General features: G+C 29.3%; 4 protein-coding genes and 2 pseudogenes across 6 annotated transcripts in view; 2 read left to right on the forward strand and 4 right to left on the reverse strand.

Moving 5' to 3' along the window:
• Positions 1-21,349: 21,349 nt before the first annotated feature.
• LOC114391745 lies at positions 21,350-25,785 on the reverse strand (annotated as a pseudogene).
• A 4,719-nt stretch (positions 25,786-30,504) lies between these two features.
• LOC114392773 (transcription factor RAX3-like) lies at positions 30,505-32,663 on the forward strand. The gene is made up of 3 exons (XM_028353997.1): positions 30,505-30,786; positions 31,132-31,261; positions 31,506-32,663. Exons 1-3 carry the CDS (start codon positions 30,651-30,653, stop codon positions 32,347-32,349), a joined length of 1,110 nt encoding a protein of 369 aa, XP_028209798.1. The 5' UTR covers positions 30,505-30,650; the 3' UTR covers positions 32,350-32,663.
• Positions 32,664-41,360: 8,697 nt separating this feature from the next.
• LOC114391746 lies at positions 41,361-42,299 on the reverse strand (annotated as a pseudogene).
• A 3,502-nt stretch (positions 42,300-45,801) lies between these two features.
• Positions 45,802-48,179, forward strand: LOC114394170. Of its 2 annotated transcripts, none has more exons than XM_028355792.1 (3): positions 45,802-45,924; positions 47,098-47,520; positions 47,628-48,179. In XM_028355792.1, exons 1-3 carry the CDS (start codon positions 45,877-45,879, stop codon positions 47,838-47,840), a joined length of 684 nt encoding a protein of 227 aa, XP_028211593.1. In that variant the 5' UTR covers positions 45,802-45,876; the 3' UTR covers positions 47,841-48,179. The 2 variants fall into 2 exon arrangements, with proteins under 2 accessions (XP_028211593.1, XP_028211594.1); XM_028355793.1 differs by having other exon boundaries at positions 45,819-45,924; positions 47,104-47,520.
• Positions 48,180-49,869: 1,690 nt separating this feature from the next.
• Positions 49,870-58,735, reverse strand: LOC114393379 (CSC1-like protein RXW8). 2 transcript variants are annotated; one of them, XM_028354689.1, is made up of 12 exons: positions 58,302-58,735; positions 56,583-56,941; positions 55,478-55,624; positions 55,186-55,249; positions 54,878-55,087; positions 53,994-54,179; positions 52,715-53,013; positions 51,767-52,043; positions 51,343-51,621; positions 50,632-50,865; positions 50,370-50,550; positions 49,870-50,287 (listed from the first exon to the last, which is right to left on the reverse strand). In XM_028354689.1, the coding sequence occupies exons 2-12, from the start codon at positions 56,858-56,860 to the stop codon at positions 50,190-50,192; spliced, it is 2,253 nt and encodes a 750-aa protein (XP_028210490.1). In that variant the 5' UTR covers positions 56,861-56,941; positions 58,302-58,735; the 3' UTR covers positions 49,870-50,189. The 2 variants fall into 2 exon arrangements, with proteins under 2 accessions (XP_028210490.1, XP_028210491.1); XM_028354690.1 differs by lacking the exon at positions 56,583-56,941 and having other exon boundaries at positions 58,302-58,731.
• Positions 58,736-65,930: 7,195 nt separating this feature from the next.
• The window catches only part of LOC114391398 (probable pectin methylesterase CGR3), a 4,087-nt gene continuing 2,082 nt past the window's right edge, over positions 65,931-67,935 (reverse strand). Inside the window, exons 5-7 of the mRNA XM_028352401.1 lie at positions 67,139-67,513; positions 66,609-66,664; positions 65,931-66,390 (exon numbers count right to left, since the gene is read on the reverse strand). Coding sequence (XP_028208202.1) covers positions 66,238-66,390; positions 66,609-66,664; positions 67,139-67,513 — 584 coding nt within the window. The 3' untranslated portion in view covers positions 65,931-66,237. The remainder of the gene's footprint in view (positions 66,391-66,608; positions 66,665-67,138; positions 67,514-67,935) is intronic.

Here is a 67,935-nt window from a genome sequence, read left to right on the forward strand (position 1 = left end):
CTCATCTATTGGCCAAAACAGGGATAGGACTGTTCACAAAACTGATAGCAACAAACGTGTCACGCCTCAAATTTCTTTAGTTGCATGATTCATTCAGAGAAAGCAACTTTTTCTCTCTCTCTATATATATATAATAGACCTGCAAAATAAAGTAGATCGGACTAAAAAGTGGATTAGTTCAAGTAATGAATATTTAATTTTCTTTAAAGAGTTTTATGTGTGAAAACATTTCAGAAAGTTAATCTTATCATATTATATATTTATGTTTTTTATTCGAATAAAATTATCTCTAATAAAATATATTTAGATTCTTTTTTATAGCAGAAGATTGTATTTTCTATTGACACGTGACATGCGGCACTATTATATTGTAGCTATGAGCTTTTAGGTTTTGTGTATAAATAAATAGATAAAGATGTGAGAAAATATTAACATTAATTTGAGATTGATTTTAATAATTTAATAATTATAAGTTTTTATTAAAAATTTGTTAATCATACTTTTACGTTTGTATTTTAATAAATGTTTTTATTGTCATTAAACTTATCACACTTTTAGACAATTAAAATCAGTCCTAAGAATTTATGTTAATAAAACTTACAAATACAGTCCATAACTACATTAGATATTCAATTTAAAAATTAATTTATGATCACATGAATTCTGTATAATTAACTCATTTAGAGAATTACAATTCTTATTGTGTTTATCTTTCTAATATGATATTAAATTTTGACACAACATATACAGAGATTATGCTTTTAAAAGACTAATTTGTGTGAAGGAAAGCGTCATATATAAGATAATTGTTGATGAATGTTTACCTAATAATTAAAATTTTCAGTAAGGTTTATAACAGGTTGAAGGTAAATTCAGTAGGGTTAGCCTAACGATGAAAAGTTTAAATAATTTGCATAAAATTTTATATTGAAATTCATTGTAAAAAAACCAAACGAATAAAAAAAATTACAGGTTGAAGGTTTAGGATACTGGTTTCACACAAGTTTTATGTAGTAGTTTATGATATAATACCCCATTTGGGGGGGGTTGAATTTGATTGAACTCTCTTGAATAATGTTGTTCCTGTATTGTTTTTGGATATGACTTTTAAGTGATGATGAGATGAACAGAAAAGTGAGGCAAGAAGGTCTAATAAGCAAAACACAATCGTCTTCGATATCAGTGAGACAAATGCACCAGCTGGACATTGTCTTTATCAAAAGCAAACCCCCGACTATTAATGGGCGTCTTTGTTATATATACTTCATAATATGTGTGACTAGCTAATTGACTAGGCTGATCTCTCACATAGTCACATAACATAATCACATTTCACATGTTTCTTTCAAATTAAGATGTTGTTATGAAGTTGCACATCATGGTCTAAGTAGTATTTCTTTTTTGTTTTAGAAATCAAAGACAATATCCAAAGATTTATTTTGATTACTAGTTATAATAAGTTTGCTTCAATTTTTTAAAATTGCATGCGTAGTACCTTAAAAAATAAAAATTATTCTTGAAGCCCTTTAAGTAAATAGGTGAGATCTTCCACCCAATGACATGTGCAAAAAAAAAAATAGTGCAAGTGCACATAAAACATATTTCATTTCGTTTAGGCCAAGAAACATGAAAAGACAGTTGGATTTGTATTACTTGAAATTATATATCATCTTCCAATCTTTCGTTTTGATGTGTTTTTGGCCATAGTTTGTGCTATTATGTTAATTTAACGGTGTGTGATGAAGGATTGAAAGGACAAATGATGGATGGCATTATTGAAGAATGAAGACACAAATTCAATGGCCCGGAAGCTATGCAAGTATGTATGTGTGAGAAGCCTGCGTACGTATATGACTTTTTAAAATGATACTTTGTTGTAGTTGAAATCTTATAGAACGTGCGTAAAAACTGAGATAAGGAAAAATTCCTGCCGATTTTAAATAGGCTTCAACTTATTATAAACGAACAAAACGTTCTGGCCCTTACATTAATGTTATTAGCCCAAAATCATTAATGATTAGAAGGGCTAATAAAATTAATGATTTTAAGTTCAATGCTATATTAGCCCAAAACGCTCTGGCCCTTACATTCTCAATATTAATGCTGAATGGTTTATGAGAATAATCCAGACACTTAGACACGTGTTGCTTTTAAATTATCCAGTTCTTTGTTTGTTCATCACTGCTAATCAAATTATCGTAGCAAGCATATATATATATATATATATATATATATATATATATATTCTACTCAAATCAAACAAAAGTGATTGAAACTCTCCGAAATGTTCAAATCATATTTGATGGTGCTGTAGATAAATATTATTACATGGTTGTTATCTGTACCCCTACTGCTACTGCTTTCAGTACTTCCGGGGGACAATTGATTATTCAAAAAATAAATATTATCCGTTTTTTTATTAAGTTATGTTTAGTAAGGCATTTCACTTAGTTTTTTTTATTAAAAAAATCATTTGATTGTTTGATAAATAAGTTTTTTTAATAATTTTTATGTTTTTTAAACAAACTGTTGAAAATAATTTTAGATTTGGTCTAAAACGAACTATTAATACTTGAAGTAATATTTTCTTTCTTTTTTATTCTTGATATATTTATTTATTTTTTTTGTTATTTTTAAAATAAATAAATAAATAATAATTTTATTATTTTTTGTCATTAATTTTATACTTTTCATTTCAATGACTAATCTGATCAAATATTTCTAATTTAATAAATTAATTTTTCAACTTTCAATTATCAGATCTCAAACTAATAGTTAATTTTCCAACCTCTAACTAATTTTCAGATAATTTTATCAAACATAAACTTAAATAAAAAAATTCTACTTATAAGTTATAACTATAAATATAACTTCTGTAACAAAATGAACATCTTGGTCCGTAACAGAAACATAGCTGTTGCGATCTAAGTAGCAAATAGCATAAACTTGTTAAGACAGCCGGTTCAACAGGTTAATTTTAATCTATTCTGGCCGTTAATTTTTTTTAAATGTAAGGAGATTACCATAAACCGAATTCAACAAGTCCTGTTAGCTGGCCAGTGCCTTAAAATAAAGGGTATCTCGCTAACAAGTATCTCTATGCATTGGTAAAATTTAAAAGAATTAAAATAAGAAAATATTTATTATAGAAATTATAGAAATTTTTTAAAAAGATTATAAATAATATATATTTTTTTATCGTATTTTAATAAAAAAAATTACGTTAAGTCCTTTAACCAATATGTTAAGCACACTTGTTACAATTTGTACAAAATTTTCTCAAAAAAAATCATTTCCCAAAATAAATATCACGGCCTAATTTCTTTTCTTGTCTTCAGAAACAGAGAGTGAAAGAAATAAACTATTTCCAACTGATTTGACTCTGAATCAATGTCACAGCCCACAACTTGCTCTTCCTTTGAAGAGGCCCACGTGAAATACACGTGGGATATGATTGCGTTGTATGACTACATATATGTTGGCGTTGCTTTCAAAATTCACTTTAGTCTCTTTATTTTTAAAATTTTTAATTAGATATTTATTTTTTTTAAGTGAATTTAATTTCATCTCATTTTTTAAAATATTTAGAAATAATTCTAATTTGTAGAATAATTTGGTCCAGCATATTCGAACTTCTACAAATAATTAAATCTGAGGTTTCTATTTTTTTAAGAAAGTTTTGTTTGACACCTTTTGTAACATTTTTACCATACTCAATAATTAATTTTTCATCCAAAAATATCTATTAAGTTTTGAAAATTATTTTCAAAACAAAACAAGTGTTTTAAAAACTAAAAAGTTAGAAAGTAGGAGATGTTTTTCAATATTCTTCTATTTTTATCTTGTTTATATTTTCCTTTAATTCCACATTGTGTTTTGTATCTTGCACTATACTCTCAATTAATTAGCTATTTCAGATTTTTTAGTTATATTTTATAAATTAAAAATGATTTTTAAAAATAGAAACACATCCTTTTTGAAGTTTTATTCAGGTACATGTTATTTATTATATCTGCCCTAAAATGTGGAAATTGATATTACAGTTGTCTATTTATTTATGCAGACTCTACTTGTGCAAGAAAGGGAAATAACATGGTTGGAAAACGACTAGGGTTTAAAAGAATAATGGAAATAAAGATTAGTTTATCTTAGCTTTCTTCTTCTTCTTTTTTGACGAAGTTTTCTTAGCTTTCAAATTAATTTGTATGATTTCTTTCATATTTCTTTCCTTTAATGATAAAAATAAATAAATTAACTTGTATATTGTATGGCTCATTATTACAAGCTAGGACGGAGTCAGCATCAGGGAAACCGACAGTGTAAACAAAAAATCGTCCAAATATATATATATATATATATATATATATATATATAATAATCCTGATAATATGATGTTTCAAAATTTTAATTACATGAATCATCTATCAAAACATGAAAACGCGATTCAATGATTGATTTCTTGAATTATGATGTGCGTTTTAGCATTTCTAGAGTATCAATACGTGATGTATGATGACAAAATAAGAGTGAAATAGGTGGTTTTGATTGGAAACAAATTAAGTATATTGTGATACAATTAACTCATAAAAAAAAAGTCACAAAGGTTTAGTACTCCTATCCAATTTTTAAAGTATAAAAGAGAATAAAACTATATATTTTTTCAATATAGGACAAAATTTTATCTATTAAGTAAATTTGATAAAAATATATATATATCCAGTATTGAAAATATAAAAATGAATTAAACATTTTTTAATAAAATAAAGATTATTCTGCTAAAAAAAGATAAATATTATTTATTTTTCACTGCAAGATAAAGATTTAATTGATATAATTAATCTTATTTTTTTCTCCTTAAATCTCATCCATATAACTTCATAATTTATTGAAGTAGAAGGAAATCATGAAAAATGTGCACGCTGCACTCTTCCGAAAAAATTCTGCATGTTGCACAACAAGACAGAATTGAATAAATAAAATTCGATTAATTAAGTTTTTAGTTTCTAAATTTTTTGAAAGGCGACTTTTAGTTCATAAATTTTTAATTGTCTGCTTAAAATTTCTTAACTTTTTTCAACTAAGGTTTCTTTTTTACTAATTAATGTCTCTTAACTTTTTTCCATTAAAGCCCTTAGTTCTAAATCTTTTGAAAAGTTTATTTTTTAGTCATTCAAATCTGATTAAATAAATAAAAATAATGATTCAAACTTTTATTCAACTGCTAAAAATTGAAATTTCTAAGAGAACTTGACCCATTAAATAAAAATTTAAAAAATAAAAATTGAATTTTTAAAAAGTTTAGGACTAAAACTTAGTTAATCTGACAAATTTAATTTATATAATATGAATATAATTACATAAGTTTTTTTTTAAAAAAAAAACCCACCCATGAACATGCCTCTGTCCCTGATTACAAGGGTACTTTTTGTTGGATCTGGGCATAGGCCCAATATATCAAAGCCCAAAAATCTTTCGGTGTTGCTAGGTGCACCCAGCACTATTGCTGGTGCACCCAGCATTTCACTTGAATGGGCAAAAATGCCCTTTGTTTAATTTAAAAATTAAAATTCACACCCAGCATCAATTCAGCTTCCTCTTCTGCGTTTTTCAATTCTTTTCCTCCGCTGTCGTCTTCTCTCCTCCGTGCATCTTCGTCCTCCCTTGTTCGTGGTCGTTCTTTAATGGCTTGTAGCATTAGGGTAGAGGACTTACCTTAGAGAACTTAGGTTAGGAGAAGTTCTTCCGTTAATGACCTCTAAAGTTGTAACGTTAATACGGAAGAAGTTCTTTCATAAACTTCTTACAGAAGAACTTCTTCCGTATTTAGTAATTTACAGTTACAGAATAAGTTCTTTCGTAAGAGTTTTACGGAAGAATCTTCCGTAAGACTAAGAAAATAAAAAGAAATGGATACAAATAATATTAAATAATCGTACAAGCATTTTCTGTGTATTGATGCATACGACTTTTCCATCCTTGCAATTCATTTTTTCCTCTACTATGGATAAAGTATTTTCTTTGATGAATTTTTTTCTACATTTACAAATTTATTTTTTTTCATCAAAGAAAAACAAATTACAAAATCTACCTGGTCTTTTGGATCTAAATCCTTAATTAATAAACAATCCAATAACCAACTTTCTTTTTTATTTTTTGAATTGATTTATCTCGTACTTGTGACTGTAATAAACAATCCAATAACCAACTGAGTTAATGAGTCAATTACGTTATAAATAAATAATATTGTTATGCATAACACTAAAATTTCTAATGTATATTTAATGTGTATGTAAATTTAAATAATAAATTTTGTGATAATTAATTTTGATATAAATCATACGAATTATTTAGTGTTATGTATAGCAACATTATTTATTTTATAACGTAATTGGCTCATTAATTCAGCTGGTTAGAGCGTTGTGCTAATAATATGAAAGTCACATATTTGAGTCTTGCTTGACGAAGATGCACGGAGGAGAAGAAAATGCAGAAGAGGAAGCTGAACTGGTGCTAGGTGCATGTTTTAATTTTTAAATTAAACAAAGGACATTTTTGCCCATTCAAGTGAAATGCTGGGTGCACCAACAATACTGTTGGGTGCACCTAGCAACACCCAAAATCTTTTGCTTCAATTATGATGGCTTTCTCTTTTCTGTCTGTGATTTTTTTTTATGCGTCAGAATTTATTATTTATTTCTTCTATCTGGATTGCACTATAGATTTGGTGAAAGCCATCATAAGGGACCCCCACAAAGGGATAAGAAGCATTAAGAGAACATAAACACAAAGAAAAAAGATCAAACTTTCATTAAAAATCTCATTCTAGAAATTCATAGGTTATATGAAAATTAACTCAATCCCAATAAAGAAGATTTTTTAAGCTTACAATGAGTGATTACAATCTTATAAAAATACTTACATATTATCCATTAATAAGATTATCACATTGACATTAAATATTATACACATGTCTTTAAGAGATATAAATTTATTCATTACTAACAAGATCAACTTTGTTAGCAAAAAAAAAAATCAATGATATTATCAATTCTACAAAAATAATTAATCCATTTTTAGAAATATTGATTAAAACATTATGTTAAAAATTATTCCTTCCAATTCTTTATATAAAAAATATTTGCATTTTTTCAGTCCTGATTATAAAAAAATGAGCTACTTTTAAATATATTAATTGTCAATTATCTATTATATGCATAATTTATTATGAAATCTAATGAACTATGTCATACAAGCTAAAATTTTAGCCCTTGAAATTATTGTGAACTGTATTGTACCTTATTTCAGCCCTAGAATATTTTAATAAACTACATAGAGAAGCTAAAATTTTAACAAACAACGAAAACTACTAACTGCATACAGCTAAAATATTATTAGATTTTAAGGCGATTTATTTTTTAATACAGTACCTACTTTTTTTATTTTAGGAACAGCTTGTGCTTTCTCCGATTTAAAAATTTAAATGCATTAAAAAATGACATATTAATATATTTTTTTGTGGGACATAAAAATATTATTTAGAAAATTTTGAAATAAAATAATTAATATAATGTGTTTCCTAATAATATATGTTAATAGCGTATATTAATTTTTCATTATAATGAAATTATATAGTAATATGATAAGTTACAATATCTATAATATTTGTTTTTTAATTACCAATGAAGTGTAACTTGGTTGAAGAACATAATTAAAGTGCGGTAAACTCCTTGATTCGACTCCTATCAATAAAATAATATTTTAAAATGAGACTATTTCAATAATGACAACTCAATATTTAGCAATTGGTAAATGGCATTTTTATTTGGTAGTGATGTTGCTCTATTTACAAAAACTTAATTAACATGTACCACCATAGCAGCACTCTACTCTCTACTCAATTATTGGATTCTTTGACCCAACATGCAATAATTTTTCTAAAGGTGAATAGAATTAATTTTAATAAAATAAAATTAATTTTTGAAAAATGATTAAGATATATATTTAAATTAATGTTAGTGGAAATTTTACATTAGAATAGGTATTATATATTACGGGGAAAATTGATTTTAATCTTCTCTCAAACATTTTCCTGTCATCGTTCATCTAAAAAGGAAATAAAATGGTAATATACTTATGTGTAGCATAATTAGAGTAGTTTTCAAAAAAATTAACAATAAAAAATAAGTTAAAAACAAACTATTTAATAAGAATTACTAACATTATTTTAGATTAAAAGAATATGAATTCATAACATATAAAAGTCGCATATAATGTAGTCATAATAATAGATCTAGTTGGATATGTATATAATGTATCAATAATGAGTTTTTTTTTTCTCAAACTACACCTTCTTTTTCTTATCTTTTCTTAAAAAATACTACTTTTTCAAAATATTTCCAAATTGCACCACTTTGATGTAAATCTAAGAACCGTACATTGATTTTTTTAAATTATTAAAATAATATAAATATTATATTATATAAATATATTTTTAATTGATTTTAAAAATATCTTTTTATTAAAATAATTATTATAAATTTTTTATAAATTTTTTAAGAGATATATACAGATAAAGAAAAATGTAAAAATTGAAGAAAATTATAATATAATTTTTTAGTTACGATGTATGTATTTTTTTTGTTAAATTTATGTGTGATTGATGTTTTTGTTTTGTTATGTTCGTTAATTATAAAAGTGAGAAAATTAGTTAGTAATATTAAAATAAATTAAAAAATACAGTGAAAAAATAATTGATATATTTTTCTTATACAATAAACATAAAATTTAAAAGTATGGTAACTGAGATGATAGTTGATATAAATATTATATTATATAAATATATTGGTTTTAAAAATACCTTTTATTAAAATATTTTTTATAAATTTTTATAAATTTTTTAAGAGATATATACAAATAAAGAAAAATGTAAAAATTGGAGAAAATTATAGTATAATTTTTTAGTTACTATGTATGTATTTTTTTTGTTAAATTTATGTGTGGTTGATGTTTTTGTTTTGTTGTGTTCGTTAATTAAAAAATAACAAAATTAGTTAGTGTCTTAGTGGTATTAAAACAAATTAAAAAACACAGTGAAAAAATAATTGATACATCTTTCTTATACGATAGACGTATTAAAAGTGTGATAACTGATATGATAGCCAAGAATAACGAACCATATTAAAAAATACAATTGCAGCGCAAATATGACAAAACTAATGATAATCTGAAATATGTCTTGTAGGAGACATGCCTTCTTCTATTTTGTTACTGGTTTGTGAAAAATAGCCAAAATTTCTATTGGGCATGATCGTTTCTAATAATTGGATTGTACTAACACCTTTAGCACGTCTTCGTCATTTGTCAATTATGACCTGACTGTCAAAAGAATAATCGTCTGATCAATTGTGATTCATGAATTCCATAAGGGAGAACCCCATAGGTGCAACTTGCTTGATTAAATAACATCTGACCTAGTTGTCGAAAGAATAATCGTCTGATCAATTGTGATTCATGAATTCCATAAGGGGGAACCCCATAAGTGTAACTTGCTTGATTAAATAACAGAATTGAAAAATGACAAAGACATGCTAAAGCTGTTAGTACAATCTAACCATTGGAAACAATTCTGTCCAATAGAAATTTGGGTTATTTTTAACAAAAACCAGTAACCGAAATAGAAGAAGACATGTCTCCTACCGAATATATTTCAGATTATCATTAGTTTTGTCATATTTGCATTGTAGTTGTATTTTTTTAATATGTTTCGTTATTCTCGACTATCATCTCAGTTACTACACTTTTAAATTTCATATCTATCGTATAAAAAAGATATATCAATTATTTTTTCAGTGTGCTTTTAGATTTATTTTAATACCACTAACTAATTTTTTCATTTTTTAATTAACGAACATAACAAAATAAAAATATCAACCACACATAAATTTAACAAAAAAAAAATACATACATCGTAACTACAAAATTATACTATAATTTTCTCTAATTTTTACATTTTTCTTTATCTGTATATATCTCTTAAAAAATTTATGAAAAAAATTATAAAAATTATTTTAATAAAAAAGTATTTTTAAAACCAATTAAAAATATATTTATATAATATAATATTTATATTATTTTAATAATTTCAAAAAAAATCAATGTAAGGTTCCTTAGATTTGCATCAAAGTGGTGTAATTTAGAATTTTTTTAAAAAAAGTAGTGTATTTTAAGAAAAGATACGAGAGAGAAAGTATAATTTGGGAAAAAAACCACAATGTCATACAATTGTTTTGGCAAGAGACGTTCTAGTGCATAGACATTAAAGAAAAATTTAATGGAGTTTGATTTTAAAAAAAAATATTTTAATTTTTTAAAAATCCCGTTACTTTATTTTTAATTTTAAATATGGATAAAGAATAATTAAAATAATTAAAAGCTATTTTATATATTTTTAAAATAAAAATAACATTAAAGATCGTACTATGGATGGAATAATGTTTTTTATAATTAAAAGTGAAAATATGGCAAATTATGGTTTAAAAATTGGATAATTGACTTTACAGTGCTTGATTAATTGCTTACCACTTGATATTCATGTTCTCTATCATAAGAAATCTGAAAATTTATGTGTTTTGGAACAAAATTTGCATGAAAAGTCAAGCTGTCTGATTCTTGAACCTTTCATTTTCACCACCTACGAGTTTAATCAGCAGTTACTTAATGACCATTAATTAACCTTTCAGAAGAATACAATAGTTCTGTCCTTAGATTAGATGCGTGGAATATGACTCAGTGTCCATTCTACTAAATTCAAGTTGAATTATGTGTTCGAGTAGCTTTAATTAACTGACGTTGATTATGCTTGACTCGTCTATTTATATTTATTTTTGAAATTATTAGGTGCTTCTCAATTACTTTAGTTTTTATTAATCTCTATATGGTGCATTATTTTTCATAATAGAAAAAATATAATTAAAAGAAAAGATTTTACTAAAAATAGTTAGTTAGATTTTCTTCATAGATTAATCATGAGAAAGTTAATAAATATTTTATATCAATAACATGTTAATTATAAAAAAAAAATTTTCTTAAATATGTTTAACATAGATATCAATTAATCGGAAGATTCGGAACTATAGATAAATAATAGTCACAAACTACTTGATTATTTCTTGTCTATTTTTCAAATGGAACGCAACACATAAAGTAATATCACAGTGTCCATAAATTCACCCAAAAAAAAAAAAACAGTGTCCATATGCAAGCAAGGTTGCTGTAGAAAATTGCTATTAGGGATATATATTTTTTCTTGAACCCGATTAAACATTTATTTATTCTTTTTAACTTTTTTTTATCAACTTCGTATTAATCCTTTTACTTATTTCAACAACAACAAAAAATCCTTTTTACTTAAAAAGTCCTTTCCCAGGCAAACTACAAAAAAAAAAAAAACAGTAAAAATAAATTATAGATAAAAAAGAAAAGATTAAAAAAACTACAAAAAGTTAGTCACATTAGTCTTTAAACTATCGAAAAGTTAATTACGTTAGTCCTTCGAGAGAGTTAATTATTATTGACCCATTTTTAGGTTATGTTTGGACCATCTTTTTAATTTAAAAGTTACTCATTTTTATCAGCCAGAAAAATACAAACAGGAATTAAGAACTTTGAAAATGAAGTAGACATTGTCTTTTAGTTTTAAAGTTCCTTTTAATTTAAAAATTTTTTGGTTAAAAATTTAATTTTATTTAAAATTAATTCCCTCATCTAATAGAAGAATATATTATAAAAAAATTATGATTTAGAATGCTTTAATTAACATAAATTTATTTCAATGATAATAAAAATACGTAAAAGTATTAACATATAAACATTCAAATTTTTAATTTGAAAAATGCCAAAAAAATAATTTTAAAATAATTTATTATATATGATGTTAAGTAAATAAATTGAAGTATCATTTATAAAAGATAAAATATTTAAAAACTTATACATTGTTTTTCAATAATATTTTTAGAAGATAAAAAATAAATGATTTAAACAGAATTCACTAATGTCAAATTATATGAAAAACGTATTTAATAAATAATCCCAAAAGTATTTAACAAATATATATAAAAAAATTAATCATAAATCAAAAACTTAAAAATTCATTGCTTTAGAATTTTAAGAGGGACTTTCAAATATAGAGATTAATATGAAGTCAATATGAAAAAAAAGGAGAATTAAAATAACTATTTACTCCTTTATTAATTATTTATCTATATTTTTAATCCTCATTTTAATCATCACGTGGTTTTATTTCTCTCAATAATATATATTTTTATTTCAAAAAATTAATATATTTTAAAATATAAACTTGTGTATATAATAAAATTAATTTTATCATTTAATGAAAATTTACATAAACCTCACATCAATTAATCGACGTAGTTGTTGGTATTTAACTTTACAAAACTTGTGGAAAAATAAATTCTATTTATATTGCTCCTATAAAAGATTATCAATAAATGATTGATATTTCAAACAGGGTTATATTATTTTTACAATAAAAATTAATAATTTATGTTTATTTTTCTTCGTCATATATCGCGTACCTTAATTGTCTCACACTTCTCTTCCTTCACTTAGTCATTTTTTTTTCTCCAATTGAAAAAATAAAATATTTTACAGTCTTATGTATAAATATACTTTCTTTTTAATTTCAAACACTTTGGTCAAAATCAAATTATAATATGTTGACTGTCCTACTATAAGAAGTAAGAAACGACTTTGGTCCTTACACTTTAATTATGTTATTACTATTGCACAACTTGCTTACTACTAGCTTCTATGCTCCACCAACCACTTTTAATTTTGGAAACTTGTGGATCTTCCCCTCACTCCCCTGTAATCATTTTGTTTTCTTAACATATTTTTTTTAACGAATTATTGTTTTATGTTTCAAATGATTATTAATGTTTAATAATCATAAGCACAACTCTAATAGAGCTTCCTTCAAAAAGAAACTCTAATAGAACTAGTATAAGCTCCCTCTTTCACCAAAAAAATCTTCAAATTTTCATTATATGAAATATTAAACTGTTTAATTATCTTAATTAATTGACTAATGCATTTTATTGTGTACTATCGAATATTAAGAGATTTAACTTAGTTAATCAAGTAATATACATATTGTTGTAGATTCTTCCGTACTTTAATCTTATTACGAATAAATAAAAAACTGTATTATACTACTGAAGTGTTGAAGATAATATGTTAAAGTATTATGCATTCAATTAATAGATTTTTAAAACGGGTGATGAAAAACTGAAGACTGTTTTAAATATTGATTTTTTTAACACAAAAGTCTACATTTCATTATAGAGAGGATATGATACACAATGATTTTTTTTTTTTTACGGTGTAAAGATACAATGATTATGTTGAACTTGTATACCAAATCAAATGATTTTTTTTTAAATGATTTAGTGTCAATTTGTTAAGGATTTAAAATACAAGGGATTTTCTCGTATTAATGACAAATAAATTATGTAAAAGCATACAAATCAAACAACCATAAAACACACGTTGTCTTAAAATTTTATAAATACACTTTTATGGAGTAATTTATAAGATAAAAATAAATATAAATAATCACAGCAGAAGAAAAATAGCATACATAACTTGAGACATTATATATTCAAACTTGAAAGGATTAATAATCTCTTCCTTTTTATGTATATATGTATAAAAATCAGCCAAGCCTTCTGCAAGATGAGACAAGAAGCTAACATAATTTAGGTTTAATTGTATTTTTTTATTTTTAGAATTTTGTTCTTTTATTTTTCCAGAGTAGTTTTGTTATTATTTTTATTATTTTAGTTTATCTATTACCTTAATATTCAATATTCAACCAAAATACTAATGTGTCAGTGTAATAGTGTTGTGCACTTGTGCTCTTAAAAAATGTGTAATAGTGTTGTGACGTCAATATGAATGTATGCATTGTGGCAAAACATTGTTATTAAGTCAATATTTTCATTAAATATTAAATGTTAAATTAAAATTGCATAACTAAAACAGTAGAGGAATCAATTTCTTTTTTTACAAAATGGGATTCAAAATTTATTTATTTTTATTTAAAAAAGAGAAAAGTGTAATTAAACTTATAATTTATGAGAGATATGTGAATTACCATTAAAAGAAAGTCTAATAGACTAGTCACAATTTTTTATATTTAATACTACAATTTATATTGACTAAATATTTTTTTATATGTTTAACTAATAGCCGAAAACATTATTAACATTCTCCTAAAAAAATATAATTGAACTAATTAAGATGTTATTAATTGCTTGAGTGAAATTATAATACGTATAATTCCCCGTATGGATTTTTTTAAAGGGATTAAAAGATGGTAAGAATAGAATTTCAATTTCTCATCTTTTAGAAGGAAATTGAAATTCTAGATTTTTAGTTGTTTAAAATTCTGTTTTAAAATTTCAAAATTTTAAAGTGGAATTTTTAAATTCTTCATAAAAACATCCCAACAATGAATTTTAAATTACAAAAATTTAAATTCTCTAATAAATTACTTTCTTCAGTTAAAATTCTCTATCTAAACGCACTCTTAGAGTGGGTTTGGATAGAGGACTTTAAAATTCTGAGAAATTTTAAATTCTAAAAATTTTAAATACTTCAATTGAAATTCTTTTATTTTCAAAATTTTGTGTTTGGATAAAAAAGTTAAAATTATGAGGGTGAAAAAAAATAAATGAAAAAAAAGAAAAAATATGATTGGTGTGCTAGTTATACGTGTTCCTCTATGTTCAGACCCGATCGATATTTCACAATCTCATACGGTGTTTTCTTGAAGAAGACTTTAAGAAGAGAATTTCAATTTCTCATCTTTTAGAAGGAAATTGAAATTCTAAATTTTTAGTTGTTTAAAATTATGTTTTAAAATTTCAAAATTTTAAATTTTTCAAAAAAAATATCCAAACAATGAATTCTAAATTACAGAAATTCAAATTCTCTGATAAATTATTTTCCTTAATTAAAATTCTTTATGGAAAACAACTAGATAATCAGTATCTCATCCTATAAACTATGAAGGGTTTTTAAATGTCATTTAGTTGGAAAAAAGACACGCATGACTTCAACCCTTTTCACCTCTCATACTCTTAGTTTTACTGATTTAAGTATAAGAGTCTTTATAGATAATGGTTTCAACGTTGTGAAGCTCATAAATTCACCTTAAAAACTATCGTGAGACTCGTGAGAGACACATAATCATTCTTTTTGGACTAGTTAGAAGTATATAGTTGTCTAATTTATTTCAAATAAAAAGAGGATTAACAATTATGTTATAGATGATTAATGTGATTGAAGAGTTGTATCAACGACTTTTAAAGAGAATTACACCAATAATTTATCATGGTGATGTCTTTTTTTTATAATTATATTTTTTATATAAAATCAAACTCGATATTTTTGTTTAAAAAAACTGGATGCAATTCAACTCATATCAACAACATGTTTATATGTTTATAAATAATATACTCATAGTCACGTAGAAAAAAAGAATCAATATCCAGGTCAGCCATTTTTTTCGGTGCTATAAATACGATTACAACGTTGCCTGTCCGTGGCCTACTTTTAAGAATAAAAAACAGGGCTTAACTTGGTAGCAGGAATCTCTACTTTTCTACAGAATGAAAAAAAAAAAAGTCATTCAAGTAAAATGCAGTTGTGGTAACGGGGATTGTTGCGTTTCAAGCCTGCAGCTGCTAATTTTGCATGGCCCAGCTAGCTTAGAAAGCAGAACCTACTAAATCAGGGTGACCATATATAGATAGATACCTAAAGTTTACATCACATTTTAATTCATCATAAAAAGTTAATTTGAAATAAATTAAGAGCGATTGAGCACTGATATTTTGTGATTCTATTATTTTAAACATCCCCTCTAATATGTCTAATATTTTTTTTCTTTTTTTATATTTTTTTTCACTAAGGATGAGTTTGATTGTGAAAAAATAAGTGAGAAATGAAGAAAATTTTAAAAAAAATATGTATGGGTCTCACTCCTTGCCACATTACTTTATTGAAATATTTTTTTCATTTTATTTTATTTCATATTCTCTTTTACTTTACCTAATTAATCATAAAATGTTAAATAACATTTATTAGAACGTGAATTTGAGTCTAAATCAATTAAAAAAGTTAGTCCATGAGATGAAATTGTTTCTTCATCTTGGTATTATTTTTATCCGATGTTGGATTTGAGTTTTTTTTTTCCCTTTCAATACACATCCTCACACTTAGTCCTTTTGGACTTAGTGCATGGATGATACTGTGTGTGATCTTTTAATGCATTTAGGACAAACTCTAATATTACATTAAAGTGTGAGTTTGAGTCTAATTCAACTTCAAAATCTAACTCGTAGGTGAGATTGATCAATTACTTTAATTTCACTTATATATATAATTTATTTTGACACTATCTTTAATTGAAAAGATATAAGGTTGATTTAATGGTAAACAGTAAAGAAATGAAGAGATATGTCATGGGTTTAAATCCCCTACAACCTAACAACTAATATTTATTAATAAAATATTATCTCTAATCAATGTTACACTTGAGTTTTTTCTCATAGCATTTAAGATATTCAAGTATAATTTTCCATAAATTAATTGATTTGAGTAAATAATAGTCTTTGTATTGACAAATTTTATATTATATATAATAAGTTTATTAATTTTTATAATAATTTTTTTAAAGAATTATATATACGATAAAATGTACATTAGTTAACAAAGTCTTGGAACCTAAGACAATTTTTTCAAAAAAGACTTACCTTCTCTTTGAATAAACTTTTTTCTAGGCATGATATGAAAAAATAAAATGAATTAAAGTTTTCTTATATGATAAAATAAATTTTATGATTTAACATTTTTATAAAATGTTTTTATCTAACTTCTCCATTATGTTTTACCTTTATTAAATTTATTTAAATATAATCTTAATATTTTAATCTTATGAAGAAATTTTAATATTTTACTTTCAATAGATAAAATGACTAATCTATTAATTCTATTTTGTATTTGACCCTCTTCCTCTTTAATTTTTCTAAACCAAATTCATACTTTTTATTTGACCTTTTATTATACTAGTAAACTTTATAAAATATGAGAACAAAATAAAATAAAAATACAACAAAGAATTATAAATAAAAAATGTTGCAAAATAAATAAGAAAAAAATATAAAATGATAGAGCCTGAAAATAGAAAGAACTATACATTGATATTATCTATTATGACACCTTAATATTAGTTATCTACTATAAAAATCATTTTATTCATTTTAAGAAAACTCCAAATGAAAACATTAAATTTTATAATATATATATATAACCATTATTTTCCTCTATTAACAAGAATTTATTAACATTGAAACTTTCAAATTTAACTGTTAATATTACACCTGCACACTTTAAAGCCTTGACATTCATTTCATTAAACAAAATAATGACTTTGTTACTTGACGTGAATTAATTACTATCGTATTGAATTAGTATATGATAAAATTACTGTAGTTTTGGTGGGCCTAAAGCAACTGTTTATTTTGTCTCGCCGTAGTTAATAGTATAAAATAAAATTTAAACTGTCAAATTAAACTCAGTTTCTATTCCAGCAATATATGTTTGCACTTTTATTTCATTCAATTTTTACTGAACCAAGTCTCCATTCACACCACATGCTTGGCAACATAATCAAAGTCTGCATTGTAAAATACTAATATGTAAATAAAGCACTAACTTGTGGTCAAATCAGTAAGGATGATGAGGACCACCAAAGGATCCTAGCTTCTCTTCCCATTAAATACGTCAAATTTTAATTTCTTGCTTTTCTGGCACACCGTTATCTGAGACTTGACTGAAGGTTTTCATTTTGTGGGCCACAGTACCAATATATAACTATTAGATAGCCAAAACTTTGGTTTGACTGTTTTTTTTTTTTAATAAAACAGAAGATAAGTTAAAAAAAAATATGTTTCTTTTTGTGTATAATATTGTAATACTGAAGTTTTCAGTTCCGAAAAAAAAATACTGAAGTTTGAACTTATAACTCCGTGTATTAATTTAAAAAGTATGTTTCTTTTTGAAAATAAAAGAATTTTTTCAATATTTTTCTCTCACCTTTTGTGCTTTTTTCATATCTGACATTACTAAATTAGCCAGGTCATCATCATTGAGTATGGGGCTGCCAATGCGATTCTAATGAAGAAACATTCGAAAGGGGACTTCAATCTTCTACAGCAAAATCCCTAGAGTTTTTGTATAGTCTTTCTATCGCTCTTCAATTTCTCTTTTTCTTTCTATTATTTAACTTTCTTGCCTCTCTAAAAAAACAAACATGTTTTTTGAATCTTGGAAATTTGAAAATCTAAACTATTTTTAGAAAATTGAAATGAGAAAGAAAAGCAAACATTTTCTTTCATCAAATGAACCCTTTTTTTTTCTTGTTAAGAATTGTGAAATTGCTTCATTTCATATGTTGACTTTGTTTATCTGTCATTTTCTTGTGAAATATAATTGAATTTAAGAAAATAGAACCACAAATTCATAAACTATATTTGATGCACTTATTTTATAAAGAAACAACAAAGTCTTTATACTGTAAAAAAAAACAAAGTCTTTCTCTTTATTATATTGTTTTACAATAAGTGTTACTTAAACTTTCTCTTAAATAGTCATATTTAAAATTTTTGGATTCTTAGACAAAATTTACAGAATTTAATGACTATATAATATTAGTTAATTTTAAAAACTTTTAGGTACATTGTCAACTAACTAGAAATCATTATTGATATTTCTTTTAAATATTATTTGATTGAAGGGAAATGTAAGAAAGGGAAAGAGAGTGATTTTAAAAAAAATTTGTTGTTTGATTTATTTTTTAGGAGGAGAGGTAAGGGAAATGGAGGGGTCCTAAATCCCTCCTCGTCTAATTTTTACTTCCCTCCCATATTCTAGGAAGATCAAGAAAGTTAGTTAATTTATTTTGTAACATTAATTTTATCCTAAATTTATGTTTGGGCAAATTAAATTAATATCTTATGAGCTTTTTTTTAATTACACATAACATTTTTCCTTATTTAATATTTACAACAACCTCCTTTATAAAGGGTCCTTTATAAAGGGTATTAGTGTAATTTGTAAGAGGAGTTAATGTAATATAAATGTTTTCAAACATTAAATGTGTAATGTAGGAAAAAAGAGTGTTGTTGTGTGTAAAAGGCTAAAAGGTTCAAATCTAATTTTCTCTTTATATTTTTCCAAAATTATCTCTATATATCTAACATTAATGAAACATATTTTTTTTAAGAAAATACTTTATTGGCTTTAATTCTTTTAATCTCAACTTCATTAATTTATTCAGGATTAATTAAATTTTTTGTGCTTGAACTTTTTGAAATTCCAACTTTTAGTCCTTGAACTAATTTTTGACTGGTCAAGCTTCAAGTTTTACTTCATTACAAGTTTTCATCCTCATTGTCTGTGGTTGTTGTTAACCGTCGTCTATGTGTAGGGACATGTTTCAAGTTTGAGATTTCTAGTTGGATAAAATGTCGACATTGCATGTTTTTTAGGAGACATGCTGGTATCTTATTTTTTAAAGTTGTAATTTTTATAAAGGGTTATCCGTATGTTAAATGTGTGTTCTCCTAAACCACTTCCTCATCCCTCAAAATCCTAAGTTTGAAATTTGTTGTTGTTGTAGTAGTCTTTGTGGAGGGAAGGTTGTGAATTGATTATGCCACCATAAAGAGCAAATTATGCAGCATCGAGAAGGTTACCATCGAGGAAAGAATATGGGTGTCTTCAATATCACACTGCTACAAAAATCACTTTCAAAGACAGTTGTTTATGGCTTTCCACAATGGTTTTCAACAGTCTTTGAATCCGCCGTCGTTGAAAGTGTTTATTTTCCACAATGGTTTTTAAGCCATTTTAGAATCTCAATTTCTACATCGGTTCTCTTTGAAACTGTCTTAAAATGTGTTTTTTATTTTTAAAATGTTTAAAAAATTGACATTTCTAAGACGGTTCTTTCAAAAAAACGTCTTAGAAAGTCAATAAACAAACCACAAATTTAATAAATAATTAGTAGTATTTCATGATATATCAAAGCTATCAATTGCAATTATATATATATATATATATATATATATATATATATATATATATATATATATATATATATATCTTAAAAATGTTAGACTTGCAAAATAATTTACATTACTACAACAAATGATTACATCACATTGCATTTGCATTCTGCAACTGCTACTTTCAAATCGAATTACAATATGGAACGATGATAGTTAATGCAAATTAATAACTACTCTACCAGGAAGCATAAAGGATATACCTTCTGAATGCTCATTGCTATTTCAACCCTAAAATAAGCACAGCTTGGTCTCAAATTGCATCCTGGACTTGCATTGTGATGTAGGTAGCCAATAACAAAATATGGTTAAAATTCTATTTTCGCGGGGAACAAAAATTAATAAAATAATAGCTTTAAGCATGTCAATAGCAAAATAAAATTTTGTTAATGATGATCACAACACCTAATAGGGAAGTCTTACCTTTTGTCAAGTTCAAGAAATCTGACAATCTTAAAAAGTTCCCCTACTTGTTGTATTCTTGGTTCCTAAACAAATGGTACTTGGAATACGGGCTGAACATTGAGGTTGTAGGGAAAAGGAAGAATAGAAAAATACAGACTTCAAATATTTGCTTATAATTTTTCAAATATTCATAGGTAAAATATTTTTCATGAGATTAGTCTATCAAGCAACTCTATATAACTTAGGGTTTGTTAGAGTAGTGTTCAATGCACCTCTTTCAGGTCCAAATCCAGCCTTAAAGCATATATTTTACCCAAATCAAAGCACCAAAACAATTATGATATGCAAAATTGATTATCCTGTGAAGAGAATCGATAAGATCCTTTTTTTGTTCCTATTGTTCAGAATATTATTGCCTAGTTAATCACTCATTTTATAAGAAAAAATCCAATCATGATTTGAGCACAAACAACTTTATAGTTTATACATGAACAAAAATCTCACTCTAGAGTCCAGATTTTTTACTTTCTTGTGCTAAAAAATTGTCATCCTTGATAGAAATGTTCATTTTTGGATGATGCTACAGTTCCCCTTGCAGTGTACCTTATTCCATATACTAGGATAAACCTTAGTAGTTATGTTTTTTCATTTTCCCTTAGTATAAATCAATTTCATGTATTAATACTTTTGAAAAAGAATATCAGGATACTGAATTAAAAAAAAGTAGCAACCTAATAAGCAAGGGTGTATGCGTTAGTTATCTTTGTCTTTTCAAGCTCTTCCACGATCAAATCAACACATTCCTCCATCTTTGCCTTGTATGGATCATCGGCCTCTTCTACATAAGCAAGAGGCATTCCATGTGCACTAAAGAATATCATGACCTTGCAATATACATCAATCACTAACAGTAACAACAAATGTTTACAATGAAGTGACTCCCTAGCTCAAGCTAAAGGGAACTCAAGTTCAGGAAAAACTTCATCAACAATGCCAAAACAAGATATGAGGAATAACAAATGTTCACAGAAAGATCTTGATAAAAAATTAAAGAAGCACAATGTCATTTCACATAGTAAGTTACTTTCTTACCATCACCATTCCACTATCCTAACAAAAAATAACTGGTAATTTGACTATATAAATTATGCTATCAACATTCAAAGGAGAATAACAATGATATGATAAAATGTCTAGAACCACACTCTTGTCTAAGTCAAGTAAACACAACATGATGTGGTACCTCCTCAGGGCAGTCAAAACCTTTTAGCTCATTTTCAATTAAATTTGCCATGGCCTTAATGTATCCTTCACGCTGGTACCATGAAGGAATTACTACCTACTGCATGTTGACTAGATACTCATCATCTCTGAAGAACCAATACATAATTCATAACAAACTGAATGATAGATAATGTATTGGAGCATAATGATGTGATAAAAATACATTTTTACAATTTTCAGTTACTACCTGAATATACTCTCCAAAAGACGAAGACTTGAACAATTGGTTGAAATTGAAAATTATGGATAAAGTAGAAGCACAACAAGCTTTGTATTTCCATCCCTTGTAATCTACACGATATATTTCAAAGGAAAAATTAACTAAAACCAAATTGAAAATATAATATATCAGCCGAACAAATGAAGTTCTATTAATTAGACAAATATTAGTTCACCCTATTCCCTATATCATGTCCCCAAAATGAATAAATCTAGTTTTCAGTGGTTTATTTCTCAAATGACTTCTATACATAGTAGATTAAGGTACGAATCAATTTGAAGGTAAAAGTTTATTCAAGAGGATAACCTGTTAGACTGCATATCAATTTGAAGGTAAAAGTTTTTATTTAATAAATTAATTTCTTAACAATTCAACTATTAATTTAGTTCCCTAATATTTCAACCTAATTTTATGGCACCAACAATAATTTTACTCAAACCGAATAAAATCATAATAAATAACAAAACTCTAACAATATAGTTGGTAAATAGTGAATTTTGTACACCACAAACAACATAACAATATATTTAATTTAATTAGGTTACTAACCTTCAGTCATAGCTCCTTCCATAATTCAACAGATAAATTTGACAGTATTCGTAGTTTCAATTGCAAAGAATACTTCTAGCCTTCAACATATTCACTTTAGATGGAATGAATATTGTTTTCTGATGTGTTTAGACTAGCACTACTAAAATAAAGGCTTTTGACGACGCAATTTTGAGGTCAGTCGCAATATGACCGTCGTAGTAATTGGGGCGGTGGCATTTATGTAAATATCTTAAATTTTCAACGACGTTTCCATGTAGGCCCGTTTTCGTATGCTAGGCAGGGGGCATTTGTGCAATTATGAGAAAATTCACTAAGACGGTGTATATGAAATGTCGTCGTTAAAATCACTAAATACAAAGATGGGTTTCAATATGCACCGTCGTTAACCATGTTTTATAAAAGCTTTTTTCTGTCTCGCGCTAGGTCTTCCTCGTGAGTGAGTTTCTGAGAACCTTCGAAAAATTCCTGCGCTACGTCTCACAGCACCTTCACCTCTGCACCCGAATCTCCCCCCTGAGCTCCGCGTGGTGTGTGGGTGCCTTTCTGAGAACCTTGAGGTTGTTGTGGCACTGACATTGTCCTCAAAGGTAACATCGGCCTCGTAACGAAGAGTTGGGTGTGGTGGCTTTTGATATATTGTATTTAACTAATATTGTACAATTTTAACTTTTTAGGAACTTCTTCATCACTTCTTCCCTCGGTTCATAGGCTGAGTTCGGACCCTAGTTGTGTTTTGCGGAAAGTAGATTTATCGCTTTCCAGGTCCGTCTCTTTCATCTCTAATGTTTTTTGTTTGATTAGATATAGGGTTTGTTGCTTGAATTTGTGTTTCTATTTTGATTTCGTTGATTTGTCCTTCCATTTTCATTTCATTGATTTGGGTTCACGTTTTGATTTCATTGATTTGCTTATTGAAGTGTTCGATATCTATGTGCTTCTTTTTACGTATCTAAGACTATGGAGTTAAATGAAATAAAGTTAGAAGGTATTATCCATTTGTTTTTCTGACTATGAGTGAGGGAAAACCAGAATTGCAGACACCGTTCCTCAATGAGGGTTGGATAAAGTTTATACTAGCAAGGACAAGTCAAACTATTGAGTATTTGGATTTTTTTTTCCAGACAGAGAGGTAGATGTTCAATATAGAAGAAAATGTATATGCACTGACGGTATGGTAAAGTTCTTTTACACTATCATGCAAACACAAGCCATCTTGTGTAATAAGTTTGTTGATTTTGAAAATAACCACCCTAATCGTAAATTCTAAACAAGACTCCTAATTGGTTGGCAAAATCTTTTATACTCGCAATGTATAACCATTAAACTTTTCAATATAAACATCTTGGAAAGTTTCAAAGTACAATATTTTTGTTGTTAACTACATACCATAGCAGCAAAATATACGCTTTTATGAGGGATTAGGAGTTTATCTCTAAGCCAACAGTTCTTGGAATGCCTTTGGAGGAAGCCCCAATCTAAGACAAGGTCCCAATATGTAGAAAAAATGGTTGTAGATATTGAGAATATCCAAGCCAACACTGTCCAACACATTCCTTGATTAAGAGTATAAGCTGTCCTTAGGCACTAACAAGAGAAAAGAAGAAGATTATTTGGCAGTCTCAGTCATTTCTCAAGAGCATGCATATTTACTTAATCAAGGACATCGACATGTTCGGATAACAGTTAAGTAAGCTCTTACTTAATAAGTACTTTATACATATAATAGGGTCATAAGTCACTTTCATAAGCACAGTAACTCAACATTTTTAATTAATTTCCAACATAGTTGCTTATGTGATAGAAAATCTTCCAAATGCTCCTTTTGTGGTTGTGTTCGTGTTAGAAAAACTAATTACAAAATAGGGTATAATAGTAAACAAACAAAATAGTAAGATCAAACAAAAATAGTTTGTATGACTAGTGGAAGAAGAGATAAAACAAAGTAGGACAATTGAAAAAACATGTGAAAAGAGCTCAAGAATACTAAAAATTTTAGTATATAAGGTTTGGTTTTACTATTTGAAAGTGTGTCTGCAATTTTACAATAACTTATGTATGAAATAAGCAATAGGCATTAAACACAAAAATCTACAATTTTTAACATTTAGAACTAGCAAGTTACCAATAAATCAAACTATTTCAAACCCAAGGATTCTCTTCTTTGCCTCATAAATGAAAACAAAAATGCCATTGGACTCAAAACTCAAAAGCCACTTACAAGTTGCAACAACCTAAAATGGTTTTGGTGTTCTAACACAACTACATGATCATTATTACTCCCCTCTGATCCTTATTATAAGCCCAAAATGGTTTCGCGATGCTGCCATGCTGCAACTCATCTTGTATTGCTCCTTTAAAAGAAAAAAAATATTAGACACAATGCATGTTTAATTTATATATCTATAACTATATAATTTTCATGTTCTTTTGCATGTAACATCTATTTTAACTATATTGGATTTTTCTGCAACTCATCTCCTACATTGCTCAAATTTTATTAGTACAAATTTTTCCTATTTTAGTTTTCCTTCCCTTACAAAATTTGTTATTCTTGTCATGATTCATTGCAACTAATGGTTCTGGATGGATATTTAGTAGTTATGAAAATAGTAAAAAAAAAAAAGCCAGCAATGGCTTGTTTAAATATAGTGAAGCCATCTTTAGCTTGTTTTATTCCCTTTGTTTGCTAAATGAAATTTCTTGTTGTATCAAACGGAGAAAAGAAGAAAATGTTAAGGCTCAAATGGTTACTTTTATGATCCAAATATCTCAGTTACTCTTCAATTTAGTAAACTCTTTAAATTACCATGTATTGCATTTTCTGCATGCTCAATATATGGACCTTTGATATCCATATGTATTCTTTTTTTCTTCAGATAATTCTAGTTAAAATATTGGATTCTTGGCAATTTTTGGCTTGCTTAGTTACATTAAATAGTTTGGCATTTTTTATCCACTAACCATATTAAACAATTGCTTCTGTTACTGCAATGATGGCATCTCATCTACCTGGTATTTTTCAATCAAATTTAATTTCCTTGAAAAATGCATACCTGAAGCTTCATTACTAGATTTCTTCTCTAATGAAGCCAAATCAGAATGTACAGCCATAGTTATCTGCCTAGTGTAATGTGTTTCTGTAAATATAAATAGAATTGAATGATTTTGGGTAGAAATAATATAAACGAAATCATGCAATTGAATTCTTAATTCAATATCCAGAACCATTGTGCTAAAGTTAGCAACAGCTGATTTCAAAGGGAAAGTTGGAGATGAACATGACTGACCACAAACTCTGTGACTAGTAAGTGTTGACTAGTAGTAGAACCATTGTGCTGTTGTAACATGTATGCACGATCGTCTTGTTATGCTTAAACAAGCCCAGAGTATCAACCCAGTTCTGATACCTGCTGATTTTTGTTGTCCTCTTTCTCTAGAGTTGATGACTGATCTCGTGATTGTGGCATCAAGGCAAACGTATGAACGAGCTTTCATGAAGAATTGGATTGAAGAGGATCTTACTGTTTGTGCAAAGATAGAGGTACTCGATCCACTCTTCCTCTTCCAAATGTAAGAATAAACGATGTTCCAAATGTACTATATAGTATTACTATAATCCACTTGTTTAAACCACTTGTGTTGCATATTATGAATCCTATCATGTTGTGGCTTTCATGTATAGAGCATTGGATGATAGAAACTCATCATCACTAAACTTGAAGGAGACAGAGCTGAGGCTTGGCCTCCCTGGTTGCGAGTCTCCAGAGAGAAAATCAGGTTCTACACTCTGTCTTTTTGCCAATTAGTTTTTTTCAAAGGCTAATAGTATTTTTCATTAGTTTCTTTACCTTGACTGCCACTCGCTAATAGTTAGTTTTTTTAACCAATCGATCAAAATAGTTAGTTTCTTTTAGCCATTATCCTTGTTTTCTATATATGTTACATCTACAGTTCTAAACTAGTTTCCGCCTCCAAATTGACTTGTCAATACTCTTGTACTTTGAAAAGTGCGTCTGAGTAGCCATTTCTTCAATGGTAAAAAGGTTAATTTGTTAGACCAAGCACTACTACTGAGGTCTATGTTAATTGTGATTTTTGAAGTTCCGTATAGAAGAAGTATGGAATCTTGGGCATAGATGTAGCTAAATTCACTGGTACTGCATAATTTGCTGATATAGGGTTTGCCAAGTTGTGTTTTAAGAGGCAAGTGTGAACCTAAAAGTGAAGTTTGGAAGATATATGCATTATCCTGCCTATTGCTCAAAAGTTGAACCCTTGTGCTAGCTGTCCAAATTAGTTTTTCTGTGTAAAATGGCCTTAGGAGCTGCATTAACATATTAGTACCCATGTCATGTAAGAGTTCATATTTTCAGCCATGGAGTGGGAATGTAATTTGCATGGATGGTGATTTCTCAAGACATGAGAACAACATGCAAAGATACAGTGACAAGACTTTAGCTACTGCCTATGAAGCTTTGCTTCAGAAATTCTCAAAGTTGGATGAAGATCCTATCCTAGGAATGCTTAATTGTAAACTTCATGTGAACTTAAGAAAAAGTGTTAGAGAAGCAATCTCATCTCTGCAGTAAATTCCTTTGAATCCTTAAATGTTTTTTTCCCATACTACATATCTTTGCAGCTGAAATAATCTGACAAGTTAATTACCATTATACTCCCTAATGAAAAATTTGTCTCGAGGGATTGCCATCATAATCTTCATAAAATGTCTTTTGAATGGTTGTCCTAGTGTGAATGTGCAGCAATCAAATATCTCATGAAGTACTAGTTTCATCAATGCACTTTTTCCATATTTGTTCATTTGTCAAATTCATTTAGAATTTATTTAGAATACACTAACAGTGTGAAGATTTTTTACACTATCATCCTATCATAGATTGCCATGTATGATAAGTTTATTGACTTTGATAATAATTATCTTAAAAGTCATACCTATTATTTTTTATTGGTTAATCTTTACACTAATAATGTACGAAAACCCATTGATTTATATAGAAAAAAATAAAAGAATATTTATAAGGGATCATTTAAATTTTTAGGACAAAAGCATAATGTACTTGAATGGTCTGCAAGGCAAAAGATCGCAGTTGGAGCAGCTCATGGCTTGAGATACCAAAATTCTCAGGTTGGAAAATTAATTCACATGCATTTTGCCTTTCTAATTAAATTTTTCTTAATCTGTTGTAATTTTTATTAAAATTTGTTTTAGAATTCAATTTTCTTAATCTGTTGTAATTAATAGTAAAATTTATTTTCTTAATCTGTTGTAATTAATATTAAAATTTAATTTAATAATTAATATTTAAATGATAGATTAAATATAAATAATACATAAACCTATTTTTTTTATTTAATCTATCATGTAAATATTTATTTATTAAATAAATTTTACCATTAATATTAATTACAATCATGCTAGTATCTATTATTTTTAATTATTTATATTTTTTCTGATGGGATATCAACTAAAAAAAATATCAATAATTAAAAATAATATTTAATTCAAGAACGGTGCTTACATCAACAAGAAAGTAAGCATTTTAAGACGGTGCTTATCTTAGTACCGTCTTTGAATGTTTACTTTCAAATACGGTGCTTACATCAACAACGTCTTAGCATGTTTACTTTCGAAGATGGTGCTTACCTTAGCACCGTCTTTGAAAGTTGTTCACTTTCTAAGACGGTGTTTTGGGACCCGTCGTTGAAATTTTTAAGTTACGACGACATCACATTCTACGACGGTCAAAAAACATCGTTGTATCCTCTATTTGATCCTCGTAGAAGCACTTTTTTTTATTGTAGTGTAGGGACTTTATGCCTATTTATATAGATGAGATTCTATCCATCATAAAACTAATTCCATAATATCAGGATGCAAATATATTCTCAATAACTTTATAAATAAAATTGAAATGTTATTACTAAATTTGACCAAGTCAAGATTAAGAAAACAGAAAAAGTGGGTGAAAAAAATTAAAACCACTTTAATTTTTTAATTTCAAAACTAACAGTAACCTCTCATTTTTATTACTATTCATAACATATCTATATTTTCATTCTCTTTCTTAAGAACAAAACACTGACCATTCCCTCCTCTCCCTTTCCCTTTTCTTAAACCAAACTAAATAAAAGGAATTCTCCTTTCATTTTTTTTTTCATTCCCTCCTTTCATTTAAATGCATTTTAAGAATATCTCATTTGTAAAAAGAAAAAAAAATGCATTGGCAGGGTTATTTTATGGCTTGAGCTGGGAGACAGGTATTAGAAAAAGGGGTAGTGCTCGCTCCCACTAGTCAGCCTACTGCCTCGGTTCTCACGGCACTCTTATTATCTTGTTAGTAATTTGTTCACCAACCAAAAATGGTAGAGAGAGAGAGAGAAAGAAAGAAAGAAAAAAAAACCCGCTAGTTTTCCACATAGATTCAATGATCGGTATTGCCCTGCTTCTTTTGCTTCTAGAAACTTTGTTAACATTTCAATTTTAGACTAAACGGAACGAAATTGATTAGACCTTATAAATATCAACATCATCTGGTTTTTAATTTCGTTTCTTGGATGAAGTTTGGTTGGTGAGTTACTGACCCCATATAACGAAATTATCTTTGTCTCTCACGTTCAAATTTGTAGAAGAGGCGACTTTCAATAAATAACTCAATCAATTACTTTTCCAATATTTTATAATATGAAAACGTTACATAATTTTGATAATAAAATTTGTATATATATATATATATATATATATGAAAAAATTATAAGAATCACGCGTCCTTTTTTAAATCTAAATAAATTTCATAAAAGATCTTTCAAAGGCCACTATATTATCCAAATTGGTCTAATGGTGGTATTTTAAATAGTTCAGATAAGGTTTTAAGTTTAAAAAAATGTTGAAAAAAAGCCACCGTATTTCTTTGTCTTCCTTCTCACTGTAATTATGGATATCTTAATAAATTCTTCTATTTTTACACAGCATCCTTCTCACCACTCTCACTTTTCTAATTCATCTGCATTAAAGCCTATTAAAAAGATTATCCTTTAGAAGCTAATATATATTTTCTATATTTTATTTAAATCTGGTTTGAAAAGAAGTCTAAACATAGATTTTTGAAAGGTACATCTGCCTGTTAAGGCAGCGATGCCTACATTGTGCCCTTCGCGTGTATTTCAGACTATCTTTGCCCTAAAGTGATCATAAGGCCGGTCAACTTAGAAGTTGGAAACATATTAACATTACATTAATATAAGACAACCTTCACAGGCAAAATTCAAACCATTGACAAAAGGTACATCACAATTTAATTAATAATGTGAAACATGGATGACCCATAAACAAAAAGAAAATGCAAAAACTTATATACCACATTTCCATAGCTTTTTTCCTGCTAGAACATAAAAATAGTTCCATGTGGTATAACAAGGTTTAAGAGATGAGAAAATAACAAATAATGCTTATAAAGAGAAAAAAGAGGTATGCAAATAATTGCACTTATAATTTTGTAAAAATAAAAATAAAGAAAGAGTGCAACAAGAAACTGCTCCATGTCAGATGCATGTATATATGGCTGGACAGTGAGGCAACAAAGGTCACAAGGAGTGGACTCCAAAAAGTTGTAAGAAAAATTAAAAATGTTAGCCCATAGTATATACAACATAAAATTGATTCCAGTCTAAGAAAGACAAGAAGAACAAACCTTATTCTCCTATTCTGGCAATACTAAATTTCAGGAATTTTCTATACAAATAAATAAATATATACCTTTCTTTTCTGCCACACACACTATAAAAATAGTACAATGGATAGTCTCGGAATCATGTTTATCCCCTCAGTTTTTATATTAATAATTCTCATTCCCTCTCTCTCTCTCTCCTATAATTCTGACTTGGGGTTGTAATTAAAGAGTGGAGGTTACCCCAATCAATCAAAAAGCTCAAAGAAGCAACACCAAAACCAAAAGGGCAACATGGGCAGGGCTCCTTGCTGCGACAAAGCAAACGTGAAGAAAGGTCCATGGTCACCAGAAGAAGATGCTAAACTCAAATCCTACATAGAAAAACATGGCACTGGTGGTAACTGGATTGCTTTGCCTCAAAAAATAGGTATACATATTATACTACACACACACTACTTTCATTGAAACCCTATTTATGAATTTGGGTTTTCCTTGATTCATTATTCGCATATATATCTTCCTTTCATTGACTATCTATGTGTAATTAGGAGCCAAGGACTCATTACTAAAGAAAATTTCTGCATCCAGAGACTTCAAAATTTCCTTTTGATCAAATACAGTATCAAAATTATTATAGTATTATTTTTCAATCAAAATTAGCATTTGGTTTCGGTGATTCTCATTAATTTAACAAGCCATTATGATCAACATGAAATACTAGTTTTGATGGAAGATTATTTTGTCTTACGATTATATTAATTTTGTGAATCAGGCCTTAAGCGTTGTGGCAAGAGTTGTCGTCTTAGGTGGCTAAACTATCTTCGCCCTAATCTCAAACATGGTGGTTTCTCCGAAGAAGAAGACAACATTATTTGCAGCCTCTATGTCAGTATTGGAAGCAGGTTTGTACACACATATATACTTGTTCAGTTCAGTCCTAGCTAAATTTACCAGTTAATTAAGACTGTGATGTTATAACACATGTTGCTAGTTACAGTGCGTCTCTGGTTTCACGTTGTTTCAGATACAGTTTTTCATGTTTATTAAAAAGTTAATAGTTATAACTTTTATATCTCAAACATGACTTCTTATTTCTTTACGAGTTTCTAAACACACTATGATAGACAATACATGTTGTCATCACAGGTGGTCGGTGATTGCAGCTCAATTGCCGGGAAGAACCGACAATGACATAAAGAACTACTGGAACACGAGGCTGAAAAAGAAGCTTCTGGGGAAGCACCGAAGAGAGCCACGTAATAGAGGGAATTACAACAGTGTTAAGCAAGAGATTGATGTTAATAGAGGGAGTAGTAATGATGGTGATTCTTCCTCCTTATCCTTGCTTCAGGAAAATGGCAACACTACTCAACAACAACAACAACCATGTTGGCCACAGAATATTAATAACATGCCTGTGCTACCACTACAAGTACCTTTGCCATACACAAACCAAGGTCCATGTTTCAATGACCAAGATTCCATAAAAAAACTCCTTATCAAACTTGGAGGAAGATTTTCAGGTGATTATTACCATCCTACCCTCGATGGGTTGAACCTTGAATTCTCATCAGATGGGCAACAAATTTATCAAGAACAAGTTCATGTTGGCTCTTCTTCAGCTGCTGCTGCTTGCATTAGTTCCACAATTAACAACAACAATGAGGTGCAATTTGCACAAACTGATCAGTACTCTGGAGTTCATAACTTGGTGCAAGGGCAAGGTGGTAATTTTACTCCGTCGTTTGAGGAAATGGTATCTTCTTCTAATTATCCAGATGGGTTGGAGTTCTTGTATAATGAGGATATGATCGACCACAGGATAATAGAATCTCCTACTACTACTGTTACTGCTACTATTACCACAAATTGGGGCGAAACTAGCACTCCCCTTTATCACCATCATAATTCAATTGCTTCCAATTACCAAAGTCAAGGTGTGACACAGGAATGTGCTTTGCAATATTTTAGCTACCCCGGGGCACAATAACATGATCTTGTACATTGTTATTTTTATTATTATTAATTAACAGCTGCTACTAGCCATTTGTCACAAGGGGAGGGGGTAATTGATTATTATAGACAATAAAATTAGTTAGATATATATGATATATATAACTAGCTATGTGTAGCTATATTAGTTTATGCTTAATTAGTCTTTCACATAACAGCTAGATTTTTTTTTACGGTCATAATAGCTAGTGTTGAATGTTGATCATGATCTGCTAGCTGGTAGCAGTGTAGTTTCTTCCAACTATTGTTTTGTGTATTAATTTGGCTATCATTTAAATATCTTTCGTGTTCTAACGGATATGTGATATGATTTATGATTTATCATGTGCATGTACTTAGAAGACCAGTCAAACTCTATGCAATCGCGGTAAAGGGCACTAATTAAGTATGGTGCCATATAGACTGCGGTCAGCACTGAATAATGTGGTTGTGTGTACATGTATGTCTCTTAGAAAAAAAGAAGATAGCTTTTACCATTTTTTTTCATTACATTATGCATCTCAGTTCACATTTCTCTCTCTACTTTATTATTTCCCTTATATTTTTAAATGGAGTCACTCCTACATGCCTAAAATATATATACATGAAATATATCTGTTATTTATGGTGAGCGAGTTGTCTTGTAGATGGAACTGAGCATTGATCGCATAAACATGTTTAAATAGGGTGCATTTTGTTTACTCCCTATATAAGAAAGGTACTCTAGTTAGCTATAGGGCCTCTTATATAGTTTCATAACTATACAAAAATATTGATTTGTAAATTACGTGACTCTGCTAACATCCTTTTGAAGTATGATTTCAGAATTGATACACTATACCTTTTTTTTAGATATGATAGACTATAGCTGTTCCATCTTCTTTTGGTGTATAAAAAAATAACATTAATTACTAGCTAGATTTAGATTGTAATTAATTAACTTTGTGGGAAGATGTTGAATCTTAGTAAGAGATTTCAAGTTGGAGTTCCTGAATGCAAATGCATGTGTTAAAAAAAATTAGAGAAATTTGCTATCTACTCTACTCAACTTGACTCAGATCAAACGGAGGACAATATAAATTCCATTCCGTTTTTAGACAAAACTTTTCAATATTAATATAGATGAGTACTGTTGTGTATCCTAAGCTAAGTGAATCTATCATCACTAGTCAGGATCACAGTAATACTTAAAATAAATGTAAGTTAATTCCTCTTCAACAGTAATCTAACGTGCATACATCATATATCATATATATAATATGAAACTGAAACATTGATTATTGGAAAGCCAGACTTTAAATTTGATTTAAAATTTTCCTTTGTTTCGCTTCATGTGTTACTTTTTTTTCTTTTTTCTTTTTTTTCATGTCACTCTAGCTAGGTCGATAAGACTGATAGGCCCTATATATTAATTAGTTGAAACTTTTAGAAACGGGTTTTGTCAAAACAGCGAAAAGTCATGGTCCAGAGTTCTTTCTTATTCGAAGAAAGCATTTAATAACGTCATCCTGTGTAATAGGATCGGTGGAAGTACATGAATAAAGCATCAATTTGTTTATGAAGTTTTGTCTTTTCTCCTAGATAATTCTTAAAATAATGAAATGACATAAATGGTTCTTTTTTTTTTACAGAAACATAAATGCTTCTTAAGATACTAAAAATTTGTCAATTTAGTCTCTATGTTGTGAGACTGATTAATATGAAACAAATTCAATACTTGAAAGATTATATAGCATGATTTTTTTTTAATGTTGTGACACTAATATGAAAAAAAAAAATCTAATACTTTAAAGATTATATAGCATGATTTCTTTTTTTGACATCATATATAGCTTGATTTATACTACTTTAAGAATTACTTATATAATTGTATTACTTTAAGAACTAGTAGAGAGAAGTTAATATTTTAGTGACCAAATTAATGCTTTATTCTTATTTTTTCTTTATTTTTTTATTACATCACTTATTATGTCTAATTCATCCGAAAATGGATTTATCCCTAAAAATCAATCTTAAGATCTAGCATTAATTAAAGTCTAATTTAGATATCAAATCACATTTCCTTTATTAAATACTATATCATTTCTCAACAACCATAAATTAAGACCAAACAATCCATGCTAAATTAAGAAACAAAATTTCCTCCATTTATTTCCTACCGTCTGCTGACCGCCAAATTGGAAAAAAAAACAACAACAAAGTATCCCTAAAGATAAAGGCAACACAAAAAAGAAACCAATTCACGCAAAACCCTTAACCCAATTCGTCTAATATGATTTTCAAAGAATTAAAAACATAAGAAAATAAATATGATGCTGCCAATCATGAGATTGTTTTTTCCCCATTAGAATTAGAATAGTCGACGATACCCTGTTGGATTATCTTTTAATTATAGTTATTCAATAATAATAATTTTCGTCTTTGCAGATAAAAAAGAAAAATAATAATTGATAATACTTTGTAAAGATAAATGAACATTCCATTATTATTATTTATATACATATATGTTTAATATAATCTTATTTATTAAAAAGTAATGGAAAATTATATTAAACATAAATTTTCTTACTGAAAAATAATATAATTATTGCCCAAATAACATCTCCTTTTCAAATGGCATTGTCTAAACACTTGCAACGGGAACATTTACCGTAGTTACAAAAAAAATAAATAAAAAAAATACAACAGCAACATTGGCCATCATTTCTAGAAACACACGTTATAAGTACTCCAAATAAGGTAAATGCCTCACGTATTTTATTTTTATGTTTTTGTTTCCACCCAGAAAAAAAAGGAAATATCAACTATATACGTATATTATGATTCGATTTTGTGGCTCATATTAATCCGGTAATCCCACTAGATCCAAATTTACATGCCTATAGTAATTATACAGAACGTTAACAATAAAGAGTCAGATTTGGTCCAAACATAAAACAACTAAAATTTACGTTTTAGGTCATCAGAAAAAAAAAGTTATTTTTTATTAATATTTATAAAATAAAGAAAATCTCATACATTAATAAAAAAAATCACATGTTTTAATATAAAAAATTCAACATATTTAAAGTAAAAAAATTTCTTTTAGGCCTTATTTATTATTGAGTCAGACCTATAAAGACCAAAAACTTTTGACTTAATGCATGTTTGGTTGTGATTAATTTAGAAAAATAATTACTTGTTTCTAAAAACATATTTTAAAAAATTAACAAATTGATAAATATAAGTTGAATCAAACATTTCATGCATCTATACTATGAAACCGGAGAGGTTAGAGATTCAAATTCAAAATTTAGTAGATAATTAATTCATATATAATGTTCAGTAATATTTACTATTTGGGGAAATTCCGAGCCAGTACCTTCAAATCAAAGCAATATATATAATTATATCATATGTACCAATTTAAATATCAATATTTGGAGAAAAAGCATAGAAAAGTTACCCCCTCCCCCGGGGCATGATATATGTACATTTATCTTCCAACATTTGGTTTCCATCAATATCACAAATTAACGAAAGACAGCTTTGCATGGCTTAAAGTATTGTTGTTAATTGCCACACCTTTAACCTTTAACATTATTGTCAAAACTAACAGCAATTATGAAAATTTTCATGAATTAAATATTACATTCAAATATCATTTTGAATTTCTACCATGGGGTTGTCAGTAGTTCTGGTCAAATGTAGTTGGCATGCATCCTAACGACAAGTTTGATTAAATCTCAGTTCCACCCAATATATGTCATGCTATGTTATTTGCTTAAATTATTTAGACATTAATGGACCAAAGTCCTCTTACGGTCTTCAATGCTAGAATTTTTATTTAGAATAGAATGCAATGTGTTACGGCATGTATGTAAGCTGATAATTTATTATTACATATTTTACGATATTATTTTTGTCATGTCATGATCAAAGAAATCGTCATAAATTAGTTTCACTTTTAAAAAAAAAATGGAATAGAAGTTTGTTTAAATCATCATCACATCTACATGCAAAAAAGAAGGGACATATATGAATATAAATACTACATATACATACCTAGCGAATACCTCTCAAATTTCTGACGATTTTCACACGATACCTGGTTTTCAACTTCAAGATTAAGTGCGAAAAACAAAGAAAAGATCAAACGGAGATAGATTATTTAGGTTTACATTATCACATCCATGCAAGTTTCCAAACCTACAAATGTGTAGTATATAGACCTCCTCCCTTTTTCGACTTGCTTGTTCAAGAGATCAACTTAGTACTTGTTATTATAAGATAATATGTTGACAGTGTATATGTAATTGATTGTAGTTGTAATATTTTAGATGAATTTTAGTTGACTATGTAGATATTCTGGTAAGCCATGGTCATTATTTGTTAGGGTTGGTTGACACTTGAAATAATTTGACTCTGGATATATATATAAAATCATTTTTTTTCTACAGTTTCAAACTTTGGCCACTATAGCTGATTCCATTCTTGATGTATAATTGAACCAAATATGTGTATAATTATGATATATTAATTAACAAATAAAATTAGGTTGGCCTTAATACTTTAGCTTGCAACATATCTTATGATTTTATCACTTGTCAAATATTAAATCAAGAAAATAAGTGTATGTATCTGAACCATTTGCAGCGACTATTAATGAAAGAAGGCATGGATTTCTTTAACTCCATCATGAGTCATGATTCATAAGAAAAACTCAAAAGAATAGGGGTTTTCTTCTTATTAACACGCGTGCACATGCAAATTCACTATAGCCATCAGTAATTTAATGTGAATGGTTAATTAGTTTAAAGACTAGATAAACCATGTTACTTACGTACATATGGCGGCTCAACAAATTGAAAGCCGCCAGATAGGGCAAAACAAAAACTTCTAAGGCTAATCCATGAATAATAATAAATTAATATTAAGAAAAAAGTTAGCTAAAGTATTTAAGTTTAAGTGTGAATAGTTTTGCTCTGTAAAGTGAAAGGGAATATCCCGAAGCCAGAACAAACGGGAGAGAACAATCCTACTACATAAAACCAAAGACATAAAAACTTGACTTGTGAGTTAGCGCATGAAATTATATAATGATAATTAAGCCGCGAAATAGTAATAAATTAGTTTGGTCAGTGATTGAAGCCCTGACAAGTGACAACAGCCAAACGACAGCTTCTCTCATGGTCCTTTATTTTATTAGAAAAAATATTTTTTTAATCCATGTGCTTTCAATCGTGATCAAGATGTCTATATTTTCATATCAATGAATTTGATTTTCAAAATTTAAAAAACATACAATTTAATTCATCTTCTATAAAATTCATCATGTTTTCTTAAAGTTTGAAAAGACTAATTTCATTGTTTTTAAAAGTTTAAAGGACATATTTATCGACATAAAAATATAAGAACTTGAAAAGTATAAGACTAAAAATACATTTTTTTTTCTATTATTTATTGGTTTGATTGAGGGGTTTTACATGCAGTTATTAGTAGTGTGTGAGAAATGATTTAATTATCTTTATCATTTTCTTATTTGAGATTTGATACGCTCATTTATGTAAATTTGAATCCGACTCGATAATATATAAAGGAAACATTTCTGGTGTCGTTTTTAATTCATTTGTCTACATAATATATATTATATAAGCTGATGTCAAGGCTACAAGTTAGGCTAGAGTTTAAGAGAGTCTTTGACCAATTTACAATTCAATATTACCTAACGTAATATGGAAGATATTTACCAAGTATAAAAGGTTTTCATTAATTACATATATTCTATCACACTCCCGCAAATAAAACAGGAGGTTCTTGTATGCTAAAATTGTCCCTAAAATCTTGAAATAACACTAAAGGAAGTCCTTTTGTGAAAAAATCTGCAATTTGATAGCGCGAGGGGACATATATAGGACACATACTTGCCCACGAACAACTTTCTCGCTAACAAAGTGAATATCCATCTTGATGTGTGTAGTGCGTTGATGTTGAACTGCATTTCTAGAAAGGTATATTGCACTAACATTATCACAGTAAACCAGTGTAGCCTTATGGATAGGACAATGTAACTCGAGAAAAAGATTGTGTAACCAAGATGACTTAGAAACCACATTAACAGCGCCTCGGTATTCTGCTTCAGCACTAGAGCGAGAAAATGTGGCTTGACATTTGGAAGACCATGAGAGCAAATTATCTCCAAGAAACACACAATAACCGGAAGTGGATCTCCCAGTGTCTGCACATCCACCCCATTCTGCATATGTATAAGAAATCCAAGAGTTTATTGAAGAAGGATAAAGATGCAGGACATGATGTAGTGCACCCTGAATGTAGCGCAGGATGCGCCTTAGAGCTTACATATGTTCATCCATCAGATTTTGCATAAATAAACAGATCTGTTGTACCACATAAGTGATATTAGGTCTTGTGAAAGTGAGATATTGTAAAGCTCCTACAAGGTTGTAGTAGTGAGACGGATCCTCATACGGAGTGCTAGACGTAACACAAAGTTTTGGTTTAGTATCAACCAGAGTAGGACAAGGCTTAAAGGAGAACATGCCAGTACGTTCAATAATTTCTTCTGTGCACTTTTTCTGAGATAAAAATAGCCCCCCTACATAACGAGTAACAGTTATACCCAAGAACACAGTGGACCCAATTCTTTCATAGCAAATTCTGAGTTGAGAAGAGTCATGATAGACTTGCAAAGAGTACTAGAAGAAGAAGCAGTTAAGATGATATCATTTACATATAGAAGAATGTAAGCCATAACAGTATTGTTCCGGTAAATGAAAAGAGAGTTGTTGGACTTGCTTTAAGAAAACCCAATAAAAGAAACATAATTAGCAAATTGTTTATATCAGGCTTTAGGAGCTTGCTGGAGCCCATATAATGATTTTCGCAGAAGACAAACATGATTAGGACGATCCAGATCCTTGAAACCTAAGGGTTGATGCATATACATTGTTTCTTTTAATTCATCGTGCAAAAATGCATTTTTAACATCCAGTTGATGAATGGGCCATGCCTTAGAAAGAGCAAGACTGAGCATCGTGCGAATGGTCACCGGTTTGACTACCAGGGTAAAATTTTCTCCACAATCCATGCCAACATGTTGACCTACACCATCACCTACAAGACAGGCTTTATGCCTCTAAAAGAACCGTCAAATTTTTCTTTATGCATGAAAATCCACATAGATCGAATAACATTAACATCAGGTGGACAGGGCACCAAATCATACGTCTTATTTTTAATAAGACCATTATATTAATCATCCATAGCCATTTACCAATTCAGGTCTTTGAGTGCAGACACGGGGTTATGAGGTAAAGGTGATTTTGTGACATGAGTTAGAAGGCCATGGTGGTATTTTTTATTTGGCACAAAAATACCATGTTGGCTTCTTGTAACAGGTTTGTTGTTTGAACTCAAAGTGGGCTGAAAAATGAAAGGGAGGGAAAAATGTTGTGTTTGGTCTGTGTTGGGGCCAAGAGATGAGTGGTCCACTGTGGAAAAAGAAGAAGCGGGGCTTAAGGTGATGACTAAGTTGGTTGTGGAGAAGTTTAAGTTGATTGGGTCAGCTGAGGAGATGAGAGAGCTGATTGTGCCGACTGAGGTGATGGTTGACTTGTCTGGGCCGACACATTTGTTTGAGGAGTGGCTTGATTAAGAAAATGATGGACCATGTGAGGTGTAAGTCCATCATTTAGGATATCATAAGTGGAGGAAGTTAGAGTATGAAACTTTAAGAATGAGAATTGATTTTCATTAAAGAATACGTGATGACTAATGATGATTTTATTTCAGGATAAATCATAGCATTTGTAGCCTCAATGGTTTGCTTTGTTGGGTAACCTAGAAAGACACAAGGTGTAGAATGAGGTTGGAGCTTATTTATTGTAGTGAAAGGAAAAAAAGGATAATATAAGCAACCGAAAACTCGTAAGTGAGAGTATGATGGGTCTTTTTGGTATAGAAATTTCAAAGGAGATTGATAGGCGAGAGTTTTACTTGATATTATGTTAAGGAGATATGTTGCCATTTGTAATGCATGGTGCCAGAATGAAGGAGGTAGCAAAGCATGAGCTGACAATGTGCGAATAATGTTTTTGATAGAACAGATTTTTCTTGCGGCTTTTCCATTTTGAGATGAAGTATAAGGGCATGAAAAATGAAAAGAAATTTCATTAGCTTCATAAAGACTCAAAAAATGGCCACTGTCATATTCTCTACCATTGTTTCATTGGATATTTTTTAACTCATTTGAATTGAGTTTTGATATAGGCTCTAAAGGTAATAAAAGTGGAATAGACTTTAGATTTTTTGGAAATAGGAAAAGTCCATAAATTTTTTGAATAATCATCCAAATAGAATACATAATTTTTGTGACCTACAAAACTCAAAATGGGAGATGTCCATAAATCACTATGCAAGATATCAAATGGCATATAAGTAGAGTTGTGAAAATCAACAAATGGCAATTTAACATGTTTACCAAGAGAACAAGAATGACAAATATGAGAGTTTCTAGTTTTATTATATTCAATCAAATTATTTCGCCTAAGGGAGTCTAAAATAGGATCTCCCAGGTGACCTAAACGGTCATGCCATAGAGAAGAAGACAAAGCTGCAAAAGTTGAAGTTGAGTTGGCTTGATTTGTGGTGGTGGTAATGGGATAAAACTCACCCCCGACTATTACATCTCAATAGTGTCATCCTTGTCTGAAATTCCTTCAATAGAAACTTGGTTATCAGTAGTAAATTTGCGAACTCAAGTTAAGTTTTCAATCAAGTTGGGGGCATGAAAAGCATTTTTTAACACTAATGGAGGGTGTGGAGGTGATAAATTAGCACTATCAAAACCACGAATAGGAATAGATTGGCCATTTTCGACAATTATACCATTATTTTTGCTCAAATTAAAATAGGATGGGAGATTACCTTGCGAGGAAGTCATATGAGATGTTGCTCCAGTGTCCATATACCACGACAGGTTTGGTTGAGCAAGATTTAGAGTATGACAAGCTACTTCGATATTTGTCGGGTTGGGTGTGGTAGCATTAAATGTTTCCTGCTGTGGCCTGGATCCAAGGAGACTAGGTTGTTGTGGCCTTTGAGTTGCATTGGGCTTGGCCCAACTATATATGGGATATGGACATGGCAACACAATCCAAGGAGCACCTTGTTGCCACCACCACTGTTAAGGAGCCTGCCATTATTATTATTATTATTATGAGAGGAATTTTGGTGATTCATATCATCATCGGAATTTTGGGAATTTACAACAAGGGCAGTCGTAAAGGAAGATGAGCCAAATTCACGAGCGCCCTCTTGAATAATTGTTGACTCTTCGAGTTCCAATCTAGACTTGGCAGTTTCAAATGGCAACCAGGGATCATGTTGTTGAATGTATGTTACAAAACCGGCATAGGCATTGGTTAGCACTACAATCATGTTCAAGCCTAAACAAGTATTGGAGACTAGAGCATCAACATTCGCCAATTGATCGGCTAAAAGCTTGAGGCAATTGCAATAGGCTTTGACTGTAGGAAAATCCTCCAAATTTGTGTTTGAGAATTGATTTTTGAGGTGGACAGCCCTCGAGTGTTTGTTGTCTTGGAAAATAGCAGCAATTCTTTTCCAACACTGCTCGCTTGAGTCATCTATCACTAGTATTGAATTGAGAATGTCTTGTGATACGGTGGCATACATTCATTGTAGCACGGTTGCATCAAGTCGATGCCAAAGATTGGGATTGACTGCTTTTGCATCATTTTTCGCTTTCTTAGTCTTCTTATCCGTAGGAGGGACGATGTGATCAAACACGTTATGAACTCGTGCTTGAACTTTGAAAAGGGATGCCCAAGAAATATATTGGCTTGAATCATTGTCTAACATGACTAGTACGAGGGATTTCACGTTGGGGATTGCTAAAGTTGGGTGAAACTTGGGTTGGACAGCCATTGAGGGTGACGAAAAGGGAAGAGGGGAACAGAAGAAAGTAAAAAGAGGTGGCAAGAATGGCAGCTAGGTGGAAGAGAAGAGAGGAAACCTAGTCTTGTAGAAATATGTTGATACAAGTTGATGTCAAAGCTACAAGTTAGGCTAGAGTTTAGGAGAGTCTTTGACTAATTTATAATTCAATATTGCCTAATGTAATATGAAAAATATTTACCAAATATAAAGTATTTTCATTAATTACATATATTCTATCAATATATGAGACAATACATGGTTAATTTGATTTATTAATGTAATATCAATTTTAACATTATATATAGTTAATCGTTGAATAAAACAAACATAAAATTAAGTTAGATATATTTTAAAATAAATAGTATAATTAATAAAATATACTTTTTTAAAATAATACTACATAAGATATTGATCGGGTTATGACCACCCATAACATAATTTGAAACGCTTTCTTGATTATATTGACTCTAATTCTAAAAATTCAAATACATCAAGATCAGTCTTGAGTAGGGATGGGTTAATGGAATAGTACAAGTTATGTACGTCCCTAACAATTATTTATATTTTTTTTTATGAACGAAAGGTATATATTTTTAAGCTGCAAGAGTCAATGACTAAAATAAAATTTATTTAAAGAGTTTATTTTTATCAATAAATATTCTTCTATACCAAATCAAATTTAAGGGAACAAATACAAACTATGTTGGTAGCAATTATTTATATTAATACATAGTAAAAATATATTGATATTTGGCTTTTTATTCAATAATTTATTAATAGTGATGGATTATTTTGATATTATTGTTTAAAAATTAATATATTAATATAGATTTTAATATGTCTTTAATCCTTTAATATACTACTCTTTTTTGTTTCGATCCTCAAAAAATGTTCAATATAAGTTTTTTTTAATCCTTGTTATTTTATTTTAGTCATTATAATATATATATTATTTTTTTCCTTAGATAATTTAATTTTAATCCCTATTAAATATTTTTCAAAATGACTAATTCAAAATGAATAAAATATTATAGGGACTAAAACAAAAAATAAATATATTGGAAGAATTAATATTAAAACTAATAACAATGACAAAAAAAAAACATTTTGAAAAATGATTTTATAAGAATCAAAATGAAAAAAAAGTGTAACAAAGACCAAAAACATATTAAGCCAATTGATAGAATCTTTAAATTTGTGTAAAAAAAATTATATTATAAATATAATATACAATATGGAGACTGAGGTTTTTTTAATAATTAATAATTTTTAATTACACTCTCAATAAATTAATGTTCCATTAATCAAATTATTAATTAAAAATTTAATACTATAATGTGATGTCAGTGATTTAGCATTTAACCTTTTTATTATATATCATTATCAACTAAATTGACAAGTGTAATAAACTAAGAGTATGATGATTTTAGAAAGAAAGAAAAACCAACAGAAGGACGTACTTAATTTAAACTAACATCATCATTAACTTCAAGGACAAAAATAACAAATAAGTTATTGGTTTAATTAATACGAGATTCGAACTTTCACTAAGATTTTTAATTTAAGTCTTTAAATGTAAAAAATATAATTGAAAGAAAAAACATCATTAAAAGTTATCAGTCAATCCGATTATTTGAGAAAAATTAATCATTAATAAAATTAAAAAAATATTTCACACCAATATCATATAATTAAAAAAAATAGGATCAAAATTATATTTTACTCAGCTTTTGTCATATTTAATCAAATCCGTACCTTTATTGAATTTGGGATGACTACGTATTTTTCGTCTGATTATGACACTAAGTAGCTATAGCTGGATGTAAAATTCTTCAATTTTGGGCATGCCTTTAGACCTGACAAACTTGTTTCATTGGCCAATTCCATTTCTTAAATTGTTTTAGAATGACTGCAAGAAATTTCTGTGCCGTGTCGAAGAACAAGACACCGACCTTGCCCCACATATTTTAGTTTTTGACAAAAACCTTCGCCCACTCTTATTTATTTCCGTGTGAAACGTACCAATTCCAAATATTAAAATCAACAAATGCGATGTCTTACGACTGTGATTCATAATGACTAAAAATGTATAATATGAACATCTTAACTGATGAACATTTTTTAATATCGTCGATGGCGAAAGGTGAAGAATAGTAGAGATAGAAATATACAAGTAAGATTTTTTGTACCTATGTCAACATTTAATTGTTTTTATACGTGCAGAATTCTAATTGGTAAGTCATTGGCATGAAATTGGATGCGTTTTGAGTTCAGAGAACCAAGGTGTAATACTGTAACTTATTTTATTTGGCTGTTTAGCAAATTCAATTCAATCCGATTGGTAAGTTATATGAATGCTTTTGTTTTTGTTTTTATATTGTTTTAATTGAAATTTTTAAAATATTGAATTTATCATGATTTTTTGAAGGATTAATTTTTCATTATGTTAATAGGAAAATTTGTTTCGAGATTCTTTTAGTTTCAAATTGTGTTGGACTCGAACTCTCGAAGGATATATTAAGGGGAAAAAAATTAAAATACACTTTCAGTTATTTATGTTTTTTATTATATTTGATTTTGTCTTTTATATTTTTAAAATACGTTAAAATGATCTATCTAAAGCAATGAATATTATTTTTATTTTGGAACACAATTTTGATTTTTTTTTTTTACTAATTTGAGACGTAAAATTTGTCTCATAAGATTCACTAATACGAACGCTATAAAATAAACTCATGTTTAAACAAAATAAAAATATAAACAAGAAAAAATGATGTGAAAAGTAAATTCAGCAAACAAATGAAAAAAGAATATGATATTAGGTTTTTTAATTTTTTTCTTACTTGTTGGATTTACTTTTCACACTGTCTTTTTTTATCATATTTTTAACTTCTTTTTGTTTGAATATTATTTGGGATTTTATAATTTTCATGTTAGTGGATCAAACGGACAAGTTTTACTTCAGGACTCGGTAAAAAAAAAATTAAAATTATGTCTAAAAATAAAAAAAACAATCATTATTTTAGAAGGATAATTTTAATTCACTTTAAAAACACAAAGGATTAAATTAGAAGTTTTAAAAGATAATAATAGAAAAACATAAAAGACTAAAAATATATTTTAGTCAAAAAAGAATTAACTATTTTGTACATAAATCAACTAATGTAAAATTATTTTAACTTAATAAGTAGTCTTGAGTTCAAATTCTAAATAATTGTATTAAATAACTTTTCCCGTTTATAATAATTCTATCTAACGAAGAAGATTATCTCGGATACTTGTTATTGTTCATTTAAAAAAAAGGTTAGAATTTAGTGAGAAACTTTATTTGTATCATATTTTTCTCTTTACACCTCCTTGTTCTTTTTTTTTTTCTCTTCCCACTTACCATTTTTGCCCCAATTTGGGCTATAGCCTTGAAGGTGGGCCTTGTAACAAATGAACTGGGTCAGGCCCAAACCTGTGTGAACGAAAAACCCTAGATTGAAAAACACGAGAGGTTGATGCAATACTGCAAAGCACTGCACTGAATTGGATTGGGTTTGCAGCAGAAGCAGCGAAGGATATGGCGATTCTTCCTTCTCTTGCAGTTCCTTCAACTCCCATTTCTCGGGTATGTTTTTATTCTATTCCTTCTTTTCAACTAAAACATCGTCTCATGAGTAAATTACGTTAAATTATGTCTGAAATATCAATCATTATTCAAATTCAGCCTTTTTATTTTTGTTTTTGGCTGTTTTTTTCCTTTCTAAATTCCATATAAATGATCCAGTAGGTTGTAATGAAGTCACTCTTAACTCATTGTATTATGATTATTTGTCCTTTGTATTGAACAAAAAATGTGTAATTATGCAGAAAAGCAAATGGGCAGTGTGCGTTTTAGAACTGATTAGCCATTATTTTAGAAATCAGGACAAAGACTTGAAGATAGAAATTCATTTAGAAAGATACCCAAGTTTTGCTTTGGGCAAAAAAAATGGTTTCAGAGGAAGAATATAGACATTAAACTATAAAAAGGGTTCAGAAGGGAATGAAATAGTGAAATGCCTCTTAAATTGAGAAACTGTTGAGATATTTGGATTAAGCTGAATAATGTGTCCTGCTCTGATATGGGTGAATAAACTTAACTGAAACATGTTGGAAGGACTGTGTTGACACACTAACAACTGTTAGTGTGAAGATTTTTACATTATCCGCTAAGTATAATACTCAAATAACGACTTTTAAAGTAAGAGTAAAATGTGTTTTAGGTCCCTCAATTTTTGGGCCAAAATAAGTTTTGGTTCCGTACATCAAAAACAATGGTTTTGATCTTCGTATTCTTGAAAATTCGTGAATTTCCTCCCTCTTTATGGAGCTTACTATATTAGGGAGATGGAAATTCACCAATTTTAAAGACCAAAATCGTCCTTTTTAAAGTAAAGGTACTAAGATTATTATTTTTTACCGAAATTTGAGGGACCTAAAACCCAATTTCTAGTCTTCAAGTAATTATGATAGCATAAAAGCCAATGATATGGCAATTCAGGATTTATTGACAGTAAAAACCATTCACATTGTCATTGTATTCTATTCTAATTAAATTCATTTTACAAATATTATTTTATAACTTTACATGCTTGTGCCATCTTTGTCACGAGTTGCTATCCATTTTGTATGTGCGAAGGATTCCACTTAAGTTGCAGTCCAAAAATTTATGAATTTTGATGTAACATAACTTGATGGAATTTTTAGAAATTTGCAGACTGACATCATTTCAATGCTCATTTTCCTTTCTTTTGTGGAGGTAAAGCTGTTTCAATGCCAACCCTGTCAATTCCATAGATGCACAGAACTATATCTTCCTCATCAAACATATTATACTCGAACTACATCAATTAAAGTATCAATGGCAGACCAAAATGAGCCGAGTGAGGTTAATATGCAGATTGGGATCATGAGGGAGAAACTTAAAGAAACACTGCCAGTCTCAGTTCAAGAATTTCCTTGGAAAAAAGCTGAGCATATACTCCTAGACAGACTACTTAATCTTGCACAAGAGACAGTGAAGTGGTCTCTTGTTCTGTTTTTCATCTTTAGCTCTGTATCTGACGTTGTATATACATTCTCCATAAACCGTGAACTGGTAATTCCCGTTGGCCTCTTTGTTGGCTGTCTTGCGGCTGATTTCTTGAAGGAGATATCACAAGAATTGTTTCATAAATCTGAGGTATAATTTGAATTTGTTGTGTATTTCATCAACAGTTCCATTCTCAGTTGATTTGTTCCTATGTTTATTATAGTCTATTAATGAACTTGCTTTTGCTGTGTCCACAGGAAAAGGATTTGAAACGGCATCTTCTGGGCATGTATTGCCTTTTTGTGTTTGTCAAATTTATGTCCACATGGTTTGCAGCACTACCTCAAGTGTTTCTTTTGTATGTCGCAAACGGGGGACTGATGCAGGTTTTGTGGCATTTGCGAATTTTTATGGAAGATGGAAAGAACAAACAAGAAACTAGTAGCTCCTCTAGTTTGGAGGCTTCATGATAGATGGATGGATAAGTTAAGTTTTCCAGCACATCTTTATGAGCAGATTGGGTTGAATTCTCTGTTAATATGTGACCAACATGATCTGCTAATCTTTCTGCCAGTTTCTGCTATGCTTCTTCAATATCATCTAGCAGCAATTAACCACTCGCAATCATCTTGCACATGTTAAAGTGGTTACTTTTTTATGATTATTTAAGTGGATGATGCAACATAGGGGAGGAGCAAGTTATAAGCATCATGTAACAAATAGTAGATGAACAACGACTAATTCTGTTAATGTCTATGGGCATTACCATTTCAATATAAAGAAAGATAATGCTTTTTGTTTTCGTTTGACTTAAATTGTAATTCATGCAAATTAATATCTCGTTCAGAAAAAAATGGATCCAGAAAATAGGCACAAATTTTACTTGAGAATATAATTCATATAATTAAAAAAGATTAAATATCTTTTTCGTCCTGTATTTTTTTTTTAATCCTTGTAAAATGTATTTCTTTTGTTTTTTGTTATTAAAGTGTTTTGAACCGTAAACAAAATGCTTTGAACAATTAAAAAAATGTTATCTAAAGTGTTTCATTGACGAACAACAAAATAAACATTTCGTAAGGATGAAGATGAAAAAACACTAAATTGCATGAAGTAAAAAATATTAAAGTTTAAAAAAATAGATCAAGAAAACAGGCACAATTTTTTTATTCTATTTTATTTTCATTTTATTTTTTTTCTTCTCCCTTTCTCTTTTTCCAAATTTATTACTTTCTCTCTACTTTTTTTCTTTTCTTTCTCTCTTTCCTTCACCCCAATCCACCTAAAAATGAAATTGAAGTCCATTTATTTTACCAAAAAAACTCTTTAACAAAGGTGGGAATATTTCATTGAATGAGTTATATGATAATAGTGGATGATATAAGATTAAAGAGTAAATGCATTAAACAGAAAGTTAACTTTATTCTGTTTTTTGTTATCATGTTTTAATTAGGGTTATGCAGTATTTGGATACATTGGAATCTAAATACGTAGAAACCATCATATATACATTTTGGACATCTCTGGTACCTTATTAACATTTAATCTTTTTTGCCGATAAAAAAAAACCAGAAAGTTAACACTTTATTTTTTTTTCGGTAAGAAATATGTAAATATATAGTATCAGAGCACAAGAATTGCCATAAATATAAGTAATAACAAATAGCTATCACAGCACCCCTTCATAGATGCCCTATCCCAACAAAACAACCTACATAGGATCTTGAATCTTAAGATATACACACAAGTTGCATGTAAGAAGATTCAAGACACAAAAGGCGTAGCGTATGCATGTAGATATAACTACAGAAAAGAAAAGAGTTGCAATCCTGCATCCACACCGTGCACCAGTACCCTTGGAAGACTACGAATACACAAATCAAATTTGATAAATGATAACCCCACATCCCTCCACAAAAGCTTACGAAAATCTCTCCACATTATATCATTAACTTGAAACAAATCCCCTTCTACCATAAAGCTGAAAACTCCACACCTCTGTCGCAGCCAATATTAAACACGAGACAAGTAGTTGAAGATGACCATCCACAATACATGCAGCAGTATTTGATTGCCAATGAGAGAAAGAGTACTTGGTTTCCTCTAGCAATTTATCTCCAACAAAGCTAAAGTCATTAAACACGCAATCATTCCTATGACACCATATACTCCAAACTATGACACACCAGATAAATCTTCCAGATTTCTCTTGTATTTTTGGACCCATATCCAAGGCAATGCTTCCAGAAGTGAGTTTCCACAGAGGATGGAAAAACTGTACAGATACCAAATAGACAATACCATTGCCACCAAATGCATAAATTTTTCGGGCATTCAAACAGAATATGATGGATAGATTCAACCACATAACAGCCAAAAGGACAATTATACACATCAGAGAAAGTTAACATTTAATGTAAAGATGATAAAAACTGACCTTGGTTTGAAATTTGAACATATATAGAAAAGACTTGTAAAAGTTTTAACAAGGAGAAAAGATCAAGAAAAATCATAAACAAAATCATTAAAAAAGGATTCAGAGATCAATATAACTTAAGATGCAATATTACAACGTTGTTTGATTTATGTAAATGACCTCATTTACTGCAAAATTACTTGGATGGCATTGTTATCCTTACATGTCTATTCACATTTAATTGAAAATCATTTGAAAAACTATTTACAACTAAAAAAATTTAATGAACAATATATCAAGAGACTTTCATCTCCATCTATAATGGATCAATTGTTCATGCACCGGCACCTTTAGTGCACGTCATGATATTCTTATTCTTATTACAATGTACAATTCTGAGTATTCATTGCTTTACACCAAGTACGGATTTATCTGAACTCATACTCAATGTGCGTTGAATGGGCCGTGGTCTATCTTTTTGACTAATTTCATTTTCATTGCCTGAGTGAAAAGAAAACATTACTGAGTTATTAACATTATCTGGAAAGGGAAATCACTAGGATTGTATGAAAGAAAAGCAAACCTGTCTCCATATCTTCTGATGAAGATGGACCACTATCCTTGTCCTCGTGAAGACTGACACATTCGGGTTGGCTTGTGGTATGTGGCATTAAACTGGACTGGTTGTAGGCTGAACGCAAATGTTCATAAATTTCTTCCATCCTTCCACTGTGCCCATCTCTCCGATCCAAGTCAATAAGAATCTAAAGCAAGCTTAATTAGTTTTAAAGGGTTGAATGAAAGAAAAGGGGTGTGGATAGGGGCAGAGAGAAAGGGAGTTTTACCTGTGCTGAATTGCTCCTAAATACTGGGAGAAACCGTTGCCTACAATACTGGTGAAATAGAAGCGTACCAATCAGCAGAGGAATGGTGAATCCAGATGCAACTGATGAGCGTTTGAGTCCAAACACCCCTAGTGCGATAAGTTGAGAAAATAGCAACGAAAAAACCGTTGTGTTGTGAACAATGGGCCAGAACTGTCCCCCACTATCGTATTTTGTAATGTATACGTTGATAATCTGGAGAAAAAAATATATGTTAAACGAAGTTCTTTATGAAGGTTAATAATAAATCAAGGAATCACTAACATAGTGTTTAACTGAGAGAAATCGAGAGGATGGGAGGGATTATTTTGAAAATATTTTGTTTATTTCAAAATTTAAGAGGGTTGAGCAAGTTAACTCGTAGTTTTGAAATTCGTCCAATATTCGGGCTCCTAATTTGGCTCCCTTTAATATTGGGCGAATTTGCAACCAGTTCACTCACCTTCCCCAATAACTAATCACTCAAATCATAAAATTATTGTTAGGAAACAATCACTAATTTGTATGGCTAAGTCTATTAGATATTAACACCTAAAATAAAATATAACAAAAGAAACAAAAAACATCTCCATACACAAATTAGTTTAACTTTTATGCATAAAGGAAATAATTAAATGCAATAAACTCCATAATGAGAAAAATACAAGACAAATACATGATAGATTTACTGACCTGGTTTCGATAAACAAGGTAAGCAATGAAAAAGTAGACCAACAAGAAGGGCAACATTAGGGGTGCCAGAATAGCACAAGTGAACCCGAGGAATCCAAACAGTAAGATTCTTGGAACTTCTGTATGGTACGGAAAAGATAGGCTGCCATCCAGTGCATCTTCTTTAAGCCTGAGTATGAATCTCTGGAAAAGATTGCGTAGTAGAGGGAAAATTTGCATAACTTCAACTGCCAAACTTGCCCAGCCAGATGATAAAATGTAAGTTGTGAAGAAAGTAGCCTGCATACATCCAAGTGCATAAAAATCATTTCAACAATACAACAGGACAATACTCCATAACATATGTAATATCCAAAGAATAAGTCTAAATAAATGGTAAAAATTAAAAATTCACACTATTCTTGTAGGAATTAATATGTATCACCTGTGCTGGCACTGCCTTGGCAAGTTGGGCAGGCAGATCTGTTACGCTAGAAAAGACTGAGAGCTGACTGATAACAGAACCAGTAAATACATTAACAAAAAACACGTTCCAGATTGTGAAGTACAAGACTTTAAAACATGCACTCTTCTTCCTTGCACTGCGGGAAATAGAACCCTCCACAGCAGAAAATAATATCATCACGGGTGGAACTGCGCACAAAAATAAAACCAATATCACACTTGGCAGGTAACCAGTCACCACCTGATTCACAAATTTCCTGCAAAAAAAAAAGAGTCAATTGGTGAACTTTATAGCATTTTAAAGTTAATAAGTACCTACCTAACATTCCATATCCCATGACTGATTTCTCATTATATTAGCTTGCAATCATTTCAATTTTAACAAGAAAGCATGACATGTAAATGCAAATTTTTTGTATTACTTCTGTGAGAAATTATAAACTAAAAATAGGTAGAATAAAAGAACAACCAATGAGCAACTTGTAAGTGAATACCGACACTATCACTTCAGACAAGCAGCAGACATGATAATAACCTAAAGCTTGATAAAATATCAGATTTAAAAGCTTGGGAGTATTCCAAATAACTTTTTCTTTTCAAATACTCAGTTTATGAATAATTGGCCACTCAAGTGGTTACACATGAACCACTCTCTCGACATAATTCACTAGTTGAGTGCCTACTTGTTCCTAAACTACAATCATTTTCTTTTTGTAATTTTCACTAAAATCTTTATTGCTTATTAAAATGAAGTTGTACATTCATCAAGCAAACTAATGCACTAAGATTTGCATACAAATTATCATGCATAATTCTTTCTTTCAAAATCCTGATTCAAATAAATTGCAAAAAAAAAAGGAAAATGAGCCATTCCAAGAGTATAGAAGTCCATGACATTAGTCCCTTAATAGATGCAGCAACATCTTACTCTTTAAGTATCCCTGTCAGAAAAGGGAACATTTTCTGAAGTTTTTCTAGTTGAGTCAAGCCTTGTACAAATGTAACAGGGATAAGGAACACAAGCATGAAGGCAACCGAGGCCGCAAGTGTAGCTATCCTTCGGATCCAAAGTTGCCTATATGGTATGCAAATATTGGACCAATAAACATCATGTGGTTCAGGAGCTACATCTGTCACCCATAACATAGGATTTGATGTCTGCAGTACCTGTGCAGCCGTAAGAGCAGCATACCGACTTTTAAAGAACACAAAAGCAGAGGAACATTCCTGTATCAGAAATCCAAACATGAAGCACAAATTAGTGGACACAAAATTTGTTGACATCACACAACCTGGCATAATAAATAATGATAATAATACTATAAGCACACAGAATAACCTATAATGACACAACATAAATTTATTCCAACTATGACTGCTTCATGTGTGGCTGATACACAATAACACAAGTAGGATACATCACACATATTTGAATCTCCCAAGAAATTAAACTTGAGATAAAATCAGAACCAAAATAATAAGATTGAAAGAGGCACAAATCAATCCAACATATATACTGAACTTTCAAACACAAAAAACAAACATTTCATATATTTTTTACCATGTAGGCATGTACCACATCAATCAACCTAGTATAATTGTTCTTCTCAGAATGCTAATTTTTCCAGCTATTAAGTAGCAGCAAGAATGATTCTTTTATCTCTAGCACACCCCCACTGACAGAGGAATCATTTAGATAAGAAACATGGACAATGCAGACTCAGATTACCATGCAATCATGTTTATTTACTTACTTACGTTTGCATTTGCTCATATTGGATATTAGTTACAAATAATTGGTGCTGCAAAGACCTTACTCTAGCCCACTTGACAAAAAGGCTCCAAAACCATGTCAAGAACCAAGTCATTCACAAAGCTTAAACCATTAGGTGTCGCTTCAAGAATGATTTTTATATCACTAATGGACCTAAAAGAAGGCAACTACATCAATGATTATTTGTTCGTCCATGTCACACACTAGGAACTTTCTTATCAACATTCTCATTGAAAGGTAACATATAATACTTTTGATTTTGAGGCTTTGACAAATGTCTATAGGGAATTAGTTTCAATTAAAAATTCCCTGGTTTACATTGGGTACATGTCAAAGAATGTACCAGAGAGAATATGTTTAAGTTTACAAACATGGTATTTCAATGTCAAATCATGAAAAAGTTAGTGTTGCACGTTCTCACATGCAAAATTACCTTTTTTCCTGTATCTAAATGCAAGTCAGTGTTGCAAGTTCTCCCATGCGTACTACCCATTTCAGTAGAAATCTTCTTAAAAGAAATTGTTGGTGCTCCAGAACAGCAACATTGCATAAAACTAGGCTTACAAGTCCTTTCCATTGAAGCATCTCTAATTACCTTACACATATGTTCAGCATCATCCTGGGGGAAGAAGATTAAAATAAAGTATAAGTAGCTGTTCTGTCAACAAGAGTTGTAAAAGTTTATATTATTGAAATAAAGAACTCTAAATATTATAAAAAAAAAAACTATAGACTTGAATAGTTGAATGTCACAACAATATCTCCTTGTATACAAATCTTGGCATGTCTTGTGTGTCCACACATTCATCTTAACATGCTCTTTTTTTGCTACACCCACTTTTTCTCCTCTTGTCCCTTTAAAGCCCAACATTCATTGTCATAGAGTATAACTAGTATATATATATATATATATATATATATATATATATATATATATATATATATATCATAAAACCAGATGTAAAGTCAGGCATGTCAAAATGAGAAAGGAACTTCCATTTCTACTAAAGAGAATTCCGAAAATTTTAAAGTTCACTACAGAGAAAAAGATACAAATACCATACCGAATCTCCTAATAAAGATCGAGTTAGAAAATGAAAGAAATGTAAATAATCATTTCCATAATAAACATTTATATTGGTTATGTGCACCTTGAACCAAATAATCATCTTAGACAGACTACTGAAAAAACACAAATTGACAGTTATGACTTTACAAAGGAATAGTAGTCTAAGCAACAAACTTTACATAAATATAAAATTGGCAAACAGTATGATGCTTAACTGACAACAAAAAATTTAGAGTTAAGAAGCCCACCTTCAGTTTTTGAACTTTACCGGACTTATAAACCATTTGGTGCGACAAATATGTTGATGCATGGTAATATGAGAAGAATTTTTTCACAGTTTCACAGTAAGATTCTTCTGAAGACCAGGGAATTGATCGGACAAGAATTGTAAAATGGCTTGGATTTGGAGGTGATCCAATAATATGTAGTAGCCTCAAATTAGTAATACTCTTATATTCCTAAATATAAACACCAATAAATCAATATTTAAGAATTGGCATAGTAAAACTAAAAAGAGGTAGAGAAGTTTATCTTGTAGATAAATTCAGATCCTTACAAAGTAAAGAAGAGCACAAGCCGATAATGTTATGATGTATAGTGCAAGACAATGAGCCCAAAGCCTGATGACATTCAAAAGAATAAAACAACATATAAGTAACCATGAGGAGGAAAAGTCTAATGAAAAAGCAGATCCACATTTTTCTTTGAAAGCATTGTTCATTCCTGCTTATGAAACTTCAAGTAACCAAAGATACTCAATTGTATTTCTCAACTTGTAGAATTTATTGGCGGCTAGTTCTAATTAACATAATTTATACTCCAATTGAAAAATAAGATATAACTCATACCACTTTGATCCTTCTTTGACATTCTCAATGGTAAATACTTCCAGCGACTCCAAAGGTATATTCTTATACATTCTGTCCATTCCATGGTAATTTACAGGAAGCACCAGAATAGTGCATATGACAGCAGCAATGGAAAACACTCGAATACTGAAGGTGACAATGGCAACATTACAGTTAGTAATGCCACAAGATAGACAATCAAATTTCCTTTAGGCATAATTTTTATTTGATATGCTGTATGATGAACTGATTTTGATTTGAATAAAAAAATGGAGCTGAAACCAAACACATAAAAACCAAGGCATAACAAAAGCACTACATAAACTTTATAAAGGACAAAATGCCAGCTCACACTTAGCTTCATTAATTTATTTTGGTACTTCATGAGTAGTGGGTTACCTATATCAATTATATGTAGTCAACAGCAATCTTGCTTCTATCTCTGAGCACAAATCTCAATTCTTGTTATTGGCATATAAATTTTTAAGCAAATGCCTTCTTATGCAGGCACAAAACCATCAGTAAAGGTGATAGATGAATAGATGAACATTTGTCATGTTATATGATATCACACCACAAAATTTAATTAAAATAGATTTCAAGTATTTGTTCCATCTGACAGCATAATATGCAATCAAGTATGATTTTTAGATGAATGTTCTATTTCCTAGCTAGTTTCTTTGTTTAGATGCTCAAAAGAGTGATTTTCATGAGAATTTGTTTCTGAAATAAGGTAAAATCATTTACAAAATGATAACATTGAACAACACAATTTACATGTTAATTAAAACTGGCCAGAGAGGTTTTAATAGTGAACAATGCAGGTGAAATGCTATCAAATATATGCTCCTTACATGTACTTGTAGAGACATCAAGTGAATCTAGACTACAGAGAGTAGACTAAAAATATCCATTAGAACGACCTTAATAACATCTTCACTTCTACTTAACTAGGTATCTAAAATCTTGATAGTTGGTTGGCATCTGAAGTTTTCAGATTAAAAAATTAACAGATAAGAAAACAATTGACTCTAGCACATTGTGTTATTACTATAACATAAGGCACACAGATAAAACTATTCAAATCTTGGAAGGACTGAACAACCTGAAAACAAGTATCCTCACAAAAACCACAGCATCCAAGCCACCAATAGCCAATATCTCATCCTCAGATGTTTCCCATGCTTTCAATATCCAGCTAGGGGAGGGAACAAATCTTTCCAAGCAGAGATCAATGCGTCTTGAATGCTGAGAGGCTAGTCTCCTCCCAAAGTACACATTAACATTACTGGGTTGTTTTCTTAATACAGAATAAAATGAAAAGAGAACCACACACACAGCAATATTAATTCCAGCAGAAGTTAAAAGAGCAGCAATATCCATCCCTGCTCACTGTGCTTCAAAACTTGATGCATCTCATTACCCGAGAAGAAAGACATTTGAAATCCAAACCATACCCATCACCTGAAAGAGTATATATTCCAACAAATGTCTTCGTCAGAAATGTATTTCTTTGCACAAGTACGGGAATGCAACATTGAAAGATCTTCTCATTTAATTTGTTAAGGTCCAGCAGGATTTCTTTCTGTAACTATGTCATTTTTCACTATGCCACAATGGGCAACAGTACAGAGACCCAAAGGATTGAAGCGAAAAAAGGATAATTCACTTGAAAGTTTTAACAATAACAGACACACTAGCTGAGAGCTAAAAGAAGTGAAGTTAAAAGAACCAGAAACAAGAATAATTTACTTTGACATTCTACAGTCATGACTCATGAAGATATACACATGCCTAAAATTTATATCACAATATACAATGTTTCAGCATTAGGAAACAGTCCATCGTACAGCGTGAACTTGAGAGAGAAGAATTCAAAATAACAATAAATGCATCGATGATGACATTACATTGGCAACAACATTCTTACTCAATAATCAAATCCAAGTTATGGAGGATTCATCGAGAGCGCTATGCACAAGTATGCAGAGTCACTTGGCCTCAAGTTTCATTACCCTTTTCCAACTTCCCAACAGATACCATAAAAGTTCCATTCAGAATCACAATTAGTTGTAACTGATACTATTTGAACTGATTTAAAAATCACATTTCAACTCATTTTTTTTTAAAAAAAGACATTCGATTGTTTGAATTGATTTACAACTAAAATTCCATTGTTCTTCAGAACACAATAAAGAGTTAAAGACAAAATGAATTGATCTTATATCAGGTATTTTACTTAATTACCCTTATGACCTAACAAATAAGGGGAGAAGAAGTCAATTCTAGCAACTAGAACAAAATTAGATCAATTCACAAAATATTTTATCCCACACACACTCCTAAATGCTCAATTTAACTAATTAATATTCCAATATCAAATTCGAAAAACCCTACTTAGTTCCCCTGCTGGAGGAGATAAACTTGAATAGTGTGCAAAACTAAAACACAGGATTCAGAAGCCAAAAAAACAAAAAAGAGCAAAACCAGTTCAGTAAAATATCAACTCCGCTTATTAGTAAAATCAAACAAACTTAAGATTCTAGAGTTATCTATCTAAACAACAAGAACAGATTCACAATTTCACACACATCGCAAAACAGATTGAAACTAACACAGCTTTTAAACCAAAAACAATAAGCACAACAACAACAACAACAAAAAAATCCGAATCAAACAAAACTCCACAGCAACAAAAAAAAAAAAACGGAAACGGTTAACTATGAATGAATGGATGAAAGAGACAAAATCGAAACGATTCTAGAACAAACTAACAATCCGAGAACCGAATTAAAAGTCAAAAGAAGAAGGAGGCATAATGTACCAGCACAGGAATGCACAATTCGTCGACGAAGATCAATTTGCGAAGCAGTGATCAAAGAAGCGAGAAAATGCAGAATTATTTAAAAAGCAAACGAAGAAGGTTAGGTGACGCTTAAATGTCAAAACTAGCAGAGCAATGCTGCGAGTCTTGCTTCTACTTCACAACGACGCACGTTTAATATAAGGCAAAGGAATCGATTCCACAGCAACGAACCAAAAAGGAAACCCTAACTTTTGAGGTTTGTTTGGTTTTGTTTTTTCTCCTCTTCCCTTATTTTGTTTTCAGTCACAATACATTATTGATTCTTCTCTCTATCTCTGTATTTTTTCTTTCTCAGTTGCCTGGCCAGCGAACACGCAATTAGTTAAAGCGTAGACGTAATAATGATTGATCATAATCACAGAAAAGCCACGTTATAGTTATAAAATAACATAATCATCATAAGCATAAGCATATGGTGAGTTGGTGACAGGAACTTGTTTGGTTTGAAAGAAAAAGCAGGAGTAACGGATTCGCCACGTGGCGGACACCGAGGCGCCAACCTCTCAAGTGCGTGTGATGCATATTGTGTAACCGCTTGAACTGGCAAATTAGACCGTTTCGGATATGCTGCGTCCTGGACCATGACGCAGCGCTACGCCATCGCGATCGAGGAGCTGCCACGTGGACGTGATGTGAAAACATTGGCTTCTTGCTGCTGGCGTTGCTTAACAGTGTCGTGCCGACTTGTTGGGTAGAATTTTTTAATCGCTAACTAACGCTTTCTTTGCTCGGTTGCTGTGCGCCATAAACGCTTTTTTGGGCCCACTATTGAAGAAATTGGACTAAGTGGTTATATATATATATATATTAATCGTAGTATCTTCTAGTCTAAAAGTCCAACATGAATTGTTCGAGATGTTAAAATTTATTTTAAGTTAAATGATAATAAGTGTCTTAGGCACTAGTCAAGAAACTTCGAATATAATTTTTTTATTAGAAAACGTAAAATTATATTTTTTTTATGATATATACATTAAAAAAATAATTTTTTAATTAATATGTTTAGGATATTGACTAGTAAGATTTTTTATTTAAAGGGCTGGTTTCTTTTAACGAATGTTTTTATATATAAAAATTTAGAAATTTTATTTTTGGTTACATATTTAAACAACATGATTATCTCTCAATCATCATATTATATTATATTATATTGGTATTGAAAATAATAATTGGTGGAAAGGAGATGTGAATATGTCTAAATTGGACTTGGAGACAAATTTTTCTATATTTTATTTGTCAATTTATAACAAAAAGATTTAATAAAAAAAAACATGTGGAACACAATATTTGATGGATGGGTGATGGTGGGAACTGGGAAGTGTGGAGGAGATAGACTTGGATGGATTATTTGAGGACCCCTTTTCATACTTGCCTTTAAAACCATTTTATATTATGGGAAACAATATATTATGAATTCATTGAACGATATAAACCATTTATTCAGTGATTGGGTTGTTGAAAATCTAGGGAGATATGCTACAATTGTTTTCTACTTTAGTGTCGGCGTTAAGTCAAATATAATCAACCCATCTGTCTAAAATGTGCTTAAATTTCTTAAGCCCAAAACCACACCCTACCTTAAAGCTCGATTAGTCAAATATATCAACCCACGATAATATGTGCTTTCCTAACACGCAACCACCACGTATACCACTTGAAATAATAGGGTCATGTGATCGTTGGTGAATTTTTAATGAGTCCAAGTGGGGATGGAATGTGCAGAGTAGTATTACTATTTTGTCTATTTGATGCATGGAAATCAAAAATAGAATAAAAAAAGAGTATTTAAAGGCTGCAAATTGTTTCGGTTTGGAATTGACCATATAGTGATCCATTTTTGCCCTAGTATTGGATCAATTACCATTCATATCTTAAATATATGAAAATAAAAAATCAATTCACACTGATTAAGAAACTTAATTAATCATATTTAATTATATTAATTTTAACTAAGTAATATTTTTTTCTAATTTATTTTTTATTGAAACTTGATATTAAAAATAAAAAATTATTGAAATTAAAATCTCAATTAAATAAAAGATATTTTAAAGATAATAACAGGTTAAATGAATTAATTTTTTTATATTTAAGAAGAAGAAAAATGTGTTGGAGACAAAAAGGAATAAGTTGTAAGTATTGACTAAATTCCATATATTTAAGAACCTTAATATACGTTGATGAACACTAACTCGCACCTAGTAAAATTACTCTGATTATTCCATTAATATAGAGTATTATTATCCTCAAAAAGCACACCTAGTGCCAAGAATTTAGTCAACATCAAATTCCTATAAATACAATCAATATCATTGTACTCACCTTGCAAAAAAACTGAAAATGCCAACCTTATATATCTACAAAATGTACATGTGTCATATTACAAGTCTTATTAGAACTGGTAGATTTTTTTTTTATCATAAGCTTATCTCAGTCTTGCCAAACAGCTCACAACCCACAGGATAACTAAACTATAGATCTTGGTCCACTCAAGTGTTCATTACCATCAATGTTCACCTGGTAGCTTTTTTTTTTCTTTATCATTGGAATGTCTTTTTTACAAATTACAAGAACTCAATCATTTCTCACAATTTCAAAATAATATTTCCTCCTATTCTATTTATAAGATCCAGAATGAAAGTGGTAATAAAAAGTGTTACCTTTGGTCTTATACATAAGTAACATAGTAAAAATCATCAAGACAAAAAAAAGTGATGGTCACATTTAATATTAGCATAAATTTAGTATCTTTAAGTTTAAATGTTATAAGTGATGATTTCATATAATATTAAAACTCATAGTGTAATGAAAAATATCATTTGTTGCTTATACATACGACTAGAGCTAGTATTTTTTACTATTAACTACACTCTCAATTTTGTTATAATTGTCATCCTAAATTGTTTTAACACCAACCAAGAAAATTTAATAAATGGATGAAAGAGAATAATAATTTTACAAAATTAACTTTATGATCATTAATTTATTCTTAGTTTTTGTAGTCCATGCATTAAATATTATAAAGAATATATGTAAAAAAAATATTATTATATTAAAAAATTAAAATAATAATTAGTTTAAGGTAAGTTTTTTCTTCTTATATGATGATTATGGAATGAAGAGAATATTTTTCTTAATCCACATGAATTAGATAATTGAATCTTTAAATAGGACTGGAGGGAGTATTTTTTTAAAACAATGAAACAAAATTGTGGGAATAAATATAAATAAAAAAATTATTGAAACACAATTTTGCAAGAGATTATGGAAGCAAGAGTTCATTGATTTTTTCACTCAGTAATACAAAAAAATAAATATCAACCCAAATAATGCAATCCAAAAAAATATATTTCAACGATACAAAACATTATTCACGTTAAGAAATTGATTCCCCACGTGACCAGTGCTATTAATTTTTTACCTTGGTTTAAAAATCAGTTAAATGGGAAACCTATTTCTAAAGTAAGGTTTTTTATCCCTTGTTTAGAAATCGGATCCCAGGAAATCAATTTTTAAACTAGGTTTTTTTATAATAAAAAAAAAATCAAAATGAGAATTGAGTTTTTTTTTTATATTTTTTTTAAATTGTTTTCTATTTTTTTCTTACAGTTTTTTTAAATTTTTTTACTGTTTTTTTGTTTTACATTTTTATCTTACTAATTTATATATATTAATTTATAAAAAAATATAATTTATCTAGAATAACATTTAAGAAAAATGCATGTATTTACATACTCAATATACATGTAATTTAGTTAAATATTTACCAAAAAATATAATTTATCTAGAACAACATTTAAAAATACATATATTTAAATACTCAGTATAAATATAATTTAGCTAAATATTTATGAAAAATACATATATTTAAGTGATCTAATTCTTTTAGTTAAATCAATTAAATAAATATAACATGTTCAATTTTAATATAGAATCAATAAATAATGAAATTAATATTTTTAATTAATATTTTTAATTCTTAAATGTTGTACTTTTCTTCCTTAAAGAAATTTAGTGAATGATGTTGTTTTAACTTTTACTTCTATTTTTATTGATCTTTTGTGCTTAAATATATCTATGATATTAAAATTAAGAGAACTTAAAAGTAATAAAAACAAACAAAAAGAGGACTAATTAAATTTTATATATAATGAATAATTATACTTTTTTTACGCATGAATAATTACAATATAGTAAAATAAAAAAGTGATTTGAATTATATAAGGTAATAAAATAACATTGTAGTATTAAGAAAAAAAGTATAAAAATTATACAAAATCCCACTTAACAACTTATGAGTGTTTTTTTTTATATACTAGCATGTAGATAATTAAAAGGGGAAAAACAATTTAAAAAAACAAAAAAAAACTCAGTTCTCAATTAAAAAAAAAAGTCTAGTTTATAAATTGATTTCCCAGCAGGGAAACTGATTTCTAAACTAGCAAAAAAAACTTTAGTTTAAAAATCGATTCCTAAAGGAAAAAAAAAACTGTTCACATCAACAAATCAATGGCGTGAACAATATTTTATATTATTGGAATATTTTTTTTTTGGATTATATTATTTTAGATAAATATTTATTTTTATTATTATTTGGGTGAAAAATTCAGAGTTCATTGTAGTTACGATACTAAAAATTAGAGATGCCATCTTATGGATCTACAAAATGTTAAGGTGTTCATATTACAAGTTTTTTTTATTTTTAATTTTTATAACTGTTCGATTTTTTTATCTTAAGTTTGTCTTGGCCTTGCTAAAGAACTGACAATCAACAAAATGACTATTGACCTTGATCCAGTCAAGTTTTCATTCACATCGACTTTCACCATAGTCTTATCTTAATCTACAATACATTTTTTACACCTTATCACATTTCATATCAAAGACATCAGAAATTAAAATGGAATGTTACTGAATATTCTATCTCCTATGAAAGTGCCTTTTATTTTGTATTTAATGTTATAATTAGTTAAAAACAAAATAAATTGACTGTTAATTTATAAAGCATTTTTTCTTACGTCACGCAGTTCATAAATATTTGTTAGTGCAATTTAAGTCTCATATTAGTTTGTTTCCATTTTAATTAACAACAAGTATGCACAAGTGTCACGCTAACTCCTTCCGGAGACATCAACTCTTACGCATAGGTGGTTCCTTTCTAAAATGGCTGTTTTTTTTTAATCTGAAATTTGTGGCATTAGATTTTGAGCAATTCTCCTGCTTATGATTCTGCTGCTAATGGATGAATTTTTTTAAGCTTAAAAAATAGCTTTAAAATAAGTGTTTTTCATATAAATTTTTTTTTTAAAAAATGAGATTTACTTTTTAAAATAAGTATATTTTTTTAAAACAGAAACAATTTAGACAAACACACTAGAAAATAAAAATTTACTTATTTTATTAAATAAATAGTTATTTCAACGAATAAGTTTAAATAAATTAATCAATATTTTCAGGAAAGAAGAATGGTGAGACTTGGCAACACAGTTCCCGCAGGCTAAAATCTTATTTTACTAGCTCAAGATTTTGTTCAAGAAATGGGCATGATTGATAAAGTTACTTTATTTCAGTAGCAACCTGATTCAGTATTGGAATTACTCACAAAATGCTTAGTCCGACCGTTGCCGCCTCTGCGGTATTGCAACTTGTGTCTTCGACATGAAGGCAAAACATATTCTATACCACCTTTTTTCTTAAATTAGGGTGTTCACATGTTACTCATCAATCCAAATAATTTAGGTTGAGTCATGTATTTATTTAGATTAAAATTAAATTAAACCGATTAAATCTATTCATATATGAATTAGGTTAAGGATTTAGATTTATAAATCCAATTAAAAGCAAATAGAACCGATCAAAATATTTAGAGTTGTTTGATTTGTTTTTAAATAATATTAATATTACAACTCTAAGCATTGGAACTGTAAGTGTCTAGATTACTAGTATTGAAACTTCTTTAAGTATTACCTTCATCTATATTATTATTTGTTTCATCTTTTTTTTTTATATCTATTTTTTGTCATGTTTATAATATTAATAGATCATATTTTATTCATTTATTTTATCAAATCTAGTTGTAGCAAAACTTATTGTAAAAAATTAGTTTATAAGAAATAGTTGTGATTCAAACTATTTACTAAATCTAGTTGAAAAATATTTTGTTTTAATTTGTATTAGTCTATTTTAAAATATTATGTTGATGATGTTAAATGAATCAATTTTACTACTTTCAAAAATTTGATAATATTACATTAATTGTATTGGATATTTGGATGAATCATGATATAAAATAATAATTCTATAAAAGAGATCAATTTTAAATGGATAAACCATGAGCTCGAACCGAACCAAAACATTTATAAATGAATTGGGTTGAGTTTAAAAAAATTTTGTGAAAACCGAACCGAACTTAAACTGATCAAATTTAATTGGGTTGGATCTTGAATTTGACCAAAACCAACCTGATCCGACTAGCCAGCGCGAACTCAACATTCTTTAGTCGAAAATCAAAGATTAATCTCTCAAAATATTAAAATTTATTTACCAACTTCTCCTAATCAATATTTTTTCATACACACAAACTCAAAAATTAAACTCATAATCGCATGCCTAAACACAAAGGAGACAAGTTCAAACCAACCTCATAAACTATCCTATTCCAGAACTCCTTTGCCTTTAAGTACATAATAATAACAGAAGAAACCGAAAGTATCCCTCTATTTCTGATGCCAGAGAAACCAGACCTAAGCGGGAATGTTGGCTATTCCAGCTTGTATTTATAAGATTTTAAGCCATTGATTTTTTTAATTTGTACTTATGAAATCTATACTCTAGTGCCTACCACTATATGACATCAAAGTCCATATTACAAGAATGTCTTTGTGCCTCTTTGGTAAACTATCATTTTTCAAATTAAAATCCATTTGAACACACATTTCAAGAACATTTAATGGTTCAAAATTAATTTTATCAAAATTCTACCAAACTTTAAACCAAACTGACTTTTGACAATGGCAAAATCAGCCAAGCTAAGTTCCGTTCATTCAACTAGTTGGATTAAAAGGATTGGCAAAAAATAAGGAAGATTTTACTATATTAAAGTGAAAGTTTTATTATGTATATATTTACATTTTTGAATTATGTCTTGAATTATATGTCAGGTAAATAGGAAATGTTGTCACTTATTGTACCAGAGTCAATGATAACCTAACTTAAAAAATAACCTTAAAATTAAAAGAAAAAAGATAAGCTAATTTTCTGAAAGTATCGTGATAATTGATATGACTCTTCTAAAGTGAGCAACTTCATACAGCAAGTAAATAATTTCAGCCTTAACGTGAAAATCAACGGTTAATATTACTACATGCATAACAAATTATGTGATGGAATATCAACCATTGATTTTGTCATCAACGAATGATATTTCTTACTTTTTCTTGCTTTAGGAAAACCAAATCTCATTCCCGTTCACGTATTGTACTACAATCTACAGACAGAACATAATATTATTCCTAATTTTACAACAGCAATGATGTAGATATAGACGAAAGCTAAAGGAAAACGATGTGGTTTATGCATCCTTTTGACAAATTATTCCAGAAAATATGATAACATTTAATTTATATCTCAACAAAAGAAGGAATATTACTTTAGCACAACAATCACTGCAACTTATAGATCGCCTAATTCAACTAATAATTTAGTAAAAATACTAAATTGATTTGTCTTTTACAGCCAGGGGCTGGAATTCAAAGAATAAAAATCTATCAACAAAAGCGATACACCATCTATGGCGAGTATATTTCAAAGAATTAAATTGCCTTTATAGAGAAGAAAGTGTTTTAAATGAAAACGGAGAAGCAGCAATCAGAGCTCCAATGCTGAACCATCCCACGAGTCAATGGAGTGACTTCAAGTGGAATATCTGGCATTTTGGAACATATGAACTCTTGGTTGAAGCCTGTTCAAACTTCTTAACAGCAGCTTCATTCTCCTCTAAGTTAATCTGGAGGAAAAACTTGACCCACCAGGATGAACTCCTCATCTTGGCCTGAAGCCAGAGGAATCAGTTAAATTTTTTTCCCCACTTTTTGTACATAAAATAAATAAAAGATATACCTAGGTGATAATATCCTTAGCATTAAAAAGGTTGAGAGTCTAGGATCAAGGATCTTCTATTCATCCAGGCTTAGTAATTGACCTTAAATTTAAAGCAACAACAAAAACATGGATTGCATTCTAATATTTCTTTATGTAAAATACACTCACCGCTCTTCCAAATTTAGAAACATCAGCTACCTTGGCCTTTTGAGTGGTGGGAAAACCTTCATTATAGATATTATCAGATGTTAGTGGCAGGCCCAAGAGATTATAGACTATTACTACGATAGTCTTTTAAGCTACCAGCACAAACAGTATATTTAAAGCTCAAGGTCCCAATAACTCATCAAAAGTACCGCTAGAGAAAGTAAATCATAATTCTTAGTCAAATAAGAGGCATTTCAAGAGTTCACATAAGCTCAAACACACTACTTAAAACATTTTTGCTCTAAAAACTAATACCATAATAGATGTTCCATTCTTCAACAACAACCACCAAGCTTTTGGACTCAATAACAGCTAGGTGGGATCAGTTACAAGAATCAATCGACATCATTTACTATTTAACTCTATCAAAAACTGCAAAGCTAACTGATTTAATGCAAGTTTCAGATAAAAAGAATTTCTTTGGGCAGAAAAATAAATTTTATTCATGATGGGAATCTAGACTAATTTCAAGATTCCATAAATGCTCTTACCAGTAAATATCACTACACCATCAGATGCTACCCTCACCAAATCCGGAAGAGTTTTATTGAGGTATCTGGGAGACAGGTAATCCAGAGCATCTGAAACAATTACAAGAGAGAAAGATTTTGGCCTGTATGGAAGAGGAAACTTGATATCAGACACACGCACACTGCCTCTACGTATAAGTGTTTTGCAATTATTATCAGCATCCTCTGTATCATATGGTTCTATTCCCCAGGCATCAGTTTCCTCCTCCTTCAGCAATTTAGAGACCACATAGCAAGTATCAGGACCAACATGCAAAACTTTATGCATGCTATCTCCATATGCTTTCTGTAAAATGGGAATTGCTTGTTGGACCTCTCTACTGCACAAATAATCACCTGCATTTGGAAGTAATGTATATTGTTACAGAACATCTGGAAGCCAATTAAATGGAAAGCTAAAGGCTATTGGATAAAGCAGATGATAGAGATACTACTAAGTAATGGTTTTTAGGTTATATTTGGGTGAAGGAGAAAGGAGAGGAAGAGAATGTTCTAAGAAAACCTTCCACTTGTTTGAGAGTCTTATAAAGTAAGGGATTAACGTGTGATCCCCTAACCCATCTCCATCCACTAGATTAAAAAGTCACCAGTAGCAAAATGAACATTTTTTTTTTCATTTCAATGATGCCCTTTAGCCTTTAAAGCATATTGTGTTTTTCTTTAGAGTACGAAAATGCATTTATAGCACGAGGTATGTTGCTACTTTTCAGGACTCACAATTCAACAAATGCATACCTCCAAATAGAAAAATTGCTAAA

This window comes from Glycine soja, chromosome 17, assembly GCF_004193775.1.
Source record: "Glycine soja cultivar W05 chromosome 17, ASM419377v2, whole genome shotgun sequence".
NCBI classification, from domain to species: domain Eukaryota; kingdom Viridiplantae; phylum Streptophyta; class Magnoliopsida; order Fabales; family Fabaceae; genus Glycine; species Glycine soja.

Coding starts and splice junctions, on each gene's coding strand:
- LOC114393379 (XM_028354689.1), bottom strand. CDS start 56,860: ATGGATATTGCTGCTCTTTTAACTTCTGCTGGAATTAATATTGCTGTG. Junction 55,250..55,477: donor GTCAAAGAAGGATCAAAGTG/GTATGAGTTATA, acceptor GAATGTCATCAG/GCTTTGGGCTCATTGTCTTG. Junction 51,622..51,766: donor CCAAGGCAGTGCCAGCACAG/GTGATACATATT, acceptor GGATGTATGCAG/GCTACTTTCTTCACAACTTA.
- LOC114392773 (XM_028353997.1), top strand. CDS start 30,651: ATGGGCAGGGCTCCTTGCTGCGACAAAGCAAACGTGAAGAAAGGTCCA. Junction 30,787..31,131: donor TGCTTTGCCTCAAAAAATAG/GTATACATATTA, acceptor TTTGTGAATCAG/GCCTTAAGCGTTGTGGCAAG. Junction 31,262..31,505: donor TATGTCAGTATTGGAAGCAG/GTTTGTACACAC, acceptor TTGTCATCACAG/GTGGTCGGTGATTGCAGCTC.
- LOC114394170 (XM_028355792.1), top strand. CDS start 45,877: ATGGCGATTCTTCCTTCTCTTGCAGTTCCTTCAACTCCCATTTCTCGG. Junction 45,925..47,097: donor CTTCAACTCCCATTTCTCGG/GTATGTTTTTAT, acceptor TCTTTTGTGGAG/GTAAAGCTGTTTCAATGCCA. Junction 47,521..47,627: donor AATTGTTTCATAAATCTGAG/GTATAATTTGAA, acceptor CTGTGTCCACAG/GAAAAGGATTTGAAACGGCA.